The 57,682-nt window shown below is 35.7% G+C and overlaps 1 protein-coding gene across 2 annotated transcripts; it reads left to right on the top strand.

The window, feature by feature from the left end:
- Positions 1 to 8,146: 8,146 nt before the first annotated feature.
- On the top strand, positions 8,147 to 53,382 carry LOC127866121 (inactive rhomboid protein 1-like). Of its 2 annotated transcripts, none has more exons than XM_052406526.1 (15): positions 8,147 to 8,244; positions 28,478 to 28,573; positions 29,326 to 29,662; positions 30,664 to 30,774; positions 31,982 to 32,112; positions 33,883 to 34,131; positions 34,473 to 34,584; positions 35,876 to 35,950; positions 36,694 to 36,855; positions 38,373 to 38,455; positions 43,360 to 43,423; positions 43,788 to 43,964; positions 45,983 to 46,083; positions 46,726 to 46,879; positions 47,975 to 53,382. In XM_052406526.1, the coding sequence occupies exons 2-15, from the start codon at positions 28,482 to 28,484 to the stop codon at positions 48,422 to 48,424; spliced, it is 2,298 nt and encodes a 765-aa protein (XP_052262486.1). In that variant the 5' UTR covers positions 8,147 to 8,244; positions 28,478 to 28,481; the 3' UTR covers positions 48,425 to 53,382. The 2 variants fall into 2 exon arrangements, with proteins under 2 accessions (XP_052262486.1, XP_052262485.1); XM_052406525.1 differs by having other exon boundaries at positions 28,462 to 28,573.
- The last annotated feature ends 4,300 nt before the right edge of the window (positions 53,383 to 57,682 follow it).

Here is a 57,682-nt window from a genome sequence, read left to right as displayed (position 1 = left end):
CCAAGTCGATGGGTAGATTCGAATTGTTAACACGAGTCCAAAGTAGGTGCATGACTTTTGAGGCTCATTCCTTTGCATGTTTGCGCGCATTAAAAATCCATTACTCGAGAATGTAAGATAATGCTAATTTCTTGTTACTTCGAGCGGATTATTGCCACATTTAAAATTGAAGTTCCTTGTCTCTCTTGACCGAAAATTATAACTTAAGTTTTTGCAATTTTAACATTTAGTTATTAGTTTTTTAAATAGTTATGGTACGCGTTAAGACTGTTTTGAAAGTCAGAAGCTCTTCTGTACTGAGTGCATGAGACAATAACGGTGTCATCTGCATACAATAGGACCAAAAGCTTAAGCCACGCTATTGCAGTATCTGGGTTTATTAGTTCCATCCCAACATATCCATTTACATGCCAGTATGAATAAAGATCATTATAAAAGCGAAAACAGGAATGGGGATAAATTTACAATTGTCTTACACATATTTCTAACAAAAAGTACTGGGGCATTTTCCATTTAGAGAAATACATGACATTTACATATTTCAAAGGAATCGAGAGAAAAAAATCCATTAATATATGTGGAAAGTATATTGTGCCAGAGGCCATTTCTCAACACTTTATCAAACGCCTGAGGAAAATCAATTAAGGTAATTAAGAGTTATTGTTTGCGTTTTGAGTATCTCTATTAATGCATGAAGGGTGCAAATATGGTTTGCACAAGAGTAACCATTACGGATGACAGCTTGATCTTCCTCTTAGATGTTATTAAATTCAAGAAAAGTGTAAAGCTTTTGCTTCAGGACTGAGGTAATCAGTTTACCAATAGAGCTAAAAAGTGTAATGGGCCTATAATTGGTTGTAATAGTTTGGGTCCCTTTGTTTTTAAAAATACGTATGATAGTGAATTCAAGCCAAAATAGGTGATAACCCCTGTTTGTAGAACTCATTTGTTGTAAAAAGGGAGCTATAGATCGTTTGTTGATTTGATATATATTTTATTCTGTCTTATTTGCATATTTAAGAAATAGTTTTTGTCTGGAATATATTGTGTATCGCTGTTGAAGCGGTTATCTTCGATTGAATTTGTATAGAAGTCTCACAGAAGTCTTCATAAAAAGATTCTATTGGCGGAAGCTGTTTTCTTTTAAATTTGGTTTGAGAATCATACGGGACTTTAAATATTTTTGGTGGGATTGGTCATTAATCGCATGTAATTTAGCTCAAGGGCATTTTTATCTCTATTTACATACAATTTGATTGTCCTTTCATACTGATTGCAGGCATATTCCAAGTTTAATTATTTCTATTTTTATTAATACATGTATTGCATTTGGCTTTTGCTTCATGGTATTTATTTCTTGATTTGTGACATTTGGGACCAAAACCTGATTTATTGTCAGGGTTATTGTTTTTATAATTTGGATTTTGTTTCTGACCAGTCTTTTCAATGATGGTATGCAGTTTATGTGTAATATAGTCCAATTGTTGATGTGACTGGGGGTATGTATTTAGGCTCAGGCATACTTATTCTTATTTATGTTGATTTAATTGGTCTTAGTGATCTTGTTTCCAGGCAGGAGGGGGGCAAGGAGTTTTTGTATTTAATGGTGTTTTGCTTTTAGGTTGTAGAGTAGAGATGTCCCATGATAGCACATTGTGACGATCTGAGAATAAAGTGTCATTTCCCATAATTTCGCAATCTGTGATAAAATCGAAGCTCTCGGCAGTTGCCAACAAAAATCAATGGCTAATTTGTCCCTAAAAGTATACGCCACTTGTTTCATACTAATATGATCTGCCATTCATGATAGACATATTATTGTTTTTAAACATATCCAGCAGTAAGAACCGTGAGTGTTTATCTTTAGAGTTAATAGTGAGAGAGACAGAGAGGTTTTCAAGTATAGTATGCTTGTAGATTGAAGTCTGTAGTGTCCTTACTTTACTATTCGCATATTTAGGATAGAGGATAGTTCGTCCTCAAGTATGTTAAATTCATCGGGAGAGTAAGAACGCGAGTTTTCATGGGGTATATATTTTGATCCTAGTAGAAGGTCTTGGTCAAAACCACATATTGTATTATCCAATTTTGGCCATATAAAATAGTCCTAGTCATTTACATGTGGTGAACTATTTTCTCTTACATAAACGCCAACGCCTCCGGATGTTCTCTTATATTCTTGAGAACGGTGCTTATGAAAGTATGTAAAATATTGGAATTCCAGAATGTACATTTCGTTAGCATGGTTTTCAGAGACACAACATAAATCATAATTTTTAATGAAGTTTTGAAATTCAGATAAAAACAGTCTTGTCTTCAGGCAACTAACGTTTAAACAACCTAATTTAATGTTACTGTTTTAGGTTAGAGGTACAATGTCTTTTCTTGAAGGCATAGTGAGCTTTACCCGGGTAAGGTGTTTTTTTTTATTCAGATGTGTTCCAGTGGCGCTGTATCATCGGTTTAGGCTGCGATGAACCAATCTGTTGGACCGTTTTCGGCTGGTGGTCTGGGGGTTTTCTGCGAGGATTCCTCTTCCAGGAAGGCGATGGCGATTGTTGTTTCCGCGGTATACTGTGCTTAAGTACAGGTGATGCATTGCGCCGGATGGATATACAATGTTCACCTTTCTGTTAGGATATTCTTGGCCTAGGCTCTTGTAATTTGGTCAAAATTGCAAACGTGTATAAAAAATATCGCGTGGATAGCCTCTGTTAATATGAAATGTGAACAACGGTGCTTTCTAACATTTGAGATGATGTGCAAGTTTGTCATGATGGGTCTTGAGCTCCCGTGCCTCAATTTTCACAGTCTGTGTAAACGAGAGATATGAGGACAGGGGTCGACCTCGAGCTTCTCTCTCAAGAAAGTTTATAATTTTGTGGAGACAATAGTTGTCCCTTTCCTCTGGAATACAACTGATGGTGTTTCGAAGGCATCTAGCTTCAAGATCTACTACGTTATACTCAAGTAGCTTAATTCGCACATCATGGGCGTTAGAAATTGTTGTTTCAATTGTGTTAACTTTGTTTTGCTACTCCAGACAACTGTCAACTTTATTATATATGCCTATCATTTCCTAGAACAGCATAGACAGCTTATCATCAATAGGGAGACTCTCACAGTCCGACAATGTTTTAGACAGTTCGTACTCACTGTTTGCGCCGTGTTTGCCCGATGCCCACCAGACAGAAAGTCTCATTATCCAACACATCAAAGTCGTTCTTGGTGAGACATTTTGATAGATCGTCCGAAGTTTTGTGTTCCATGTTGTAAAAATGCTTTTTGATGACAGTTTTACACAGTAACATACCATTATTAAAGGGACCGTCACCCACAAACGACGAAAAAATAAAAGTTCTAAAATACCGTATTTTTTTACAATTATTAGTTTATATTGATTAAAATATCGCAACTGGTATATTACATGACTTGACAAAAGTTTGTATTTTCAGTATATTCGGTAATAATATTTCGCGATGTGAAATCGATAGTACATCACGAAAATTTGTGGCATAACGATATACACACTATAAATAACGCAAGTAGATTGATCATTTTATATATAAAATATATACAAATCACTACGCATGTTAATATTTGCATTCCTGGGCTTACCACGATGATGACCGATCTTCTTGCGTTATTTATAGCTAACTGGTAGTTACTTGGTACACATACCAAGTCAAATTTTATTACCAAATATACTGAAAATATGAAAACTAAACAACTTTTTCAACTAATGTAATATACCAGTCGTGATATTTTAATTGATATGAACTAATAATTGTAAAAAAAATACTGTATTTTAGAACAGTTCTTTTTTTCGCCAATCTGGTTTACGGTCCCTTTAACAATCGGTGTTATGTTTCATTAAAATCCATTTATTTTTTATTTATTAAATGTAAAAAAGATTCCACTTGCGCATGCAATAATTCATTTTATACAAACACATTAATGCGTTGATGAGTTTTACCTACAACTACGTGTATAGTTGTATACATGAATGCAATTTCATCTGCTTATTTTATACATGCATCATACCCATACAAAATGCAAAATGTTCGAACTACAATTCAAACACACGAAAGTAAATTTTTCTTATTTTTTTGAAGGCCACACCACCGGAGCGCTGAAAGGAGATAATGTTTGGAGCTCGATTGATGGTGCCTTCTGGGACATTGAAAACGTTCCCCACAGAGGATCTAGTAGCCAGCGATATTCTGGACATGTACACTGATGAACCAGGCGTGCCAAGAATAACCACTGGGAATGGCGATTGTTTGTTCAACGCAATGTCTGTACTCCTCTGTGGACACGAGGGGCTTAGTAGGGAGTTGCGTTATCACACGCGTCCTAATATGGTACGGAAAGAGCGCAATTACCCAGGTTGGCGGAAAGTTACAATCGTTCATGCCTGAATTCGGCAGTATTCAGCTGTTACTCGAACGGCTGGACAATTCTCGCCTTTGCGGATGTTTTATCAAAAGCGATCAAGATGATTTATTCGTTCGCCAATAAAAATGACGATAACGAATGCAAGGCACTCAACACATTGTCTATTCATGAAAACTGCGACAACGAGACCATGCTGCCTATCATGTGGTATGAGATGGAACGTGTGCCAGTCAGAGATGAGTATTATTCAGTCATCCATTTTGTGCAGTAACGCAGCAACAGGCACAAACTAACAGCACGCCTGTGATGGACGGCGACAGCGACGCTTATATTAACGTAGCAGAGGTATGGGCATTGCCATCAAAGCGGTGCATTACCTCTCCGAAGTGTCCAAGGTCAAAGACTATTGTGTGTAGCGGTAACCGCTATGAAGTCCTATCAGACAGTGACGACACACGCCCATCTGAAGAGCATTTTGATGACAAGATGGACACCGAAGACTACATTTCAACAAATCTACCAGCGATGCGAATTACAGTTAAGGGACGAAAATATTCAACGAATGGCGGCTCCCCGACCGCGATCTGTGAGCATTCGCGGGAACGCCTAACTAAAGACACCAGTACTATTAAAGCGAGATTATACGATTTTGTCAAATATTTATTAATTTATATAAAATGTGTAAAAAAAACTTATTAAACATATATTTCAATATAAATTAAGATAAAAGTTAAGAATAACATGAGTCGAAAATGCGAAATAAGCCAGATATTTAATTCTGAAATCGAAAATGTCTGTACAGTCGAATTCGCAAGCATGTAAATCATGCATGTACGATGTAAATCTAAATTTAGTTTAACGGTTCATTTTAAATTCCTTCAACGATATCTATTCATACGACACACGAACACTAACTAGAAAACGAATGCTTCGGTTATTGTAGGAAAATATGTACAAAATATCTTCGTCACAATCGGCTCGGGGAGCTAATTTGTCTTTGCTGCATTTTATGGAAATTCGTCTTCAATGTACAATTTGTCTTGCCTATTTTGTGTTGTTGTAACATATTTTATCAATTTATTACAATTTAACACATATACAAAATCGTATAATCTCGCTTTAACGGACATTCAGTTGCGGCAGTGACATTTAAAATTTACCCGGTTTGAATTTTTATCAACAATGAGGAACTATTTAAGATTTTAAAGACAGAAACGAAAAATAATTATATTCTGTGCGGTGAAAAAATAAACGCATATGTCGTACTGAAGCACACTGGAAGCTTCAGATCTGGGTTTGAATTTGTTTGTTGACGACTGTTGGATATGGGAGGCTGGTACCACTGTAAACCAGTATTGGACATCTACCGAAAGCAACGGCATTAAACCTGTGTACAAACACAACGGGGTGTACTGTTCCAAGAACCAGATTAACAAGACAATCCGATATGTGCCATATAGCCCTCAACTGGAATAAATTTTTGCAAATAACATCGATACTATGCGAAATAAAAGGGTGACTCCTAATCGAGACGCATTTCAATCGTCGCAGAAGCCACCGGCAGCATGGTCCATCTGCATCTGACATGTGTCGCCTAGTATTTAGGAGCCCCAACAACGATTCAAACACACGGTAATGCCAAATCAGGCGAAAAACATAAGCGAACGAATCCTTAAATACTCCGTGTGGCTTCAAACAAAATACATGAAGGACGAAAACAGCAACTCAAGTAGTGACATACATGGTCACCGATGACAGCTTCGAAACACCAAAAACTCCCAGACAAGTGCAAGACAAAATATATAATGAAAAAAAAAAAGAAAATAGAAAACATCCCGAAAAGATCAGATAATGTATCCGACCAAGTTCTAAGTGTAATATCAGATTTAAATAACAATTACTTCGCACAAGAAATTATATTGACCCAAAATAAAAACCCTGTTATAATATATATCATGAAAATCACATTTTAGATCTTAAGCAAAATTGTGAAGGAAACAGCGGAAGTGTTATCGGAATTGACACGACGTTTAATATCGGCAGATTTTATGTTACAGTGTTGGCTATTAAAAATCAGTCAGTCACAAGAAGAAAAAACAATCAGTTACCAATCACAATGGGCCCTATATGTTTACAATTTAATGGACAGGAACACACATATCAAACTTTCTTTGATCATATTCGAAATAAATTATGTGCTGACAACTTCACGTTTGGAACTGACGCCGAAATAGCTCCGAGAAACGCACTTCGGAAGAGCTTTCCGGAGTCAAATTTGCTTCTTTGTACAAAACATGTAAAGGATAATACATCATATGCAAAAGGATGGAATTCGTGAACCAACAAAAAGACAAGTGGCATAGGTCTTTGTTAGTGCCGACGACGTTCAATTTAGCCAGCGAGCAGATGACGTAAAACAAATAATAAGTGACAATGCCAATTTCTCAAAATACTTTGAACGACATTTGATACATAAATTGAAAAAAAAAATGTGTGTATATGCCATTAAAACAAAAACAAACAGCACAACTATGGACAAATAACAATGCCAAATCCATCAATAACAGACTTAAACAAAAAACTCAACACAAAATCGTATCAATCCAAAGTGCAATCGAGTATATTTCGAACATAATTAAAGATACCATGAACGACTTACGCAGGGCACTTTATGGATCCGGCAATTACGTATAATTTGGTGAATGCAGAAAACATTTAATGAACGAAGCTGCATGGAGAAATAAAAACCCAGATGAGAAACACGCGATTTTCAACAGTTTTCTGACTCGATCGTATCTTCAACCAAGCAGTACAGGCTTTACTATATCCCGTAATGGAACTCTAAAACTGCGAACTTCACGGCGCAATTCAGGCAAGAAATCCGGTCAGCGAAAACGTCCGAATGCAGAACGAACAACCACAATCAAATTTACAAAATGTTCAAGATATGTTAATGGAGTGACGGTCGAAAGGACGGACAAAATGACGAAAAAACGAATGGAAGAAGGGACTCACGAACGGACGAACAAACGAAAGAAAGAACGAACACGCATGAAAGAACGGAAGGATGAACGAACGAAAAAACGAACGAACGAAGGAACGGGCGGACGGACAAACGAACGAACGAACGCACGGACGAATTGACGGACCGACGAACGAACGAACGCACGGACGAAAAAAAAGAAGGGACGGACGGACGAAGGATTCAAGCCAGAAGTGCCTGTGCCTATTGCATTGTGACTGCTCCCGCCCCTGACCTTGCACTAACTTTGTCGATTTCATTCCCAGCGAAACCTGTGGTACTCTAAAAAGCACTACAGGAAGAGATAGATGAAAGCTCAGCAGGCAGGGGTGTTCCGGAGAAAGTACAACAAAAAGCTGCCATGCCGCAGCTGTAATAGACGAATTCTTCCAACAGATGAGTCCAAACCAGAAGTACCGATGTCCATTGCACCGGCACCATTGGTGCGATTTTTGACTGCTCCCGCCCCTGACCACGCACTGACCTCGTCGATTTTAGTCCCAGCGGAAGCTAACCTGTCGTACTTTACAAAGCACTACAGGAAGAGGAAGCTGGAGGCTGAGCAGGCAGCGGAGGTCCTAAAAAAGTGCCCATCACATAAACAAGATATACAATAATTTTATTTACAAAGATTTATTTAGATTTTGGTAGATTTAGGTAGATTTCGGAAGATTTCGGTAATTCGTATCGCCCGTTAGCCTTAGCCTACATCGACCGTAATGTTCAGTAACCGTGTTGTATTTCTTTCTGTTGGGTGTGATTTTATGCAAGAGCACCTGTCGTTTCCTGTGTTTTTAGCAACTAAGGAGGAAATTCTGAAGAAGGTAAATAATTTATAGGTATTGAAATCATAATGTATATTTGTATTAATCAAAACAAAGTAACTTTTGTAACTTAACCTCACTGTGCCTTTCAAATTTCTGTATATCCGAACTGTCTTCACTTATTAATGTTTACACAGGCCGACAGGGTATGACTAAAATACGAAAACAGTATCCTACCGTAACCCAAATTCGACGACACCTAAATTCGACGATGTTCTATTTTTATCGGTTTAAATTTAAATGGATGATAATTGTCTTGGAATCATTTCAAAGAATTACAGCCGAGTTAAAAATTATTATATTTTGCTATATAAGTTTTTTTATTATTTGCTAAATATTGCTTTATGTATCCCTTATATCGTCGAATTTGGGTCACACCGGGATACTGTTTTCGCGAAAACATGTACCGAAAACAGTTAGAATTCCCAACTTTACAGCGTGATAGTGGCGCTAAACTATGATTTTGATGAATGTTTACAATAGTACGCAAAATGATGCTTTATATTAATTATTTCTTTTTTACCACAAGCATGTTATTACTGTTTTAAATGAAAGCATTATATAATACGAGGACATGATACCGAAAACAGTAACATGTACAGAAAACAGTTAGATTTTCCACCTATACATCGTGATAGTGGCGTTAAACTATGATTTTAATTAATGTTACCAACAGTACGCATTTAAATGATGCTTTATATTAATTATTTCTTTTGTACGATAAGCATGCAGCGATTTTCCTTGTCCAATTGGGAAAAGTACCCGTACCGGTCCAATTGGGAAAAATTGAGTCGTAAAAACCTCAAAATTGGGAAAAATCGAGCCGTGAAATCCTAAAATTGGGAAAATCGCGTCATGAAGTTTGAGTCTTATTGAATACATCATACAGTTCATACTTAATTGAACATACCCATTAAAATAATCATTTGCAGGCATGCCTTAATGACCATTAAGTTATAAAGTTTATATAAATAACAAAATATTATAAAGAACACACCAAATCAATTACTAGATGTTTTAATCTCTTTTAAAGCAATGTCTCTCTTTCATTTTTGTGAAAATTTCAACAATCTTTGATGTTTGATCATCACTCAGTTGCTTGCATCCCTCCCTGCACAGCATCATTAGTGCTGTCAATGTGTCCTGTGATAGATGGTTCCGATTGGTTTTTTGGCATAATATTTGCTATTATGACTCATTTCAAACTACGATAAGGTTACAAACCGACGTAAAACAGTACGCTGGCTGCCTGGTAAAAGAACCGGAAACAGTAACGACTCTATTGATTGAATGCGCTGAATAATAAAACCCGAAATTAATTGAGCGCGTGGTTACACACAACTATACGATTTTCTTTGTTCGCTCGCCGAAAGTTGTTTTTTTACGAAACTTTCGATCGTTTTGAGAAAAAAATCAGATGCTGATTTGGATTTTTTCAGATGCCGATTGGGAATTTGGGAATTTTCGCTCGATTGGGAAAGTACCATTTACCGGTACTTTATAAAGAAGGAGGAAAATTGCTGAGCATGTTGTTACTGTTTTAATTGGAAGCATTATATAATACAAGGACATGATAGCGAAAACAGTAAATTTACCGAAAACAGATTTCCCACCTTTACATTGTAATCAGGGATCATATTTTTTTCGGTTTTGTTGGTCCTAGACTGATTGCGGTCATGAAAGACCGATTGAAAATCCTAAACAGTCGGTCTGATTCTGTTTGCTAAAATTCCAGTGAAAATCAATTAAACAGTGCACATGCTAACACCCCCCTCATGACATTCTTATCTCGATTAGGTGTGATAAACCATTCGCTGAAGTCTCTAAACCAGTCAGGGCCGGTTTATTGCATGTCAGACGAAGAATAAAAAATTTGTGAACAGCGGATTAAAGACGCGTCCGAAATTAACGAGGGTGGTCGAAAATTGTGCACCTTATACACTGAAAGCACGCGCTGTTACTAAACAAAACATGCCGATACATTTTTCACCAGCGTAATAATCCGGTAATATTATTATGAATGAAAGTCGCAGATCTGATCGACAGAACAGCCGAAAGTTATGTTTATGGGCGGAACTTCACATAAGACAGTACACAAGAAAAATAATATACATTGTATAAATCTTTAGTAAAAACCGCATTATAGAATCGAAATAATTATGTACTTTATAGTTTGTTCCGTTAAAAAAATGACTAAGGGAATTTTACTGGTACATTTATTATACCACCTTCATGAATGGCAAAATCAATGGTATATATTTTCACGTAATTTGTCAGAATTTCGGACATACATTTTCGGATACTTTTTCTCCATTTATATCCAGACCGATTGATGTTGCGGGAAAATATGATCCCTGATTGTAATATTTCCGTTAAATCATGATTTTAATATATGAAAACGTTAGAAAGCATTTGAGCAAAAATTCAAATATGTTCAAGACGGTACCTGTAATTAAGTCAATGGTTATATAAAAGAACACATCATCAAAATATATATTTTATTAATGAATATTGGTATTTTTGGTAGAGTAGACAAAATTAAATTAAATGTTTTACATAAAGACATTATGGGAATAAATAACATTTCATAATAAGATGCATATTAATTATGACGTTCGGTATCGGAACGTGTTTAAAAGTTTAAACATGTGCTGATCGCAACAACAATCAAGACAACAGCTTTAAAGTCACATGCCTATAAATAATCCCACCATAAGGAAATTTTTATCACAGCATAAAGAAATACATTTCATGCATAATGTGTCGACAATTAAGGCAACAGCTTGACATCAATTTTTAAAGTTTTCTTTTTGCGGATGGCGTTCTTGACCGCTCTGCTCGTTTTCTTTTTCGTTGGCAGGGTTTTTTAACGGCTGAGGGTGTTTTGATCAGTGTTCATCAGTGGAAACCACTACATTTGGGTGAGACTTCCCGTAGTCACATAAGAATTTTTTTATTTTCCTTTCTCTTTGTTCTTCTGTTAACATCTCCCAATGGTCGATGGACACTTGGTGGTGTTTAAATTGTTCAGTCAATCTGAAATTACCTGTACCTCGCACGGCCCTACATCTCCAGGGCTCCCCCTGGCCCAAAAAAATCTGTAGCCAACATTTTAGCCAAATGGATTTTTGTGTAGCCAAATTTTAGAAACTGTAGCCAAAGTTTTAGCAAAGCATTCGGAACCGTCTAGTCTACGGGGGTGTAAAAGAAGACACTGCAAAACGAAGCTTTAATGTGTTTATTACTATAATCATCGGGGATAATATTTTCCCGCAACATCAAACGGTCTTGATATAAAATGGGGAAAAGGTATCCGAAAATTTATGTCTGAAATCATCATGACAAATTACATTAAAATATATACCGTTGATTTTGCCATTCATGAAGGTGGTATAATAAATGTACAAGTAAAATTCCCTTAGGCATTTTTTTTAAATGGAACATACGAGTTTTCTCAATTGGTTTTATCATTTGCTATTTAATTGTTGTTTCGTGTGCTGTTTTATCAGACTTTTTTTCATCGGTGTCAATATTCTTAAATCTGTGTAAGTCTATACCGATGTTTTAAATCGTTGTCGACTCGATAATAGCTTAAAAACATGCACTGAACCAAACAAAAGTCTGTGCGTAGGTTGGCTACTGACCATAACTCAACCAACTGATTAAGAAATAATTCGTGTACTGTCAAGTTTGTTGTCAAATAACCCACGGCCGATAGTTTAGATGCGTAGGGATTAAATCACGAGTGCGAAGCATTTGATACCACACATCTAATTTTCCGGTCGTGGGTTATTCAACAACAAACTATAAAGTACACGAATTAGTTCGATTCTAACATGGTTTTACCTAAGATTAATACAATTTATATTATTTTTCTTGGGTACTATTTTATGTGAAGTTCTTTCGGCTGTTCTGTCGATCAGATCCGCGACTTTCATTCATGATTATATTACCAGAATATTACGCTGGTGGAAAATGTATCGGCATGTTTTGTTTAGTTACAGCGCGTGCCATTGTGTGACTAAGTTGATATTTCGCTAACGGCTTTTACTCAAGTTGATTGAATTCAGCAGCAATCTTTAATCAGATGTAATTGTTTATTTAAGCCGATAAGATAAACGGTTACACCATTGTTTTGTTTCACAGAGAGTCAGTTTCCTTTGTCTCGATATCTGGTTCTGACAGGTGTTAATGCAGACTGCGTATCAATTTTTTCGGGTCAATAACACAGCGATGTATTAAAGCACAGTCTACAGCTGAAAGAGTTTACTATCTGGGATGGCATTTGTCAAGACAATTATCGTTTGGCGAAAACGTCCGGCGAACGATTTTTTCCTGACAAAAATCGTTCGTCGAACGTTTTCGCCAAACGATTATTTTATTCGCCGAATTTGCTAAATTTTCGCCATTGGTGAATCTGGCGAACAGCAGCGGGAGCCCTGCATCTCTCCATTTTTTCTCCCTCAACGATCTGCTCTACCTTTGCTATGAATTTGCTGAGGTCCATCAACTTCCATTGCGTAGCAGTTTTTAATATGTGATTGGCGGATTCACAATTGTTGTTAGTCCACCCTGTGCTAACCTTTCCTATTAAAGACGGTTTTATAACAAAATCATGTAGTGTCGGTACCAATTTGTTGACAAATTAAGGTAGAAACTGTTTCCCTCGGACATTTTCATCTTTTGATGTTATTAATCTCTTAATTCTTTCAAGTCGTACATTGTTAGTGTCCACATCAACTGCCTTAATCAATCCATTTTCGCCAAAAACAAGTTCATTAATTTCTTTCCGGTCTGAGATTGGGTACCCTACCTTGTCTTCCATGTACCTGTTGGTGTTTTCTTTGAGGTGACGGGTGCACAACACATGTGTAGATCCAGTGAGACACCTACTTATAGCATTTCTTAGGGCTGTTTCTTCGTCTGTCCCTACAGTCAATTTTGATATTTCGGTGTCGGTTAATTCATCTGCTACATCGTGTAAGAAGGAGCTATACACTTTCGTAGTGGAATTTGTATGTATGAACGTTGGTCCAAAGCAGATGGGGGACTCACCAATCGATCTGTTCACAACAGAGATATCTTTATACACCGTCGGTGTTACGTGGAATTCCCGGAGATTGAAGGTTTTTTCAATGCCCAGTACTTGGCCATTGTTTACACAGCAGAATCGCTTTATGTCTCGGATTTGCTGTGAATTGAAAAGTGTAATTACAGGGTGGTTAAATCCATTCAGGTGCTTAATAGTTTGGACAAATGATGATGTTTTTGTAAGTTCTTCTAAGGTTACAATCTGGTCAGCTGCGTTAGAGGGCCAATGGGTGTCTGTCTTATTTAATTGGTATTTCGTATTCCGAAGCTGTTTCTGATTGCGCTGTTTTTCAAAGTCACTGGTTTGCAAATTGTTTTCCTCCCTTTTAACGTCTTTAACTGAGCGGTGCTTCACCTTACTTTTTAAATGCCTCAAAACTCGTGGTTTTGTCCTTATATATTTCACATTTTTGTCTATGTCTTTTACAGAGCCATGGCATTGCCTTTCCAGAAATGATCCTATGTACTCTACTATCGCAATGTTTTTTGCTATTTCAGGCATAATGTTCTCCGTCTTTTCTATCCAAGTCAGCCTTTTCTTAAACTTGGAGGTGTCGCTGTTAGACGCTTTGAGTTGTAAGTAACATCTGTGGATGGAAATTATTTCTGTTTCAGCTGGCTGAGGGTCAAATGGAACATATTCTTTCTTTTTATCAATAAATTTTACGAAGCAGTATTGGCCTTTGTGTCGGTAAACAGTAGTGAGTTTTCCAGATTGTTCGATAAAGGTTGAACATGGAGTTGCACCTTTTACCCATGACCCACAATCGTCCCAGAAATCCGACCTATTTCCGTTGGCTCATTTTCTTATGTTATCTGAATTGTCGACAACAAAGAACATTCCATCTTTCCGACCTGTAGGAATTTCTTGAAGAACCACATGAGGACCTTTTAGAATGGCAAGCGTTTCTTGCAGTTCCATGAATTTAGTAAGTGGGCCTGGGATAAATATTGGCATTTCAGTATCTACACCGTCAAATGACGAAACATCAGTGACCTCTTCTGTTCTCATTGAACTATCAACGTGTAAGATACTGTCAGTTTCATCTGCGCTGTAAGACTCTTCCTGTATGGTGGCCAACCTTATGGCGTCATCGTCATTATCCTCTACATGACTCGACCATACGACCGTTGGTTTTTTTGTAGCTTCGGTTTCTGGTAATCGTCGTCTAAACGTAGGATGTGGGAGCTGTTAACGTCTTTGGGTACTGTGGATAGTCTGGGTTCGCCGGCGTTCAAAGCACCAGGTGGAGACGAAAGACTCCCCTTACCGACCGTTGGTTTTCGTATAGCTACGGTTTCTGGTAACGAAGGGAAATCGTCGTCTAAACGTAGGTTGTGGGAGCTGTTAGCGTCTTTGGATACCGTGGATAGTCTGGGTTCGCCGGCGTTCAAAGCACCAGGTGGAGTTGAAAGACTCCCCTTACAGACCGTTAGTTTTCGTATAGCTTCAGTTTCTGGTAACGAAGGGAAATCGTCGTCGGAATCGAGGATGTATGACTTATCAGCTGAGTTTTCTGGTGCACTGTCAGTCAAATACTGGAGTGGTTGAACTGTAGTTCTTGGTTGTTTTGCATTCACTAGAGGAACAAAATGGTTTCCGGACCAGTACTTCGTCCTTTTCATGTTCTCAGAGTACTTGGCTGGAATGCCCGTGTGTGTGAACATTATGTTCAGGGTTTTCTCGGGGTCGGCGAAGACTGGTCTGATTGTAGTGTTCAGGTTCTTAAAGGCGAAATCATTGGACCCGTTGACGGCAGGTGACAGAAGCTTGATTTTCAAATTCAGGGCATAAGACATCGCCATTACATGATAGGCCGATGACCAAGCATTGAGTCTGGTACAGTAAATGGTGTCTTCCTCAAGAGTCGGACACAGCTTTTCTAGATTCTTAAATGCCCTATGTCTCATAATCTTGTCTTTCGACTTCACCATCTCAAGACTGCATAGATACCGGAGTTCAACGTTTCTGCTCTCGTTGCCACACAGCAAGGTTGAAATTGAATTAAATAAACAGTTTCCATCGCCACTGCTTTTCAAAGCTACTTTATCAGACCAGTGGAACTCGGAAAGATAAGTATTCGCTACCGAATCTTGCGTGTGTTTGGAAAAATCGCTATGCATGGAGGTGTCGACAATTCAATTGCTGGCAACAGGTTCTCTCTCTTAATGCCCGAGTTTAGCTTTTCGATACCGCCTTTTGAGTCACGATGAAGACGACGCAATCCAGATTCATAGTCGAAAGTGCCATCAGAATTACTACGACAAGATATACAGTAGAATTCTAGATTCTGATCATTCCAGCTTTTCTCAAGAGATTTCGTGATGCCCTGGCATTTAAAATGACTCCAGGTATGGCAAACCTAAAAGAATGGAACAAAACACTTCTGAATGCGTGTGTATAATTGAAAGGGATACAAGCACAATAATATGAGTGGCATAATGCATGTGCGGTCTGAACAGGCTAATCTCGGACGACACTTTACGCACATGCATTATGCCCAGTTTTATCAGAACGCGACTCATATAATCGGCTCTACGTTGAAATGCTTTAATACAGAAATTAGCTAGCCGTATCTTTACATATTTTCTGGTCTCGTTTAATAATAATTGTAAACATAATCATTATCAAAACCCTGATCGTTTGTCAAATTGCTTAAATAATTGTATGTCCTCTCAAATCAAAAGATTTCATAACAACAAAATTACAGTCCAAAATTATTAGTGCGAATAAATATAAAATGTACAATTTAAAAAAAAATGAGTAACGTAAGCAAAGGATATAATTCCTACAATACTCAATATCCTTACAAATATTGCTCAAATTTCTATTTTACTATAAAACATCTGGCATTTTACGTTCATTTGCATGTAACATACCGCAATTACTCTTAAGTATTCGGTTAATATTTTTGGTGATTCTTACTTTTCGGACAGTACATTTTAAAGCGCTATTTTAGCAGATTTCTTCCCTATTTTCACTTATCAGTCTGGTGTCACTTCAATCAACCATTTTTATGACCGGATTAAGATAATAATGCAGAAAAATCCCTTAGGGCAATGGCACATAACAGTTGCGTAATTGGATTACAATAACATGTATACCGGTATTAAACAATGGTTTCACACCTGACAGATAACTGTGACAATACACTCCAAAAAACGTAATGAACCCCTATATTTATACAAACAATTGAAAGTGTTTGACAACGACTGACGAACAAGCAATGAATTCATTGGTTGCATATTTTGTTATTTTAAAGTAAAAACTTTCTGTACAATAATAAATGATGTGAAATTATTTTTACTAAAATGCAAATAAATTATAAGTAAATATAGAATGTGAAAGTCTTATAATATTTTATAGTCAAGTACGGATGTCAGTACCGCGCAAAATTCTTTGCTATTGACAATTAATTATTAACGCATGAAAAATAAGTCGTTGTTGAATTACACAATTATAGGAAAAATACGGACCATAAATATTTAAGTATATCTCTTACCTCACACATAATACAGCTATCCGTACATATGAACGAACACACGTTACACTTGTCAATTGCCATTGTAAGTCACTCACACGTTATCACAATAAATTTGAACAGTATTAAGAAGGATTCAATACTGAACTTTCAACTTTTTATACCCAAATTAGTTGGTCTGATTTGAGTAATTCTTTTATGATTGCTTTAATCAATCTACACGAAAAACAACAATGTTTGTTGAAACAATTAAAATTACGATTATGGATATGTGATAACAACAAACAAATTACAGTCCAACCTGCCAATAACGACCACTCGAGGGATTTGGTCGTTGTGGTCTTTGTTCACAGGTGGTCTTTATTCGCAGGGTTGATTGAAACTTTGCAAAATATGCTAGTAGGCTTTTAACAGGTACCGTATGATGTATGTGCTCTATTGTTTAAATGTGTAAATACTAAAGCATGTAAAATGTAAATTTAAAAAAAGGATTGAAATCACAGTTGTGTTTTATATTTACATGTATTATTTCAATTTCCAAACATAAACTAACTAACGAACTAACGTTTGGATGCCATAATGGTTAACTTTAACTGACAATTTTCTTATCTATCATCTATGCGCGTCGTATCACGGAGAAATTTAAGAAAGGAATAAATTTAAATTGTATGTGTACAATTTGCATCGTAATTGTAAAGAAACCGTAAATTTCCTTTATAAGTTGATATAAGCCCCAAACGTTTGGTATTTTCGGCAATTAGTATATAAATAATCGCGAGCCAATAAAATAAAAAAGGCAACTTCTTACATCTTCGTCAAACTGCCAAATGCATAAAAGAAGCAGGTGGCTACCAATTAGCAATGTCTGTAAATAAACAACAAAAAAACAGCTATCGAGTAAACTGTCACTTGCCAATATCTCCATAGCGACCGACCAGTGCACTGGTAAGATGTTTATCACGTGACTATCACAGCATTATGGCGGTCATTGTTTTATTGACAGTTGTGAAATCGTTAATTGTTATGATTGCAGTGGTCGTTGTAAGCCTCTTTCAAGGAATACAAGATTTTTTATTTTGCAAACCGATGACAACGTACAAAGTTTAATAGAAAATCCTTCAAAACATATATTGTCATTGTATTAATAAGTTAGTGTATGCTGTTTTGTCAAATCTAAATTATTTGTTATGAAACGTTATATTATGATAATTAAAATGATTTTGAAAATGGTGGTCGCTGGTCATTGACGTGGTCCTTGTTAGCTATCAAATTCGACTTTGGGAATGTAAAATTGCGGTCGCTGGTCGTTGTTGGCAGGTGGGCGTTATTCGCAGGTACAGAATATAGTGAAATCGTTCCGGGGGAAATCAATGTGGTCGTTATTGAAAACTGGTCGCTATTCACAGGCGGTCGCTCGGGCAGGTTGGACTGTATACCAATCATGTTCTTTAGTTTTTCTCTAATTACAATCCATTAATGATCACAGTTTGATATTTATAGAAAATGCAACACAAAAGAACACACGAACCGCTTCTTTAATCATACATTGCCGACTTTGCAAACTAATATATTAAAGCGATCAATTATAACACCCATTTGGTATGCTGTTTGTGGTTTCTTGAAATAGTAAATTTCATTACAAATGAATAAAATAGTATTGGTTATGTTTTATCGATACCTATTTCTTGCTAACATGTTGAATACATACTGTTTTCGTATATTTGTTCACTGTTTTCGGGCGTACATTTTACTGTTTTCATATATCAAAAAAAGAAAATGAATGTGGATTTTTTTTATTAATATAAATTTTATTAAAAAGTTTTAACATATATGTTGAAATATCTTTAAACTACTATTCTTTTTTAAACCATGCATAGGAAAAAGCGATGTTTTAGTCTTAATATTCACTGTTTTCATATAATAATACACTGTTTTCGTATATCAAAAAAGAAAATGAATGTGGATTTTTTAATTAAAATCATAGTTTAACGCCACTATCACGATGTAAAGGTGGGAAATCTAACTGTTTTCGGTACATGTTACTGTTTTCGGTATTATGTCCTCGTATAATATCATTCTTTCATTTAAAACAGTAACAACATGCTTGTCGTAGAAAAGTAATAATTAATATAAAGCATCATTTTGTGTTCTGTTGATTCATCAAAATCATAGTTTAACGCAAAATCATAGTTTAGCGCCACTATCACGCTGTAAAGTTGGGAATTCTAACTGTTTTCGGTACATGTTACTGTTTTTCGCGAAAACAGTACTGTTTTCGTATTTAAGTCATACCGGTTTACACGCGATGAGCATGTCAGGTGGAACAAATAACTAAATAATGACATGCAGCCTAACATTCGCTATTTTCGCGATACTAAATGAATAATCATTTGCTTAGAAACGCCTGCTTCTAAATCGGATAAATTATTGAATATGCAATCATAATTGACATACTTCATTTCAGAATTTCTTTTATGCAATGAAAAAAAAACGTTTAACTGTTGTCACAACAATAACATAACCACTGTCCATCATTTTTATTTATGATCACATCAGGTATTCCCAAGTTAATTGGTTAGATATTGGTTAATATAGAATCAAACATGAAGTAAGAAAAAGAAGAATCTTATAAGCCATCAAATACAACAATTATTTTAAATCATATTAATAATTACATAAATTGAATAATAGACACATAAAAAATATATATCACAATTATTTACACATGATAACCAAGAACCCACACACATACAAGCACAACACACTTATTAAATAAAGTGAAGAAGTTTTATTGGAAATTGTATTTCAAGATACATTGTTCAGATATTTAGATACCAGAATCAATTGATGCTAGATTGGTCATTGTCGGCATGAGAACGACTTAAATGTACCTAGGGTACTCTTAAGTAAACTTAAATGTACCCTGGCAGTGTTTTTTTCATTCAAAATCATGTCCGGTAATTTGCCCCATTCCCAATAGAAAAAGGTATATATTTTTACCGAATGGGAGCTAAAAATTCCCAAATGGGAGCTAAACATTCCCAATGGAAGGTTCCCCCCCCCCCCACATTTTTTTTTAAATCTCAATATTTTGATCATCTCCCATCCATATTAGTTGAACCTTAGTAAATATAATACTTAAAATACTTGTTTTCTCAATTTTGAAGCATTAAATTTTGTTAGCAAAACAACAACACAAATTTCCTAATTTTAGTCACAGTGCCACAAATTTTCCCAATCGAATGGGACCCAGTGTATAGAAAAAATACACTGCCCTGGTACTGGAAATATACTAAAACATACCCAAGAATTCTAATGCTAAACAGGTTGTTGTCTGCTATTTTTTAGCTCACCTGATTGCTCAGGTGAGCTTTTGTGACCGGTCTTTGTCCGTCGTATGTCTGTCTGTTCGTCCATTAACATTTGCTTGTAAACACTCTGGAGGCCACATTTCTTGTCCCATCTTCATGAAACTTGGTCAGAAGCTTTGTCCCAATGAAATCTCGGCAGAGTTCGAAACTGGGTTGTGCCGGGTCAAAAACTAGGTCACTAGGTCAAAAAAAAAGAAAAAACTTGTAAACACTGTAGAAGTCACATTTCATGCCCAATCTTCATGTAACTTTGTCAAAATGTTTGTCTTAATGATATCTTGGTTGAGTTCAAAAGTGGTTCCGATCCGTTTAAAAACATGGCTGCCAGTGGGCGGGGCAGTTTTCCTTATTTGGCTATAGAGAAACCTTGTAAACACTCTAGAAGTCACAATTTTGGCCCAATCATCATGAAAGTTGGTCAAAACATTGGTTTAATTGATGTCTCAGACGAGTTTGAAAATGGTCGAGATCAGTGAAAAAACATGGCCGCCAGTGGGCGGGGCATTTTTCTCTATATGTATATAGTGGCAGTTTCCCTATTTGGCTATAGAGAAACCTTGTAAACACTCTAGAAGTCACAATGTTTGCCCAATCATCATGAAAGTTGGTCAAAACATTGGTTTTATTGATATCTCGGACGAGTTTGAAAATGGTCGGATCGGTGAAAAAACATGGCCGCAAGTGGGCGGGTCATTTTTCTCTATATGTATATAGTAAAAACATGTGAACACAGTAGAAGTCACATTTTTGGCCCAATTTTCATGAAATTTGCTCAGAACATTTTTTCCTTGATACGAGAGTTTAGTAAAAAAAATGGTTCCGGTCAGTTGAATAACATGGCTGCTGGGAGGGGGGCAGTTTTCTCATTATTTCGAAGAAGAGGGGGTATATTGTTTTGTCCGTCCGTCCACCAGATGGTTTCCAGATGATAACTCAAGAGCGCTTATGCCAAGGATCATGAAACTTCATAGGTACATTGATCATGACTCGCAGATGACCCCTATTGATTTTCAGGTCACTTGGTCAAAGGTCAAGGTAATGATGACCCGAAATAGTAAAATGTTTTCCGGATGATAATTCAAGAACACTTATGCCTCAGATCATGAAACTTCATAGATACATTGATCATGACTCGCAGATGACAACTATTGATTTTCAGTTACTAGGTCAAAGGTCAAGGTCACGGTGACCCAAAGCAGTAAAATGGTTTCCAGATGATAACTCAAGAACGCTTATGCCTAGGATCATGAAACTTCATAGATACATGTACATTGATCATGACTCGCAGATAACCCCTATTGATCTTCAGGTTACTAGGTCAAAGGTCAAGGTCACGATGACCCGAAATAGTAAAATGGTTTCCGGATCAGTGATTTTTTTTGCTAAAAATTACAGCCGATTTTCGGTTGCTTCCCAATGGCAAAAATCAATGTTTTTTCCCAAAAAGCTGACCAAAATTTCCCCAAAAAAGCCCAATTTCCAAACAAAAAAAAACAAAAAATTTTTTTTTTTTTTTTTTTAAGAAAGATGTTTCTTTTGCCTTATTATTTCTTAACTCTAGATATAACATCCTGCAAAATATATAACTTTAATTAAGTTTTCGATACATAATTCCCAAATTTGCAACTTTTATCAATTAAAACAATCCCAATTTTCCCAAAATGGCTAGAAAAACCCCTGAACATGCACTTTTAAACAATTTTAATGTTTTTACTTATAATCATATTTATAATGCTTAGTTTTCCCAATTTCATGGTTTATCGCGCTATTTTTCCCAATTTCATGGTTTATCGCGCTAATTTTCCCAATTCAAATGGCACAGGCTGTAACAAATAAAAGCAAAAAAAATCACTGCAGATGATAACTCAAGAACGCTTAGGCTTAGGATCATGAAACTTCATAGGTACATTGATCATAACTCGTAGATGACCCCTATTGATTTTCAGGTCACTAGGTCAAAGGTCAAGGTCACGATGACCCAAAATAGTAAAATGGTTTCCGGATGATAACTCAAGAAAACTTAGGCCTAGGATCATGAAACTTCATAGGTACATTGATCATGACTCGAAGATGACCCCTATTGATTTTTAGGTCACTAGGTCAAAGGTCACGGTCACGGTGACCTGAAATAGTAAAAAGTTTCTGGATGATAACTCAAGAACGCTTTTGCCTAGGATCATGAAACTTCATAGGTACAATGATCATGACTCGCAGATGACCACTATTGATTTTCAGGTCACTAGGTTAAAGGTCAAGGTCACGGAGACCTGAAATAGTAAAATGGTTTCTGGATGATAACTCAAGAACGCTTATGCCTAGGTTCATGACACTTCATAGGTATATTGATCATGACCCACAGATGACCCCTATTGATTATCAGGTCACTAGATCAAAGGTCAAGGTCACAGTGCCAAAAAACGTAATCACACAATGGCTGTCAAGGTCACGGTGACTCAACTTAGAAAAATGGTTTCCGGATGATAACTCAAGAATGCTTACGCCTAGGATCATGAAACTTCATAGGTACATTGATCATGACTCGCAGATGAAATAATGATGAAACTTGACCAGGATGTTTGTCTGGACAATATCTAGGTCAAGTTTGACATTTGGTAAAGATTGAATGAACCGACTCCTCTCAGGTGAGCGAACTAGGGCCATCTTGGCCCTCTTGTTTAATTTAATAATGTTCATATTTAGGTCAATATTTATGTAAAATAACCTATATTATTTCAACTCAATAGAAATGTCGAGGCAGGTTTTTTTCAAAGACAATTTTGTTTTGTTTTCCATAGTGAGATTTGCGCCATCAGATTTTAGGCGGTATAAAACTTGGGTACAGTCTATATTGGTCGGGTATGTTTTAGTATATTTTCTGTATTCGGGGTACATTTAAGTATTCTAAAGAGTACCCAGGGTACATTTAAGTAGTACCCGAGGCGACAGTGACCAATTGCGCTTAGTTGATATTTGCAGCAAGATATGTTTCCTTGCCATTTTAACAACTTTGTTAACTCTAGACATAAATTTTTATATAGACAAAGTGCTTTCTTAAATAAAATTCTTAGGAAAAGCTTATGTAATTCGTTAATACAATGCCATTTGGATTATGCATCCTCTTCATGGTATTGTGGGCTCTTAAACAGCTCAAGCACAAGCTTCAAATAGTCCAAAATAAATGGTTCGTTTTATTAACAATTCCCATTGTAGAACATCACTTGGTGTATCAAATTTTGAAGATCTTGGTTTTTAGCTCACCTGAGCGATAGCTTGGGTTGAGCTATTGTGATCACTCACCGTCCGGCGTCCGTCTGTCCGTCCGTCTGTCTGTCTGTCTGTCTGTCTGTCTGTCTGTAAACAATTTGTAAACATCTTCTTCTACTAAACCATTGAGCCAATTTCAACTAAATTTCATGTGGAGCATCCCTAGGTCATGGGACAAAAGAATTGTTAAAAAAAATTTGATCACATAACCAAGATGGCCGCCATGACCATATATGGTAAAAACCTTAAAAAATCTTCTTGTCAGAAACCGCTTATCAGATTTTCAAAAAATTTCACAGGGATGACCTTTGAAGGCTCCCCTGAAAAAGATGTTCAAAGAAATTTGATTCGTCAAAAAACATGGCCGCAGGAGCTCGTTGAACTTTGCATGTTAATTCGTTTTTGCCTATTTTGTGAAAACTTTCAAAAATCTTCCACATTTTTTGTCCGATCCTTTCCAAATTTGCACAGTGTCTTTATATCAATGAGGACACGAACCCTACAAAAAATGAGCATTATTGGTCCATGAAGTACAGAATTACCTCCCCTTGAATTGAGAAAATGGTGTTTATGCAATAAAGTCCAAATTTTTCATCCAATTCTTTCCAAACTTGTAAGGATTTAGCATGGTTCAAACAAGGGAAACAACTACGGTTTATGCATGTTCTTTTTATTACAGATTTGCCTCCCTTTAATTCATTCAAAATCTCATTTTACAGCAGAGATTCCAAATCTGACCTGTAAATGAACCCATATTTACTGCCAGTGCTAGGTTACCTTTTCCCATTTGATCATTCTTAAGTATTGGTCTTGTAATGCTGCTACTGCTTCTGCTACTGCTACTACTACTACTACTACTACTACTACTACTACTACTACTACTACTACTACTACTACTTCTACTACTTCTACTACTACTACTACTACTTCTACTACTACTACCACTACTACTACTACTACTACTACTACTTCTACTACTACTACTACTACTACTACTACTACTACTACTTCTACTACTACTACTACTAGTACTACTAGTACTACTACTACTACTACTACCACCACCACCACCACCACCACCACCACCACCACCACCACCACCACCACCACCACGTCTAGTATTACTACTTCTACTACTACTGCCACTACTACTACTACTTTTACCACTACTACTACTACTACTACTACTACTACCACTACTACTACTACTACTACTACTACTACTACTACTACTACTTCTACTACTACTACTACTACTACTTCTACTACTACTACTACTACTACTACTACTACTACTACTACTACTACTACTACCACTACTACTACTACTACTACAACTACTTTTACTATTACTACTACTACAACTACTACTACTACTACTACTACTACTACTACTACTACTACTACCACCACCACCACCACCACCACCACCACCACCACCACCACCACCACCACCATTCACAGTGACAAAAAACGTATTCACACAATGGCTGCTACTACAACTTATAGCCCATATAGGGGGGCATGCATGTTTTACAAACAGCCCTTGTTTCTATGGGATTTTAACCACAACTGTTCATGTTTATCTCCGACACATATTTTTAGGTCACCTGTCATGAAGTGACACGGTGAGCTTATGTGATCGTGTGATGTCCGGCGTCCGTTGTGCGTGCCTGCGTGTGTCCGTGCGTCCGTCCGTCAACAATTTGTTTGTGTAGACAGTAGAGGTCACAGTTTGCATCCAATCTTGATGAAATTTGGTCAAAATGTTTATCTTGATGAAATCCGTTTGGGATTGTATTTGGGTCATCTGGGGTCAAAAACAAGGTCACTAGGTCAAATAATAGAACAACCTTCTGTAGACAATAGAGGTCACAGTTTTCATCCAATCTTTATGAAATTTGGTCAGAATGTTTATCTTGATGAAATCTGGGTTGGGATTTTATTTGGGTCATCTGGGGTCAAAAACTAGGTCACTAGGTCAAATAATAGAAAAACCTTGTGTAGACATTAGAGATCACAGTTTTCATCCAACCTTTATGAAATTTGGTCAGAATTCTTGATGAAATCTGGGTGGGATTGTATTTGGGTCATCTGGGGTAAAAATCTTGGTCAAATAAATAGAAAAACCTTGTGTTGACAATAGAGGTCACAGTTTTCATCCAATATTTATGAACTGTGGTCAGAATGTTTATCTTGATGAAATCTGGATTGGGATTGTTTTTGGGTCATCTAGAGTCAGGAACTAGGTCACTAGGTCAAATCATAGAAAAACATTGTGTAGACAATAGAGGTCATAGTTTTCATCTGATCTTAATGAGTCAGGTGAGTGATTCAGGGCCATCATGGCCCTCTTGTTTTATTGTTGATCAAAGATGCAAGCACCTTTGACTTAACCATATCCATAAGATTTTCTACAATAAATGTCCAAGCTATATGAAAGACAATTTTGTCAAATGTACAGAAGTCCATTAGTATGGGAATAAATCCAGATTTAATTTTTATGTACCTCAAGTTGATGGCTTCACTAGTTCTTCATTTTACTACAATGGTATTAAGGATTGGAATTCATTACCTGATAATATAAAGTCCATCAAATCGAAATTTACTTTTAAGAAACTTTTTAAAAAACATCTATTTAATAAATTAAATGAAGGTAGACGAGAATTCCATGTATTTTTACTTTTAGATTTGTTTTATTTTATGAAATTGCTTATTTTTATGCTAATTTTATGTGTCTGTGTATTATCATGTCAACGTTTAAAAGTCTCACTCAATATGTAAAAGAAATAACTTGTATGATCATGTTGTTTTTATATTAAGAACTGAAACAACTATATATTTATAGTCACTTATAAGACCTGTTTGCTTATTCATGTTTACATGTCTAGGCTTTAGGGTTTATCCTGTGTATACATGTACATATGTACATCATGTAGTTATATTAGTTAGATCTGTGTAAAGGCACCATTCACACTTGAACTTAGAATGTTAGCTATATCGTAGTATTTGTATTTAATTTGTTACGATATTGTATTGCATTGTATTGATTATATTGAACTGTAAAATGCTTAACATGTATACACAAAAAAAGTAACTAACTAAATTTGTGTTAACAAAAGCCAATGTGCATTAATGAAATACCATGAAGTAACAAAAAATGTATTCTCTTGATTTAAATGAAACATTCTTATTGTTAATTATAAGAGATCTGAAAATTTTATAACACTTTATTTCAACTCATTCACTAATGTGTTTACATGGTTACAGTTTTGAATGGTAGTCCATTATATAAACGGACTCCAAGAGCCTTTTTTCTGTGACGGCTCTCAGTGATTTTTTTTGCTTTTATTTGTTACAGCCTGTGCCATCGTAATTGGGAAAATGAGCACAATAAACCATGATATTGGGAAAAATAGTGCGATAAACCATGAAATTGGGAAAAATTCAGCATTATAAATATGATTATAAGTAACAGAATTAAAATTGTTTTTAAGTGCATGTTCAGGGTTTTTTCTAGCCATTTAGAGAAAAGGAGTCTGGTCAAATTGGGATTGTTTTAATTGAGGAAAGTGGCAAATTTGGGAATTATTTATCGACAAACAGGACTAAATTAAAGTTATATATTTTGTAGGATTTTTAAATGAAAAGTTGATATCTAGAATTAAGAAATCAAAAGTCATAAGAGACTTCTTTCTTAAAAAAAAAAAAAATTGGGGGGAAAAAAACGTTGATTTTTGCAAGTGGGAAGCAGCACAAAAATCACTGACTCTGTGATTCATAATGCTTTCCTTCATAAAACACTTCTCTGCAGCTGATCACTTCGCATCCCTTAACAGACGTCCTTCGTAACAAATTGAAGAAAGTAATTAATAAACTTCAAAACACATTAAAGTCACCTGATTGGAAACTTATGGACGTTATCCTTTGCATGCACCCTGAAGAAACGCAACGATGTTTCAATCAACAATTTAACAGTGTAACAGTGTTAATGTTCCACATCATTATCGACTTAAGCTACATCACAAAGTATTATGTGCAAAAGATTGGTGTATTACAATAGATGGAGACACTTTAAGTTGTCAACATTGCAACAGTTTTTTTATTATGGTGGATAGAGTACAATAAAAAAATCTATAATTTTGTGCTTTAATGGTACCATTTGCATAGGTTTATGATTAAGATTATTTTTTTGCGTATTAAGTGTTCCTCAGCTCTTGTCCTTTGGAAAATAGACAGGGCATTGCAACTCTCAGCAACTCTGGGTTATCAAGCTGAGCGTTGAATTATTGCATCTATTTTGAATGGAAGCCAACTTTGTTACAATTTCAAAATAACGCTTTAATGCATATTGCTTCATCCTCCATCAAAACGATTTAATTGTTGAAATTACAACTGTTATTCTCTTATTCATGCTAATATTCATAATGATTTTCAGCAGTGTTTTTAAGTTTAAAAATCCTGACACAGTTACATGTATGTGTTTTCATACTATAGTTAAGACTTTGTTTGGAATAAAAGGAAACTTTAATTTCACATAAAAAAGATGCTATTTTATTGCTACTTACAGGACTCAGGCTAAATCTAATTTTCGTTCACCACCCATTTTGCCATTTAAAAAAATGTCGCAACTTTAAAAAAAACATTGAAAGAGCCATTTTTTAGCCATTCTTAAATCATTATATGCAATGCATATACACTCTGTTTTTTTCTGCATCATAGCGAAGCCACTCATGGCCAATTTTTCATAAGTCTTTGAAATTCCTTTTTGGAGAATTAAGACAAATTACTTTCCTGGTAATTAATTCTGTATTTATTTATTTTTTAAGTTGTATTTTCAGACAATTTTCAGGAGGAAGTTTAATGGTTATTTGCAATCAGAGTGGAATCTGAAATCTTGGAGTTTGAAGTCATGAGTAATTTAAAATTAAGTATTAATGTGTTTGTTAAAAGTCAGTCCTTGTTTACTACTCAATACTTGTCAACATGCCTATTTGAAATTAATTCAGGGGTTAATACCTTCAGCAAAATGGACCGTCAGATGAGTGCTCCAGCTGGGACTGGTAGATATGTTAAGAACCAGAATCAGAAGCCCACTTCCAAAATGGGAAGACTCGGCAGGTATGCATGATTTTACCTTTTCATGTTTTTTTTTATCATGAAGAAATTACTGATATGATATTTAGATTGTAACTATAAATTGTATTTGTTTGAAATATGTCTTCAAAATAATATATTTAAACCTTTAGCCCCAATCATCAGGGCCCTCTTTTTACACTTTGGGGGATTGGGGCCGGGGCTCTTAGAGGGGGGAATTTCGCGTCATGGGCAAAAAGGGGAATTTTAGAAGATCTTTTCACCAACCATTCAACACCTAAAATTGCTATATTTTAATGTGATTTACATAAATATACATTTAGTCAAAGGTTAGAAGCACGATACTAGCTGGCAACATCGGAATAAAAGTTTTTAAAAAAGGGGGAATTTTTAGCTGAAATAGGGGAAAAAGAATACTTTTTTCATGGGGAAAGCCGCCGATAATTGGCGGTGAAAAGTGCCAAACGAGGGCCCTGATCATTATATTTTCATTGAAACCGATAAAAAAAATCCAATGTCACAACTTTAGTAATTAGTCATAGATGAACAAAAAATCAAATATACCAACTATAGAAATTAGTCATTTCTAGTAGCCTGAATAGCATTTCAACAGCCTGGACTGTCAGGCTTATAGATCAAAGTAATTATACATATATCTGTTATTCAGTCAATTTATTTAGACTCTTTATTTGTTTTTAGTACCTCTTTTGGTTATGAAGTGTTATGCTTTCACTTAAAAAAAAAGTTTGCTTAATGTCTACTGCAAACGGTTGCAGGTCTATGAAGCTCAGTGTTGCTGACTTCTTCGGGCTCGGTGATGAGGACAGCTCCCAGGCCTCCAAGTGGCAAAACAGACACATGCGCTATTACAAGGGGAAAATAAAGGAGGAACATCTTCCAAACACCACCGACTTTGATGAGTTAGACTCGTCCATTCCTCACATCATTGACCCGCTGGCCAGGAGTAGTCGTTATACGTCACAGTACTCCAGACGCACCACCCCCCTGTCCAGTACCAGTACATACACACCAAGCACCAGGGGAGGGACCATACGCAGGACTAGGAAGGACTCTGTGCTCAAAATGACCTGGAAGGGCATGCAGACTATAGCTGTGAGTCTTTTACTTAAAGAAGAACTTAATTTCTGTGTTGAAGTCCCATATGGGTTGTCACTTGTCAGTTTAAGTGTGATAGTGTATGGCCTTGTTTTGTTTTTTTTACAAAAAAACTGTTGATACCGGTACCTATATAGTTATAGGGTATGATAGTTCTAATGTCCCAACATAAATGGATATTCAATCCAACCATAGACAAAAAATATGAATCTAAATGCATACTTGCGTTAAATGTATACATGTAATATGAAATCAACTAGGGCTTTACAATAAATGTGAATTAACACTTATAGTCCTGGTATGTCCTGAGAATGTTATGATTAAAGTGGGTCTTTGTTGTTATTAAATCCTTTCATTTTCAATTGTTGAATTTTCACTCGTCAAGCCCATTTGGTTGTAATAAAGTTCAAGTGTGTCCAATTGTTGGACTCATTATAACCTCTCAAAACTGAGTTTATCTTGTAATAAAAAAAGAGCTATTGCGCCCTGAAAATAAGGAAGATCATGTTTAGATCACACACACGCTGTATTGGAAAACAGCTTTAAATCTTTGTGTACATTCAATTTGTCACAAAGTATTTTGTTTTGACAACATTGTTTTAGGCTGCAAAGAAAGGTTCAAACCTTAATATGACATTCAGAATTTGAAAGATATGTTACCTAATTACAATAAAAAAAATACTGAATTTTCTACATTCAGCTAGTGTTGGCAATTTAAATTTATTATCTACATGTATTTACTGAAAATAAGTATTTTCCTGTATTTTGTACAAAAACAATGTAAATCACTTTAATAGACTGATATGTATGAGTACTCTTAAAAGATCTTGATAACAGATTTTCCAAATATCAATTACCTAACTGTATGAATTTAATGTCTTGTTCATTTGAAGACATGAATGTTTTTTTGTGTGAAAAGCAGATTGCTTGTAAAAATTCTTTGGGATTTTGAAAACAATTTAAAGAATTCCATTTGAAGAGTGTAATAACTTTGCTAGGGCACAAGGAAGAAGTTGAGGACCAACAAGGCGAGCATGAGAAGTTATGCACCGGGTAGTTTGGCGGGAGACCTGGCAGATGCACGCAGTGATCTAGGAGATAGTTACCCGGTATGGGAAAATGCAACATTATGTAGGCAACTTATTTCAACATTAGCAGCTCAGTGTGCGAACTTGAATATTTGAAACCCATAAACATGTGAGCCCTACCAATCCAAATGTATGCTGCATTAATGTAATTACTTGTATAAACACATAGAGAGACTCTTATTTGCATTCATTGCATTCAAAAACACAATCAAACATTTGTCAGAAAGACCCACAATAACTTTTCTGGATTGCAATTGTATAGTATATTTCTGCTATGATTAAATGGTGACCTATTCTATACCTATGTATACATGTATATACATGAGCCTTGATCTTGGAGAGCAGGATTTAATGCATGTACGTTAAGTAATGTTCCATGGCTTATCAAGGAGGGCGCTTTCCTTTGTGAAGGATTTTTTATGTCCCCCACTATAGTAGTGGGGGACATATTGTTTTTTGCCCTGTCTGTTGGTTGGTTGGTCTGTCTGTTTGCGCCAACTTTAACATTTTGCAATAACTTTTGCTATATTGAAGATAGCAACTTCATATTTGGCATGCATGTGTATCTCATGAAGCTGCACATTTTGAGTGGTGAAAGGTTAAGGTCAAGGTCATCCTTCAAGGTCAGAGGTCAAATATAGGTTGCCAAAATCACTCATTTTATGAATACTTTTGCAATATTGAAGATAGCAACTTGATATTTGGCATGCATGTGTATCTCATGGAGCTGCACATTTTGAGTGGTGAAAGGTCAAGGTCATCCTTCAAGGTCAGAGGTCAAATATATGTGGCCCAAATCGCTTATTTTATGAATACTTTTGCAATATTGAAGATAGCAACTTGATATTTGGCATGCATGTGTATCTCATGGAGCTGCACATTTTGAGTGGTGAAAGGTCAAGGTCATCCTTCAAGGTCAAGTATATGGGTCAAAATTGCGCATGTAATGTCACTTCTGCAATATTGAAGATAGCCAATTTTATATTTGAAATGCGTGTGTATCTCAAGGCAGCTGCACATTTTGAGTGGTGAAGGGTCAAGGTCATCCTTACAAGGTCAACATCATATAGGTGGACATCGTGTTTCTCAAACACATCTTGTTTGTTTTGTTAAGTTCTCTTCTAAACGAAAATTCATTCTAGACAGAAAGCGTCATCCCAGACTAATCTGGGAAGACCTTTTACCCACATGCATTAAGCCCTGTTTTTCCACTGTATACACTGTACAGGCTGTCCATGAGGACCTGGTGGATGATGTGTTCTATGATGAGCCTTCTTTGATGCCGGAGAAATATCTGGAGAAGATCCGGGAGGAGACCAGTGCTGATCTGGATGCTGTACCTGCACTCTCACTGGCTAGGTACGTTGTGACCTTTCGCTTCTTGGATACTGAACGGGTATGCTAAAGTAAAGATGTGTTCTTCCAATTAAGATTGTCATAAAATAGGGCTGGTCTTGATTCTGCATCTTCAGGTGCAAGTTACATTCAGACAAAAAGAGTCAGGCATTTACCAGACCCAAACAAAATTTGAAGTCGCAACAAGACACATACACCATTATCAGACCTGTTTACTTCTACGGATTCGCCGTAGTAACTACGGATTATTTGGCTAAACTACGCACTACGGATTTGTACTGAAAAACTACGGATCCATCAATCAAAATGGTCAGATTTCACTTTTTAATTGTACTTTTGCTTATTTTCGGTCTTTGCGGGTAATTTAACAACATAATCATTTTGGCGCTTGCATAGTAAGAAAAGTTAAAATTCAAGCCTCCCGGGGAATGAGTGCTGATCGAGCTGACGAGCTTGTGGAGTCGTCACCCAATGACAATTGACTTACTATTGGTTCGCAAATTTAGCCGAATATATACGATTTTACGTTGCAATCCAGTATACACATCTCTCTCTCTATTGCGGAGAATACTGACGATAGTCGATGTATCGGGATTGAGCACGCCTGTTTTTACACACGTCCAAGATGGCGGCAAGCAGACGAGAAATTGTGATTAATGGCGAAAATAATAAATACCATTCAAATTAACAATGGATATCATATGGTCATAAGGGAATAATGTAGTGCATGTGTCAATTAACACAAAATACTACGTTTGAGATAAAAAACAACAACAAATATTTATCAGAAATCTGCACAGTGAATGTGCGTCACGGAAACGAGTGTTGGGAAATCGGAGTTCAGTCTACTCACAAAGTAAAAGCATTTATTATAATAAGATGAGTATCGTTCGAAAATGGAAAGAGACAAACATGATTTGATTTATATATTAGTGGATCTGTGTATACTCGGATTCATATGCATATTTTGCTTTATTATGTTTGTTACGCTGTACAGTTTAATGAAATAGCATTGAACTGAGGTTGTCAAGTGCAAGATATTGAAAGGTAAACAAATAAAATATATCCATTTAATACATCATTAACACAACAAGAACACTAAAGGGTGTTTGTCAATATTTGTTTATGTTTTCCCCCTATGATATTTAATTTAAAAAAATACTGAATTAAATAAATAGCTACTCTTAAAGAGCTTATGATCAAATGGTGTATTTAAGAATCTATAGATTGTTGCAAGTTTAATATGCATGCGGATGGATATTAACTAAATATTGTCTTCATTGTAAGAAGTTGTTAAAGCAGCACTTTATAATATAAAAATGCTTTCAAACATGCATTTAAAAACAATTTTTATTCTGTTACTTATAATGATATTTATAATGCTTAATGTTTCCCAATTTCAAGGTTTAAAGCGCTATTTTATCCAATTTCATAGTTTATCACGCTAATTTTCCCAATCCAAAACAGCACAGGCTGTAACAAATGAAAGCAAACAAAAAATCACTTAACAGATTAAAGTATTAGCAAGTAAATTCATCTAATGCTTTATAGACCGTTAAACTGATATGTGACCCAGTCATGGTGTTTTAATGCTCAAAATGATTGAAACGGATAAAACTACTGACAACAGCCCAAAACTACTGAGAGATGCCCTCCATACTACTGAGAAGCAATCGGTAGGGTAAACAGGTCTGCATTATAGATTGGCAATGCGTTATTTTAATCTCTATCACTGCTTAGTACCATGCCCTAATGTGAACTCCTCTCTCACAGTACTATGCCTGCACCAGGCTGGAGACCTGGTGCACAGCCTAAGCCTGCCCCAGGCACTCCCATACCTGGAATGGACATGCCAGACTTTGGTATGCGTCGCATCAACCGTGATATTTGCAACTCTATTGTGGAGCGGGACAAGAGGCATGTAGGCATGGGATTTGTGGGCAGGCTCTTCCAGAGGAACTACCGACCTGATCGGATGAACTCTTACGTCAAGAAACAGATTGATGAAATTGATGACCACAGGTGAGACAAGTGTGCTGTCTGGCACTTAAATTGGCTTTTGTTAAAAGTATGTTTTTCATCCATTATTTTAGCAGATCAAAGCTAAGAGTCTTCAGAAAGTATAGATTAATTGTATGTAAATAAAAATAATTTATCCTGAGCCATGCATTACTACTGTATTAACATGTTTCATTAAGTAATTTCTTGTTGTACCTGTTTCAAACAACACATCCCTGTGATTGTTATTTATCAATTTTAAGAGTGTACTAGGCAGGTGGCTCCAGAAATATACTGACTGATGTAGCTTTTGAAGTCGGCATATGATCATAACATATTGAAATTATTTTTTTGTTTGTTTTCAGGCCATTCTTTACATATTGGGTGACGTTTGTACAAATTGTGGTGTTTATTGTGTCAGTGAGTGTATATGGGATTGCACCTATTGGCCACTCTGAAACAGAATATTCTGAACCAGTAAGTGCTAAAAGATGCTTAAGTTTAATCTTCAGTAATTTAATTGTTTGCAGTTTCTTTTCATTGATTCATCAGAAAAATATTTGGTTTGAGTTCACTGGAGCATGAAGTGCTCAAAGTGATCTATTATGATTATCCTATGTCCGGTGTTGTGTGATGTTTGTGTGTGCGGTGTGTCCTCAATATTTAGCTCCTTACCACTCTAGATGTCAAATTCTTCCTTCAATATTGATGAAACTTGTTCAGAATATGTAACAGAACAACCTAAGAAGAGTTTGAATGTATGTCAAATGCGTCAAAAAACTAGGTCACCAGGTCAAATATTAGAAAAACCTTGGTAAAACTAGAGTTCACATTTATGACTGCATCTTCGTTTAATTTGGGTTACAAGCGTAAACAATACTAGGTAACATGATCAATTATTTAGAAATACTTTTAACCACAGAGGCCACATTTATGACTCAATCTTAATGAATAAGAATGAATCTTAATGAATCCTGGTCAGAATATTTATATATACAAATTCTAGACTGATTTTGAATGTTTAGCTGGACTATATGAAAGGTGTGTTTGAATCCAATCACAAATGTCCAAAATCTAGGTAAACAGTAAAACCTTAGAAAAAAACTTGTTTGAGCTCTAGTGGCCACATTTGATTTATGAATCAAATCTTGATAAAACTTGGTCACAATGTTAATTAAGACAACATTCAGGCCAAGCTTGAATCTGGTTCATGTCTGTCCAAAAACTAGGTCACCAGGTCAAATGTTAGAAAAACCTTTTAATCTTAATAAAATCTAGGCCAAATTCGAACTTTGCTTAGATGCTCTTTAAAACTAGTTCACCTGGTCAAATCTTAAAAAATCTTGTTACCACTTAAGAGCCATATTTATGACTCATTCTTGATAAAACTTCTTCAGAATAAGTATCTTGACAATATGAAGGCCATGTTTGAATCAGGGTCAGCGTTGTCAATAACTATGGCACCTTATAAAGTCGTCAGCAATTGTTGTCCACGAACTCAGTTGAGTGCTTAAAGGCCATCATGGTTCTCCTCTATAATACTATTTGGACATCAAATTGGTACAAATTAAAAAATAATGTACCTTAGCTAGCTTTCCTTTGTAAAGGCAGCTATGTTATGTGAGCTTACCATTACGTTTTAACACAAGAATGTACCATTTAACTTTGCTTGTGGCTAGGACATTTCTTAAGATATTTGCTCCAATCAAAAACTGTTGATACTTTACATTTAAAATAATTGTAAAACTGCTTGATAATATTGTTGTAGATCCAGAAACCCAACCTGGCCATTGAATCCACAAGGTACTTGGAAGCTGACAATCTTTGGATAGGCCCAAGACAGGTAATTGAAGCATTGCAGATTCATATTCAATAGTTATCACTTTCTAGATTAATAGCTGAAACTTGAATACAGTAACAAAATCAAGGGTTTAAACTGTTGCATCAATTGAGAAGCAGAAGCAATATTTCATGCTTGACCCTTAAATAGGCCGTCCTTTAAAGATTTGTTTTATCATTTGTACAATTCATTTATCAAACAAAATTAATTTCTTAATATGCCCAATGTTTTTACTGAATCTAGAAATACCTGCGAAAGGACTTATTTCATAGCATTAAATCTGCTTTTATATTTCATAACTTTATAGATTAAAGACCTGTAATTGAGAGCTCTAGGATTTAAGCATAGTAACTAAAGAAACAAACTCAAGTAGACATACAAGTATAATAAAGGTTTTTTATTTACCTTAGTAACTTTATTTTTTGTCATTGATTGACATGCCATTTAACGCGTATTCTTTAAATTTTGGAATCTTACGTCCACGCCAAAAATTATTAAAAAGTCTGTTAAAATTTAATTGAAAATGACCTATGTATTATATGAGCCATGTCATATGAGAATGGACCATATGCAATATGCAGCCAGTGCAGCTCCAGACCAGTCTATTTATGCAGCGTGGTAAGAAGCTTCCCAGACCATTGTTAAGTCTATCTAGTTTTTGTTTATCTCTTTAAAGGACAGGGTAGGTCCTTACAAGACTGCTTGAAGTTGATAATATATTTGTGATGTCTCACAAACACTTGCAGGCGGACCTGATCCATCTAGGGGCCAAGTACTCTCCGTGTATGCGGCTAGATCAAGGGATACAGAAGGGGCTTGACAAGGATCTAGAAGAGGAGCGTAACTCAGCATGTTGTGTCAGGGACGATGGCTCAGGCTGCTTCCAGTCTGTGGAATCTAAATGCTCGGTAGGCAGGATATATTGACCAGCGTCATGTGGATAAATTGAATCATGTGAAATTTGGTCTTATGCGTATTATGCCATATGTCACCAGCAAAGCTCCAGACCAGCCTGTGCAGATACGCAGTTTGGCCTGAAGCTACCCTGTCCATTATTGACACCAGGAAACCGTGCATGACTTTATTGCAGACAGCATAGCTTTATAAAGACTCGCATTGTAAATAATAATTAAAATCTTCTTTGAAACTGCAAGTATTTAGTATTTGGTGTGGGAATCTATGGTGGTCTAATCAGTTATTTCATATTGTGCCCCTTACCTCAAAATGAGCCCCAATCTAGTGTGACTTGTTTTTAAGCTCACCTGAGCACAGTGTGCTCATGGTGAGCTTTTGTGATCGTCTTTTTTCCGTTGCGTGTAGTGCGGCGTGGTGCATCAACATTCACCTAGTTAACACCACAAGGTCCACATTTTATGTCCGTCAGAAGATTTGTCCCAACAATATCTTGGACAAGTTCGAAAATGGTTCTTTGGTTGAAAAACATGGCTGCCAGGGGTGGGGCATTTTTTCTTATATGGCTATAGTCAAACCTTGTTAACACTCTAGAGGCCACATTTATTGTCCGATCATTATGAAACTTGGTCAAAAGATTTGTCCCAATAATATCTTGAACGAGTTTGTTTATGGTTCCGCTTGCTCGAAAAACAAACACAAGAGTCACATTTGTATTCCAATCTTCATGAAACTTGGTCTGAACATTTGTTCTAATAATATCTTGGATGAGTTCAAAAATGGTTCTTGTCTGTTGAAAAACATGGCAGCCAGGGGGCTGGCATTTTTCCTTAAATGGCAATAGTAAAACCTTGTTTAATCTCTAGAGGCCACATTTATTATCTGATCATCATGAAAGTTGGTCAGCAGGTTTTTCCCAATGATATCGTGGACGAGTTTAAAGATGGTTTTAGTTGCTTAAAAAAACATGCCTGCCAGGGGGCGGGGCATTTTTCCTTACATGGCTATATATGGCGATAGTCAAACCTTGTTAACAGTCCATATTTATTGTTTGATCTTTTGAAACTTGGTCAGAAGATTTGCGCCAATGATATATATGACGTGTACGAAAATGGTTCAGGTTGGTTGGAAAAACATGGCCGCCATGGGGGCTGGGCATTTTTCCTTATATGTGTAAATAAAAACTTGCGAACACTCTAAAAGACACATTTATTGTCCAATCATAATGAAACTTCAGAACATTCATTTTAATGATATTTTGGATGAGTTAGAAAATAATTCCAGTCTGTTGAAAAACACGGCCGCCTTATCCTTTTGTTGCTATAGTAAAACCTTGTTAGCACTTAAAAGTGACATTTATAGTTCACTCTTTATGAAACATGGTTAGGACTTTTGTTCCTATATCTTTGGCTCCATAGAACATGTCAGTTTCTTTTTGTCTCAGGTGAGCAATTTTTGGCCTTTCAAGCCCTATTGTTTATACTTATTTATGTTTGGAATTGATTTTATCCAGAAAACACTCAGCTCTTGGTACAAGTGGGACAATAACGGTCCAAGCCAGAGGAAATCTGGAACTGTCTGTGGTCAAGACCCAAGGTAAATGCCCTAATTTGCTGCAGAATTTGATTGTATGGCTTGTTTGTCTGATTGTTGGTAGGGACAGGTGAATTATCTGTTTCTGTTGAAAGTTGTTGTGAATGTAACGTAACGTTATTTGCCGCGCCGCGCTTAAGTGTATTACGTCCCTGACGTCACGCCATATTTGTTGTTGTTTATATACGTCATTGTTTATATTTGAATCTGAAGTAAAAGGAAGAACCTGAACACACAACGCTTTGTACCTTTATTACCCACACCATCGCGATATTGGTGCCGTTACAAAAAAAATGAATCTACAGAGAAGACAGATACAGAGAGAGGGTCACCGCCGTTTCATTGAGAAATATTTGGAGAAAATCGAACAATCTAAGGAGAACGATTCATTGACCGATTTTCACGCTATTCTCAACGCTATTGAAGCAAAAGTCACGATTCTAGAGACACTCAATGAGAAAATACTTTCACAGACGGAGATAGAGGGATTGGAGGAAGAAATATTTCAAACAGACACGTATTCAGCGGAACTGGATATCCAGCTGTGTCGCTTACACGCTTTCCGAGATCAACAGGAGAAGAGAGCAGCCCCGCATACTACCGATCTACCAAGAGATGACCAGAGAAATTCAAGTAATCAGCAGCGCAACAGCAATGGTTTGAACCCAGACGCTTCTTCTTTCTTTCCCGACAGAACTGTGACGTCAGGAAGTGTGGCGGCGAACTCTAACAGCCCGGCTCCCGGCGATGTTGTACTGAAGATAGGAAACGTGAACGCCACGAACATCAGCCACAACGAGGCCCAGGAGGTGGTCTGCGGGTCCACAAACATCCTGCAACTCACAATCAAGAAAGGTCCCGGAAAAAGCGCCTCTATGTCACCCACGCCCATCGGGTCCGGTCAGTTTTCGACCCCTCTGGAGAAACGTGATAAATACTCACACTTCCAGATTATCGTATCGGAACTGGGTACCAAGCACTTAATAATGTCTCTAGTGGATATAATAACGGCCAAGAAAGTAGTGCATATGACATGCGTCAGTTGGAACAAACTCCGCCAATGTCTGGGTATAGTACCATGCCTGTGAGAGGTAGTGCGAATAAACAGAACACAGATGGTTTCAGGCCCGTGCAACAATCACAACAGAATCAGTACCCATATAAGTCGACATCTGGTATTCAGTTACAGTTGAATCCACCAACTCAAATTGATATACGAAATGACAACAGCTACAACCAAAGAGGAGATTATAACGATGGTGGTAGTTACAGTCAGCCAATGTCGCATGTGCAATATACGAACGGAAATAGGACTGAGTCTCCGTATCAAAGGCAAACATCGGTAGGTTCTAATCGTCAATTTCCTTATTCAGGTCACCCTCAAAGTTATTTTAAAAAACCTACTCCATTTTCTCCCGGTTGTGCAGATAACTTCACCGACAACAGCCCACAGCATCCACGTGCTCAAAGGCAGACGTCGTCCGGAAGTCAGCCAGTTGGTAATGTGTACGACGCGACAATTAGCCCTGGCTTTCAGTCCTGCTCTTACATGTCAGACGAACCTCCGCCTACCCCACCCCCACCTGACCTACCAACCGACTCGTTCCTTCAAGCGTTCCGGAGATTTGCCAGCCGGAAGTCGTTGCCCACGGTGATGGTATTAGACAATGCTACGACTTATATTGCTGCTTCCAATCACCTTAAGAAGCTATTCAACTACCAAGTCGTACAAGAAGAACTTAGCAGAAATGGAACAGAGTGGCGATGTATTCCCAAAACGTACAACGTTCAAACTCTAATCATTATGGACAGTCAATGATATTGAATAGAAACCATTTAAGTATTTAAAGTTAAACGCGCAATTGTGATTGAAATACTGAAATAGACAGCTGAGTGTACATGTAATTGAAATACGAGAGACAGTTAAGAAATTGTTATTCAGAAATTGAGTGATAAACATTTGATATTCATTTTAAATCAACGTGTATACTTGTGGTCAAATTAGTGTTACTGCAATCTTAAGATTTTAACGAATGATTCAGGATATCATAAGTAATGATACATATTCTCCTCTGATTGTTAATAATTGTCACTTTTCGCGGCCCCCAGAATGTTGTGAATGTAACGTAACGTTATTTGCCGCGCCGCGCTTAAGTGTATTACGTCCCTGACGTCACGCCATATTTGTTGTTGTTTATATACGTCATTGTTTATATTTGAATCTGAAGTAAAAGGAAGAACCTAAACGCACAACGCTTTGTACCTCTATTATCCCATACGATCGCGATAAAAGTTTTGAAAGTTCCAATTTGTTCTTTTGTTAAGTAATTGGAGAGAAATATGCATGTGAAATAAACTGTCAGTTATATTTCTTGTTTAGTTATTTTTAGCTCCACTGGCCAGAGGCCAGCCGGGCTTATGTCATGGTCCTGTGTCCGTCGTGCGTGCTTGCGTTAACTTTTTCTTTAAACATCTCCTAAACTACAAGTCCAATTCTGATAAAACTTCTCACACATGTTCCTGGGGTGAACCTCTTTCAAATTTGTTCAAATTATGCCCCTGGGGTCAAATTTGACCCCGCCCCGGGGGTCACAAAATTGAAAATTTGCCTATATAAGGCCTATTTTGTGAAAACTTTCAAAATCTTTTCGTCCATAACCATTTGGCATAGGGCTATCAAATTTGGTATGTAGAGAGATCTAATGGTCCTCTACCAAATTTCTTCAAATTATGCCCCTGGGGTCAAATTTGACCCTGCCCCGGGGGTCACAAAATTGAACATATGCATATATAAAGCCTATTTTGTGCAAACTAAAAATCTTCTTGTCCATAACCGTAGAGCCTAGGGCTACCAAATTCAGTATGTAGTGACATCTAATAGTTCTCCACTTAGTTTGTTCAAATTATGCCCCTGGGGTCAAATTTGACCCTGCCCGGGGATCACAAAAATGAACATACGCTTAATATATCCGCGGCCCGCGAAATCTCTCTGCATTTACACTGGTAGATTCTGCCTAAGCATTTTTAAAACAAGCAATATAATTGGCTGTCGTTTCCCAATCTTCCAATTAATATTGGTTTCTTAAAATGTGTTTGGTATTTCGTATGCAAATGGCGCTGTTGTGAAGTGAAAATTAATATTATTGAAATGACAAAACGCAATCGATTTAACGACTGACATCATATAGTTTGATAGGAATAATGAAATGTGTTTGTCAACGAAAAAGACTACGTTTTAGATACAAGAAACACATATTTTGTTTAGAAATGTGCACAGTGAATTTGTGTCACGGAAACCAGTGTTTCTGTTTGCAAATTGGAGTTTAGTATACTAGAGAAGTAAAACAATTTAGAAGAGGATCTTTCGAACATGGAAATAGACAAACATGATTTGATTTATATGAAAGTGGATCTGTGTATAATCAGATTCATATGCATATTCTGCTTTATTATGTTTGTCACGCTGTTCAGTTAATTGAAATAGCATTGAACTCAAGATGTGAAATGCAAGATATTGAAAGATAAACAAATTAAATATATTAATTTAACTCAGTTTAATACATCATTAACACAAGAAGAACACTCAAGTGTGTTTGTTTATATTTAGTCCATTAACCTTGTTTGTATATAACATTTTATAAAAAAATTGTATTGTTCCAAATGGTTAGTATTATTCTTTTATGTTAACATTATCAAAATTCTTGTTTTATTATATTTATCAAAAAAAAATTTTGAATGACTTCATTTTATGATTTATAAACAGATTGCAAAAAAATATTTGTTCAAGATAAACTTAACAACAAATTGTTACATTAAAATTAAGTGATTTTAATATTCAGAAGCAAAAAAGTAAGGAGAACCAAACTTAAAAAGATGTATCTATTAAAAGTATATTCTACCGATGCAGTGAACAATCCCCTTGTTTATAACATGACTGCCGCTAAGTCTATTACTAGCAACCTATCAGAGAATATATAGGTCAGATACCTTATTTCAATATATGGCAATCCTAGTATTTTTCAAAAACAGACATGACAGGTAACCAATGTCAGATGGAAAAAGTAAAGGAAAGTTAGGTCAAGCTCATTGTTTGTCATGATATCTCTTTAAACCTCACGCCATATGCAAGTAGTGTTGCCATGATCGCAACATCTTGATGAATTATAATTCAATTTTTTTTCTCATAAACATTTACTTTGTTTAACAAACAACCTCTACAAAGTTATCATTCCTACTGCCTTTCGTAAAACTCTTAACTTTGTGTTTCCTCAGGCAAATATCTTCTTTATACAATAAACAATTTCTTCACCACGTAAACAATCCTGCTACACTCACTAATGCCTCAAGAATGAAGTAAAGTTTAGGTGATCTACATCATTAGGTATATTGCATATGTCATGAACTATATAAGTAACAGAAACTTTGAAACCTACAAACTTTTTTTGGAATTTTGGAAAAAGATTCATGATTGCATGAAGGAACTTTCATTAATCTTGTAGAACATGCGTAGATTTTATCTTCAGCATCTAAAAATATGTGAAATAGAAAGAACGACAATATCTTTTGGAGAGATAAATGTACCTACGTTATAAGCAAAGGACCTGTGCGGCAGTTCCCGGGCTTTTTAGTCTGTTTAGTTAACACCGTAGTAACGTTTTCCATATATAAAAATGCTCACCCTTCCAACTTTAAGCGCCCAGTGGGATTAGGGATAGAAAGAGAAAGTAACAAGCTTAAGTACATTTCAACCCATGCGCATTGCACGCTTTTTTCGCATAAAAAAAAACAGTGGAGCGATACAGGGCCACCATGGCCCTTTTGTTCTTGTTTGGTATCTTTTATGGGAAAGAAAAAGGGTGTATTGTTCTGTGATGAAATCATACATGACACTGTTGGTGTGTTGGCAGGTACTGCAGAAATCCATCATCTGTGTCTCCATTTGTGTGGGAGGATGATGTCACAAAATGGCCGGTAAGTCAGCCTTATGGATGGGTATCCAGAGAAACTATATATTTAATTAAATGTAAATGCTGAAAACTTTAAAGTCTGGAACTGTGTTTTTTAATTGTTGGTTAACTTGATGCCATAGTTAACAGGGATCACTGAGCTTGTTAAGTCATCAGCTCTTGTTTGATTTTTGTACAAAATCAAGAATGTAAGCAGCAATAATTGTTCTGTCATTTACTTTTGAATGTACTCTATGAACTAAAAAAATATCTCTAATCAATGTTAGTCAATTGACACTATGTGTGCTATCTTTTCAACAAATACATGAGTGATACAAGTACATTTTTCGTTATCATTCTTTCAATCATATAAACTTTCTTGTTCATAGCTATGCACGGATACAACCAACCCTAACACGACTGATCGGACTGACCGTCACATGACCTGCAAGATCTCAGGTCGCCCGTGTTGCCATGGTATCCAGGGGGAGTGCATGATCACCACAAGGGAGCACTGTGACTTTGTGAGGGGATACTTCCATGAGGATGCCTTCCTATGCTCGCAGGTAAGTCATGCATGAGTTGTTTTTACTTGAAAAGTTGATTTTTGTGAATTAAGTGGTTTAATACTTTAATAACTTGTATATGTATGTATGTCCCCAGCATTTGAAGATGCCAGTTGGCATACCTCTGCCTTTCTGTTTGTTTTCCCATCTGTTCATCCTTCAGTGAGTGTGCTTGTCCGCATTATTAATATATGACACAGCTTTGATGGTTGCATGGATGGATGATGTCTTTGAACACAATCAATGCCCCCCATGCTACATAACCTTATTTTGACTTTTTAATAATCAGATCAACCTGAAACTAGTGGTAATGTTTGTGGACATAAATTATTGGCAAAGTTCAAAAACCAGTGACTGCAGTTGATATTGTTGTGAATTATGGACCTTGATTTATGAAGAAATGGCAAGGTCAACTACTAGTAGTTGACCTTGCCATTTCTTCATAAATCAAGGTCCATAATTCCAGTATGTTCGATCTCAAATTAAAACTGTTTAAATCGGATCATTTTTACTAGGTGATGTGTTTTTGGGTATAATAACTTGACCAAGTTTGATAATCAGCTAGATTGCTTCTAGCACTTGAATTATGACCTTTGAATCAATCAAAAATCGTCAAATTAACCTTGTCAATTCTCTTACTCAAACAGTTTAAAGCTGATCATTATGAACTTTGGAAAAGATGTTTTTATGCCCCCGGATCGATAGATCGGGGGTATATTGTTTTTGGCCTGACTGTCATTGTTTTTGGCCTGTCTGTCATTGTAATTTGTATGTGTGTGCGTGTGCGTATGTGTGTGTCCCCCAAAACTTTAACCAAAACTTTAACCTTGGTCATAACTTTTGCAATATTCAAGATAGCAACTTGATATTGGCATGCATGTGTATCTCATGGAGCTGCACATTTTGAGTGGTGAAAGCTCAGGGTCAAGGTCATCCTTCAAGGTCAAAGGTCAAAAAAACTAATACAAAAACTAACCAAAACTTTAACCTTCTTCATAACTTTTGCAATATTGAAGATATTTGGCATGCATGTGTATCTCATGGAGCTTCAAATTTTGAGTGGTGAAGGGTCAAAGTCAAGGTCATTGATTAAGGTCAAAGGTTAAATTTATGGATTCAAAGCGGCGCAATATGGGGCATAGTGTTTCTGACAAAAACATCTCTTGTTTGGTATAATATCTTAACAAAGTTCGATAACCAGCTAGATTGCTTGAAGCACTTGTGAATTATGGCCCTTGAATTGTTAAAGAATGGTCAACAAAATATTGCCCGCTCTCTACCTCAAACAGTTAAAATCAGATCTTTATTCAATTTTATGATTATGTTTGTTTGCATTGTTCCTAGAACAAGTCCACTTGAAGACTTTTTGAATTATGGCTCTTAAATAATAAAGAAAATGGACTAATTAACTTCGCTGCTTCAAATCAAACAGGTAAAATCTAACCATCATGAAGTTTGGTGACGATGTGTGTGGGCTTATAATCTTGGCCAAGTTTGATAACCAACCAGATTTCCTGAGGCACTTTTGTATTATGGCCCTTTAATTTAAAAAAAAAAGCCCAAATTTACAGTGTGAGTCTTTTAACTCGAGCAGTTTAAATCTGATCATCATTAGTTTTGGTCACAATGTTTGTGACCATATAATCTTGACCAAAGTTGATAACCATTCCAATTGCATTAAGCACTTCTGAATTATTGAAGTTGTCCAATCCTGGTCTCCATCTCAAATAGTTTTAACCAAATAATCATTAAAAGTTGATCAATCTAATCCAGATCTTTGGACTGGCATATTTTATGACTAATTCAAGTTGGAATTCTTGTTTAAATTTAAAAAAGATAATATTTCAATATTTATCAAACAGACACTATATGTCCAACTACTAGTAAATGCCTTAAACTTATGTAAAGAGAATGAAAAAAAAGTAATTTACATGGAAACTTAATATTGTTGCATAATTTATCAAACTTAATGACAAGCAGTGTGGAAAGGAATGATTCTAATTTTCTTGTCCATCTAGGTTCCGTGCATGAAGAAGATATGTGGGATGATTCCATTTTCTCAAGACAAGTATCCAGACCAGTTTTACAGGCTCTGGACATCGCTATTCTTGCATGGAGGGTATGTTGAATGATGATTTGCCAAACATGTAACATTATTATTTAGTAATTTGGCTGTAAATACTAAAGTGCTACATCTGAAAGCAGACAGTTTGACGTAAAAACTAAAGCAATAAAATAATTTTTAATATGCTATTTAAAACATCTTATTTTTTAAACCTTTTTCAGTTATCTTTGTAAGAACATGTACTCTAAAACTCTTTAGTTGTTGTGCTCTATGATCATCTGGCAATATGCCAACAGAGTAGCTCCTAGACAAGCCTGCACTTTTGCACAGTCTGGTCATGTGCTACTATGTGCACTTTAAGTCTTGCAAGGTATCATGGTCTCATTAGCAGCAAGAGTAATTCTAGACCTGATGCTCAGTGGGCAGGCTTCAAGCAAACCTGGACACATTTGGCATAAGATCCACTTTTGGATTTAGAGGCTGAAATAATTGTATATTAGAAGAGCACCTGTGAAAAATGTGTACTGTAACCGTTCACTTTTTGAAACAAAATGGAAATATTTATTATTGTGTGTTTTTGATTCTTAATGAATGTATTATAATCATTAAACAATACCTAGTGAGGGTATTTAAAATTAAATGTCAAATTCGTGATAAGGTGTATATCATGCACTCTATATTTCCAATCCATTTCAGGTTGTTTCACCTGGTGATCTCCTTGGGTTTCCAGATTCTCATCATGCGCGACATGGAAAAGCTGACGGGATCCATACGCATGACAATTATCTATGTTGGGTCTGGCATTGCTGGCAACTTGGCCAGCTGTATCTTTGTGCCATACCAGGTGGAGGTAAGATGCACATGCTAGATTGCATATTATGTTTAGGTACATTTGAAAGAATATCCCATGTTAAGGTATATTTCTAGTACCTTATTAATAATCCATAATGTTCATAAGCCACAGCACATTTGTTTGTTTTAAGGTAATAGCGAAGCCAAAAATACTATCATGCTGGTGTAATGAAGTCCTCACAGGCTAATCAATAGTGCTCAAACGGGTACCCGAAAAAACCCGAACCTGCGGGTCAAAAAAATACCCACGGATCAGGTTCAAAGTTTATGCGAACGATACCGGTTCTGGTCGCAAGCTACTAAGTACAAAATTACATGTTAAACGTGTACATAGTCAGATCAGCTCTTTTAAACAAGTGAATTAAAATAACATCCTTTATATTCAGCAGTGTTGTTATTACAAATAGTCATAAATGAATAGAAGTTACGCACTAAAATAATGAAACATGTATTATTTAATATATCGACTTCAAAGTAGAAAAGGCAGTTAGAGCTTACAGTGAAATTTATTTTGGATTCTCTCCTCAAAATAAGACAAGCTTTATTTTTGCTTGACATGTTGCTTTTCCTATACATGCACTTTTGATCGCCAATCAAAGTAATAATAACATTTGTTGATTAAGTTCAACAACGTTGTGTAGATCTAATAAATTGTTACATGCAGTTCAGTATTTCATTCATAATTAATTAAATTAAAACAATAAAAAGTATAATATTCTTAACAATGTACTTGACAAACAGTTGAATATTTAAGAACACTAAAACATGCTATGACATTGTATGTAGTTTTATTTTAATTAACTTATGTATTATCTGACCTGACCTGACCCGATTTTTCTCGGGTATTTAAATTTTGACCCGACGACATGACCCAAAGAATATTTTTGACCCGTGTGAGCCCTACTAATCAATGACTACACTTTTTGCCTAGACTGGATTTTTGCTAGTTAGAGACTGATTTTAAATGAAAAATTATATTTAAGCGAGAATTGTTGTACCCAGTCCACTCGGGCTAAACTGGACCAACTTTGACACACATGCATCAAGCCCAGTATTCCCAGAACGAGGCTAAACTATATTTCCCATGTTTCAGGTTGGCCCGGCCGGTGCCCAGTTTGGTATCCTGGCCTGCCTGCTGGTGGAGGTCCTGCAGTCCTGGCAGATGTTGGAGCGCCCTGGCATCGCCCTCCTCAAGATCACCGTACCCATCGTGGTCCTCTTCGCATTAGGGCTCCTGCCCTGGATCGACAACTGGGCTCATCTCAGTGGCTTTCTCTTCGGCTTCCTTCTTGCCTTCTCCCTTCTTCCGTATGTGTCGTTCGGAACACACGACCGGCGTCGAAAACTCATAGGGATTATTTTGTCACTGGGTGGAGCCATTGGGTTGTTTGTTCTGCTTATTATATTGTTTTATGTGCTGCCCCTTTACAACTGTCCTGGGTGTCAGTATTTCAACTGTGTGCCTTTCTCAGCAAATTTTTGCAAGAACATGGAAGTTGATATAGACAGGAATGCAACCTACAGCAGTTCTGTTCATGGATGAAAAATCAAAACTTAGCAATATCATACATGTAGTATTTGGTCCTGTATTGACCTTCTTATGCATAATAACAATCAAAGGGTATGCGATTTTGTTGGTAATCTAGTTGGAAATTGTATCTTTTCATAGATGCATTTATTTGTAGAGCTAGTTGTTCTTTACTTATTTGCGGTGCTTTTGCTTTTTAATATTTTGTTGACAAATATGATATTTGGTTTTGAGGGTAAGAGTTTGCAAGAATCAGGCAGTTAACAGATTCCCAGATTCTATACATGTAGATCTACTTTATTTTGAATCAAAATCTTATATTTTAAAACAACTGATATATTGTCCTATATTTTTGCCATTTTGGGTGATTAAGGTTTAGTTTTGTATTTTTATGCCCCCAGTAGGACGGCATATAGCTGCTGCACTGTCTCTCTGTCCAGCATTCCATTTCTGATTTTTTTTTCCGCCGCCATAGGCGGAGGGATATTGTTTTGCGTTGTCCGTCCGTCTGTCCATCTGGAGCCATATCTTGGGAGATCTTTGGTGGATTTCATTGAAACTTGGTATAAGTATATATATGGATAATATGATGATGCACGCCAAATGGCATTGTACACCAATTGATAATAAGAGAGTTATGGCCCTTTGTTTCTTGGAAAAATGCTTTAACACTTTTGTGTCCAGAAGCATATTGGCGGGGGATATCAATTCAACAAATTTGCTTGTTTTTTCCAAAGCACTTGCAGATATTGACCTTTTTTTTGTTTTTTTTTTGCAGTGTGAATCTATCTGAATGACTTAAAGATCAAATTTGAGTTTTGTTCCTGTCCATTGAATTTAGAAAAAGTTACGAACCTTTGCCTTATAAATGTTATCTAGAATAACAATTTTCCGAGGGCCTTGTGTTTCACAAACACAGCTCATGTTGTATAAGGTTTAGGAAATAAAATGCAATATCCTTCTTACATTAAGTAACCTACGGGTACATTAAGTTAAAAGTTTAAATACTATACAATATATCCATTCTTGTGAAAGATAACATATCTTACTGGACATGAGGTCTGGTAACTTTTGAAATTTACTTGACCTGACCATATTTTATGGGACTTTTTCTTTTTTATGCAAACCAGAAAAAATACCTTTTATTCACTTTATTTAAATCATATTGATGTTCACTTTTTCTTTTTTAATTTTAAAAATACTGTAAAAAATGACACAATTCAGACGTGTTCTTTTATAACATGATAAAACTTTCAATAAATAGTGAAGAAAGATTTTCCGTTCTATTTTATTTTAAAACCATCTATCAGAGAAAAATTAACCTTGACCAGGCAATATTTTAAATAGATTAAAAGTTTCATTTTTATTTCCAAACAAAACGAAGTTTTATATATCTATTTTGTTGTTGGACACAAAATCCAGTTTCAGAAATGTTACTGGACTTGGGGGGGAATGTTATGGGAAAGGTCCGAGGTCATCATGCTAAATGTCATTCAAATTAATACCAATATAATGGATATTATTCCATTAAATAATGGAAAATTTAAGTTTGTATACATTTTATTTTGTATATCATAGAACTGTACTGTTCATAACAAAAATAGCATATCTTTGTTTTGTAATTTGTCTTGATGAAAGGTATGAAATTATGGAATTAATTTGATGTAAAATAATAATTTGTTTACCCCTATCAAGTACAACAATAGTGTTATAATCAGTTACACATAATTCAGTTTTTTATATGTTTATGCAATAGCAACTGAAGGGAATTGCAATTATGTGCACCTTATAATGTGTATGTTGTAAATACATGTTGAATATGTAATTCATTTAACTCAAACATTTATTCATTTTCAAAGCTACAAAAAGAAAGTCATTTTATGTTAGTGTGCCTAGTTATGTTGTTTTTCATGATGCGCAATTAGAACTGCTGATACTGTTTAGAGGTGTATCAAAACCAAATTGATCTGCTGATATCTTCTGTGTAATCAAATCCCTGCAAAATGCTTTTACATTAATATTACAGTTCTATACACGTTTTATATAATGTTTGAATTATTGCACAACTGTGCCTTACAAATCTGCTGGGTATAATATAATTTAATTATTTTGAAAAATGTTGGTTCAATTTCTATGCTTAAATATCACATATATGTATTCCCCCCGTACTTGTGTTTGACCCCTTTTGAAGAAGAGGGGTTTTATTGTTTTGCTGGATGTCTGTCTGTCAGTAGCCCAGTTTGTTTCCGATCAAAAACTCCTAAAAAAATTGTTCGATTGGCTTGATACTTCACATGTGCATTGGCCATGGACAGTAGATGACCCCTTTTGAAAATGGGGTCACTAGGTTAAAGGTCAAGGTGACCATCACAATAAGTGTGAACAACTGTTTCCAATCAAAAACTCGTCAACAAATTGACAGATTGGCTTGATACTACCCATGTGCATTGGTCTTGGACAGTAAGTGACCCCTATTGAAATTGTTGTCACTAGGTCAAAGGTCATGGTAACTGCCACAAATAGTGTGAAAATCATTTCTTATAACTAATTTGTCAACGAAATTACCAATTGGCTTGATACTTCACATGTGCATTCGCCTTGGTTAGTAGATGACCCCTATTGAAATTTGGGTCAAGGTCAAGATCACTGTCACAATAAGTGGGAAAATTGTTTCCAATCAATAACTCATCAACGATTTTGACCGATTGGCTAAATACTTCAAATGTGCATTTGCCTTGGACAGTAGATGACCCATAGTTATAATACTATAATATTCTCAACCCATTTACTATAAGGATGATTTAACAGAAATGCATAATTCTGTTTCAACTAAAAAGTTATATAATTAGCTAAGTCACACTCATATGATACAATTACCCGGTAACTCTTATCAGTTTTGTTGCAAGGCCCTGTTGGGGGGGGGGGGGGCATTTGTCTCTGATCGAGCTATTGTTACAAAGTATTTATTTTTTGTGAAGAATCATGTATTTCATGTTTTACTCTTCTCACTGTTTTCTGTGTATATGTTTTAAACACCTGTAAAAAGTTGGACTCAACCATGCATTAAATTTAATTTATTTTTTTTAATACTTAATTAATAGAACTTTGTATTTTAATCATTAATCCTAAAGTGCCTTGTTTATACGTGAATAAATTGATGTAATTGATCAATTTTGAAGCAGTTACACTTGCTTATAAATAGCTTTTCATACTATTTTTTATACTACTATGTATACTATTTTACATGTTTGTTACAAAAAAAATCTTAAATTGTTCAATATCTTGAATTTCTATTATACATGGGATATGTTCATCTGTGATATGTTTTAGTCATTATTGTGTTTGTAACCGTGTGTACATAGCACAAGTGGTTGCATAGTAATTTATAGAAATGCGTATAAATGTATCTACGCAGTTTGGCGTCTCATACTTTCATTTCATCTTCAGCTTACATATCTAGCTGGTTATAGTACACAAAATATAGAACTTGCAAAATGTAAATATGACATTATTAAATTACACATTACAAAATGCTTGATCATTTTGGATTATCCTTACTTGATGTCTTGTAAATGAAACACACTTGGGTTATATTTTTCTATGTGTGGAATACTGTTTGTAAAGTATTTTTAGGCTTATTACATGTAGGTGTTCCGCTTTTGACATCTATTTCACAATGTGTTGTTTTCATCATCTTGACATAGAAGGCATACAGTGAGTGTCTTCTGTCCTCTATTCATCCATGAAAGGTGCAGTAGATTTTACTGTTTCCTGTAACGCCCACATTGCTTGCTTCACTCTGTGATATACCAACATGGGATGATCGCACACTAGGAATACTGATTCAGTGTTTGCCTAATAACTACCCTTAATCCATCAAACCAAACTTTTGCTTTTACATTTTCCAATTTAAGACTCAGAATCATTCAAACAATCGTTTCAATAAAAGATAAAGTAGATTTTACCATTTCGTTTATGACCAGTACTGCTGACTACAACCCTTAAATACTTGCACGGTTGGTGCTTATTGAATATTCCCTATCCATCTTGCCTACCCGTATCTCTCAACCTTTACTTTCACTTTGACCATGTGTTCAAAATGGGCACAAACCTGGTTATTCAATATCAATTGCTTTTATTCAGTGTTTTTTTATCATATCTATATGCATTTTTTCCTGACAAAGATACAAAAAATATGTTGGTCGAGATGTGATCATTAACATAACATTTTATACTTTCCTTTATTATGTTAGATCTTTTGTTTCTATATTGCTATTTGTGTGAGATAATAAGTTAAATGTTAACATGTGAATCAAAATGTTTACCTCTTAAAAAAATGACAAATGTGTATGTCATGTTTGGTGTCTGTTATACAACATGTACAGAATAGTTTTATATGCTTATAGCGACATTTTTAATTGAACAGTGTGATTTTTAATAAGTGGTTTGTTCTGACAGTTTTATATATTTGCATTTTCATCGTATATTAATATAATTGTTAGAATTAATAGAATTACCTTTCTTTTTTTACTTGCACATATCTGAACACTTGGCCCATTAACTTGTTACAAGAAAATAAAAGTCTAAGAATTATATTATAAAAATAAACTTTGAGTATTATATAACAATAAAATAAACTTGAAGTAGTATATTACAATAAAATACGTTTGAATTATTTCATTTAAATGTACCCAACCTATCAAAGTATATTGTTATAAAGTGTAAAAATATATGGCATACTATTTTCTCAAAAATATTGACAGTTCACAAACATTTTTTATAACATTTTATGTGTATTTACTGGCCAATAATACACAACTGGTATTATCATTAGGTGATATAGTCTATGTGATTAAAACATTATATATTTCATATTTTCATAAATATTATTTATGTTAAGACTATTTGTTATATTGTAGACCATTTTTTCTAAACTATTAAAATGATGGACACAAATGCTGTGTCCTCAATAATGTCATCGTTGTTTATTTCACATCTCCCTAACAAATTGTCCTGAAAATCAGTGTTTGTTTCAATAAGCGTTTAACTATTCAAGGGACTTGTTGAATGAATTACAAATTGAAGCTAACAAAAGTGTAAGATTTTAAGAAGACTCCTAAATCATTAATACAAGAGTAACAACACTTCTATGCAAAACATATAACTGCACAATCTGGTTGTCTTTAATAATTATACGTATAGTACCCGGTCGATGTATCAAGTTATGGTCGTTTCTTGTTCGTGCCACTACCAGTTCGTGCCACTGATATTTCTGTTGAAAAGGGGTAGCGTTTCGTCCCACTGATAATATATAGCCGGGTAGGTGTGAATAATACTGTGTAGGTGTGAATCAAAACGGAAAACTTTTACATCTGTGATGGTCATCTCTGTGCCATGTAAAAACTACATTGTTTAATTTCAAGATTATTTATTTAGGTTAAATGTATTCTACATGGGATTTTTCATAATTTAATATTTATTTTTAAATATAATAATTTAATAAAATGTATTTAAGTTTAAGATTTTTTTTAAGTTGTCATATAGATAATATATAGTACATTAACAATATAGATTTAGAATACATAAATAAAATAAAACATTATCACACCACAAGATATATTTCATTTTTAAGATTTATGTAACATTTGTACACATATATACACACAATAAAACAGCCTCTTATACACATATCAAATATAGTACACTACACGTTTTTGTATCAGATTTCACAAGAGATATTTCATTTTAAGATTTATTTAACATTGTGTACACAAATATATACATATATACAGCCTCTTGAACACATAGCAAATAAAGTACACTACACAGGTTTTTCTTCAGATTTCACAAAATATATTTCATTTTAAGATTTATTTAACATTTTGTACACAAATATATACAAACAATAAAACAGCCTCTTATACACTTCCAGGCGTTGGTGGATGGCTGACAGCACCCTCACATAGTCCTCCTTCGAGTGCCTCGACATTAACACGTACAAACGACAGCACTTTATGTTATAAATTTATTGAACACAATGCACTATGCAAACATATTATAATAATAATAATTGCACAATCGACAAAACATGCTTTTGGCAAAATAAATAATATCATAAATACATATACACAGTGAGATAAATATTAATAACTGAAACACAAAAACGGTAAAATAAACAAGAAAATATAATTTTAATTGTAAACACTATTGTGATTTTCTACATCAATATACACCCCATTATGATTCACACCTATACGGTATTATTCACACCATTCTGGCTGATTTCCAGTCATTACACCCCCAGACATTACACCCCTAGTCATAACACCCTCTAAGCCTGGACATTACACCTCTCAAGGTGAAGTCATTACACCCCCAAGATATTAACATAATTGATTAGATTACTAAGGTGTGATCACACCTATAATGGGGCACACTTCAATTGATTAATGATTTTCCTGCTTTAAATATATTATACATGTATATCATATCATATGTGATTTTTTGTGCCGGGTTCCTATGCTTAAGTCAATATCAATTTGTTTTATGATCAATATTTCTGGTATGTGTCACTGACTAATTGGAAGTGCTTGGATAAACAAAGATGGTCTGTTACATTCTTGCTGCATTTCCATCTCAAAGAATTTCACAAGTATTTGACACTTCCTGTAAAAGGCTTTAAAATGGCCCACCAAAAATTTGATCAGTTTCATTATAGGCTTGACTTTCTTTGCTGCATGCTCATTTAATGATAATTAATTTAATTTGTTACCTTTGGCAAGTACATGTATTTCTGTAAAAATCTTTATATACAGTAACATATGCAAAAATATTTTATTCTTGTATTTGTTATTATAAATTAAGATTATTACAGTAATTTTATTTATTAGATTGAAATAAAGTCTCCATTAAAGGATAACTTTTAAGAATTTCCATTTCTATCAAACTAAGCTATTATCATTGATTTAATATCTTAGCATGACTGAAAAAAACAACATTTTAAAGTTCTCTGTTAATGGAGCATTTCATTTGGATCAATTAATAAAGTATAATTTACCATAACATTTTACTTAAATTAATTTTACTTAATCTATAACATGCAGCAAAGATAGTTATACTAATAAGTTAGTAGGTATGATCACACCAACAAATAAATAACTTATATTCACTGATTGGGCTTGTAATGTAAATGACACACTTTTAGATGATGGCTGCTAAATTAAATAATTTTAGCAACCATTAATCTCATCAGTGTCATCTTACACACAACAAATCCAATCAGTGGTTCATTAGTTATCTATTGGAAGGTGTGATCACACCTTACTAATCTAATCAATATCTTGGGGGGTGTAATGACTACACCTTGAGAGGTGTAATGTCTAGGCTTAGAGGGTCTAATGACTAGGGGTGTAACGTCTGGGGATGTAATGACTGGATAGGTTCTGGCTATATATTATCAGTGGGACGAAACGACAAATCCCTCCCAGCCCCTTCTTACACAAATAACAGTGACACGAACTGGTAGTGGCACGAAATGACCATCAACCGATGTATTTATTATGACTATTGCAAAATTCATGTATCACTTACTGGCAGTAGTATTAACCATGAGACAGTGTAAGTACACTTGGCATGTACAATGGTGTAGAATCTTGTCGGTTAGAGGATATAATTCCTAGAAACTAGGTGTAAACCCTTTACGTATGAATTGCAATAGAGGCAGGAAGTACCCGTGTACAAACTAAACTCGCTATGTTTCTATTTCAGAAACAAATTTTGAATGAAATCGTACACTGTCCACTTTGTAGTTTATTTCCCATTTATTTTGAACATATAATACACAGCTGTGATATCCATACATGTAAATAAATGTATCGGAAAATGTGTTATGATATGCTTAAATGAATGAGTCTATTTGCCATTCGCGTTTAAAGTGACTCTTCTACCGCAGCGGGACAGGGTTACATCAGGTAGCTTGGGTTGGACAATTCAAAGCATGGGGTTTGCACTCTCAGCAGTGATTTATTTTCTGACTTAGTTGTAACAGAAGATTTGTCTGCTAAGGTTTTTAATCGTCTCCCGCCATTGGTTTATAGCTTGAGTGATCCTTCTCATACTCATAGCCTCGAGTAGAGGTGGCTGATAATTGCACGTTCTCTTTCATTTAATCTGTTTAGCATGTGAAGACCTATTAAGAGTTTTAACTCCTGCTTTAATAGCTCTCCGGGTTTGAATATATCGCATCATGTTATAGAATCAGGCATGTATATGTAAACATTCCGGGTCGTTGCGATTGGTTCCAAATCATCTCGAACAATGCAAAAAGTTTATCGAGCATCCGGAAACCATCGGCGTCCAAACTTCTTCTTCTTCCCAAAAAGTGCAGGTTTCCTCTGGAGCATCGATGCACTTTGACTGTACAAGGGTGTTTTGAGGTAACAAAAACAAAGTGAGGGTTAAAACCAGATAAAAACTGTGCATGTGGTCTAATGCAGAGTGACCATGCCTGCATTGAAGCTGTCCAAGGACCCGGCTGTGGAGACTGCTACCGGCAACTGATTCCAGAGTCGGATGGCTGCTGGGAAGAAGTGTCTGTAAAGGTCTTTTCGACAGAATGGGACGAGGAAGCATACATTTCTTCACCCTGTAGGGACACAGTAGCTGGATGGAGGTACAAGTTGACTGGTACTTTTATCAAGTAGTTGGTTATTCTGTACATCAATACCAGTCTAGCGTCAGTACGCCGGGTTTGCAGGGATTGCCATCCCAGGAAGTCGATCATTTGGCTTGCGCTGCTTGTCGTCTTGTAATCTCCCTTGACGAATCTGGCAGCTATGCGCTGTACTGCTTGTAACTGGGATATGTTTTAAGCTGTATATGGGTCCCATGTTGTAGATGCGTATACTAGGATTGGGCGCACTAGGGCCTTGTAGCATTGATCCTTCACATCAGTCGGGCGATTGCTGATATTGCGTCTCAGGAAGGCAATGGAGTTGCTGGCTTTTTTGGAGACCTCAACATGACTCTTCCAGAGCAGTTTTTCATGCAATGTGTCCCCTACAGTAGGTACTTCCCACTTGGGACATTTGCGAGTTGTAACTTGTGAGATGGCGAAGTGTTTTAGTCCGACCAGGCACCCAGGATTTAATAAGATTGAAGAAGCTTTAAAAACAAACACGGGCTGGTTTTTACTTAGTTTGCTTTAATTTAACAAAAGGAACGTAACCGCTAGTAGAAAACGCTGATGCATAATGTGTTTCGTGCAATTTTTTG

The sequence above is a fragment of the Dreissena polymorpha genome, chromosome 2, assembly GCF_020536995.1.
Source record: "Dreissena polymorpha isolate Duluth1 chromosome 2, UMN_Dpol_1.0, whole genome shotgun sequence".
Lineage (NCBI taxonomy): Eukaryota > Metazoa > Mollusca > Bivalvia > Myida > Dreissenidae > Dreissena > Dreissena polymorpha.
Note: the sequence above shows the minus strand (reverse complement) of the source record. Positions and strands in the feature narration are given on the sequence as shown.

What these genes read in the sequence shown, in the direction of transcription:
- LOC127866121 (XM_052406526.1), top strand. Translation starts at nt 28,482, where the DNA reads ATGGACCGTCAGATGAGTGCTCCAGCTGGGACTGGTAGATATGTTAAG. An exon ending in AAACAGAATATTCTGAACCA is followed by an intron (nt 34,585 to 35,875) that starts GTAAGTGCTAAA and finishes ATATTGTTGTAG; the next exon opens with ATCCAGAAACCCAACCTGGC. An exon ending in ATGATGTCACAAAATGGCCG is followed by an intron (nt 43,424 to 43,787) that starts GTAAGTCAGCCT and finishes TCTTGTTCATAG; the next exon opens with CTATGCACGGATACAACCAA.